Source organism: Setaria viridis, chromosome 9 (assembly GCF_005286985.2).
Source record: "Setaria viridis chromosome 9, Setaria_viridis_v4.0, whole genome shotgun sequence".
NCBI classification, from domain to species: Eukaryota; Viridiplantae; Streptophyta; class Magnoliopsida; order Poales; family Poaceae; genus Setaria; species Setaria viridis.
Genome location: NC_048271.2, coordinates 40,241,989 through 40,311,121, shown reverse-complemented (window position 1 = coordinate 40,311,121; position 69,133 = coordinate 40,241,989). Strand labels below are relative to the sequence as shown.

Here is a 69,133-nt window from a genome sequence, read left to right as displayed (position 1 = left end):
GTTGAACAGAGCAGTCTACGTGTAGGGCAGCACGTAATGAGACAGAGGGGCTGTGTCAGAAGAGTGGACTTGGTGTCTCCTCTTCACTGGCATTCCAAATGTAGTACTACCCCCACACTAACTCACCACCAGCTCTAATGTAATCCTAGATTGTAAAAAGTACCATCTGTCCAAATGAGCCGGCAGGAGATGCAATTTGCGCACACCCGTTGCCGTTCCCGGCAAACAAGCAAATCTTCAGTTCGCCGCTGCACGAGAATCTGCATGCCACTGCTGCTTCTCCTCTTCTGGAATGCAGATCGATGGTGGACATGGCTATACCTACGCCGGGACATCTCTGCTGGGCTGTACTCCACTCGCTGGCACTGCTCCTGAACGCTCGGTCACGTCCCATGTTATACGGCACGAGATAAACGCCGAGGAGCAGGGCACGCACCAGGGAAGGGGAGCCCCTGTTGGCCGCCACCGAGGAGGAGGAGATCGCGCGCGCTGCCGTGGCGAGGCGTGAAGCAGGCGCGCCGCATCGCCGGCCGCGGCCGGCCGGGGATGCGCGAGGGGAGGGGATGGCCGCGCCGTGACCTGTCCGGGTCCGACGTGGGCGGGCTTGCCGGGCCGCTGCCCACCTCCCGACGCGACACGGGTCCCCACCCTTGCCGCCCCCGGCCCCGACACCCCTCGCCGTCGCCCTCGTGCCCGCCCGATCCGCCCACCTATATAAGCCGCCTCCTCCGCTCCCACCTCCTCCACACCCATCAGCCGATCAGCCAATCTCACAGCACAGCTACTCACTCCCGGTCTTCCCTCCCCTAGTTAGTCGTGCCACTACTACTAAACAAACGAGCCATTTCTTTGTTCCATCGCGTCGCCACCCATTTCTTCCGGCGCCCAAACAACTCCCTCTCCCTCTGCTCCTGTTCCATCCATCGGCCTCTCGCCCCAGCGTCCCTGCTAGCCCTGCACCGTACCGGCCCTGCCCATTCCCGATGGCGGTGATGACGGACATGCCCGCGGCGACGGCGCTGCGCGCGCCGGCCCCGGCCGCCCCGGCCGCCGCGGCGGCGGCGGGCAGCGACAAGGACGCCGAGAAGCTGAGGTTCATCGAGGAGATGACCTCCAACGTGGACGCCGTGCAGGAGCGCGTCCTGGCCGAGATCCTCGCCAGGAACGCCGGGACCGAGTACCTGGCGCGCTGCGGCCTCGCCGGCGCCACCGACCGCGCCGCCTTCCGCGCCAGGGTGCCCGTCGTCACCTACGAGGACCTGCAGCCGGACATCCAGCGCATCGCCAACGGCGACCGCTCGCCCATCCTCTCCGCGCACCCCATCTCCGAGTTCCTCACCAGCTCTGGAACCTCGGCCGGCGAGCGCAAGCTCATGCCCACCATCAAGGAGGAGCTCGACCGCCGCCAGCTGCTCTACAGCCTCCTCATGCCGGTCATGAACCTGTAAGTCCATGCCCATCGCACTCGCTACTCTCACGCACTAGCTAGTAATTATTGGAGCGCTACTGATGATTAGACCAACAAAGACAAGTCATAGATAGCTACGGATCACGGAAAAGCATGGCACGATGAATTGGTGTCGAATGGAACAAGACACACAGTTTGTACTGATGCTCCGATTGCAACCTGATGCTGACAGGTACGTGCCGGGGCTGGACAAGGGCAAGGCCCTCTACTTCCTCTTCGTCAAGTCGGAGACGACGACCCCCGGCGGGCTGACGGCGCGGCCCGTGCTGACGAGCTACTACAAGAGCGAGCACTTCAAGAACCGGCCCTACGACCCGTACCACGACTATACCAGCCCGACGGCCGCCATCCTCTGCGCCGACGCGTTCCAGAGCATGTACGCGCAGATGGCCTGCGGGCTGTGCCAGCGCCACGACGTGCTCCGCGTGGGCGCCGTCTTCGCGTCGGGCCTCCTCCGCGCCATCCGCTTCCTGCAGCTCCACTGGGAGCAGCTCGCCGACGACATCGAGGCCGGGTCGCTGACCCCGCGCGTCACCGACCCGTCCGTCCGCGAGGCCGTGGCCGGCATCCTCCGACCGGACCCGGAGCTCGCCCGGTTCCTCCGCGCCGAGTGCTCCCGCGGCGACTGGGCGGGCATCGTCACCCGCGTGTGGCCCAACACCAAGTACCTGGACGTGATCGTCACCGGCGCGATGCAGCAGTACATCCCGACCCTGCAGTACTACAGCGGGGGCCTCCCCATGGCGTGTACCATGTACGCCTCCTCCGAGTGCTACTTCGGCCTGAACCTCCGCCCCATGTGCCGCCCGTCGGAGGTGTCCTACACCATCATGCCCAACATGGGCTACTTCGAGTTCCTCCCCGTGGACGAGGCGAGCGGCGTGGCGTCGGGCGACGCGGCGCAGCTGGTTGACCTCGCCCGCGTGGAGGCCGGGCGCGAGTACGAGCTGGTGATCACCACGTACGCGGGGCTCTACCGCTACCGCGTCGGCGACATCCTCCGCGTGACCGGGTTCCACAACGCGGCGCCGCAGTTCCGGTTCGTGCGCCGCAAGAACGTGCTGCTGTCCATCGAGTCCGACAAGACCGACGAGGCGGAGCTGCAGCGCGCCGTGGACCGCGCGTCGGCGCTGCTCCGGGAGCGGCGCGGCGCGGCGGTGGTGGAGTACACGAGCCACGCGTGCACCCGGAGCATCCCGGGCCACTACGTCGTGTACTGGGAGCTGCTGGCCACCGCGGCGGAGCAGGGGGAGGACGCGGTGGACGGGGAGACGCTGGAGCGGTGCTGCCTGGAGATGGAGGAGGCGCTCAACTCGGTGTACCGGCAGAGCCGGGTGGCGGACGGCTCCATCGGGCCGCTGGAGATCCGGGTGGTGCGGTCGGGCACGTTCGAGGAGCTCATGGACTACGCCATCTCACGCGGTGCCTCCATCAACCAGTACAAGGTGCCCCGCTGCGTGTCCTTCCCGCCCATCGTCGAGCTGCTCGACTCCCGCGTCGTGTCGCGCCACTTCAGCCCATCGCCGCCGCACTGGGCGCCGGCGGCGGCACCCCGGGCCGACTAGACCGCCCGCCCGCCCAGATGCAGCTAAGCTTAGACCGCGCGGTGCACGCAGCGCCACGTTCGCCGTAGTAGTACTAGTATTAGTTGGTTTGTTTTTGCAATTTTTTTTGGTCGTGTCAGGCCAAGTAGTAGAGATGCTACGCTCGTGTTGATTAGGCCAGTCGTGTTTCGGAGTTAGAGGAGCGTGTTAAGTAGTGTACGTGCTATGTAATGTGGGTGGGTGAAACGCTCTGCAGGGGCTAAGCTCTAGCTCGATTTAGCTGCCGCTGGGTGTTGTTAATTGCTAGTAGTTCTTAGCGAGTGATGCCGTTACTAGTACCAGTGCTAGAGTTCTATGCCAAGTAACGAAATGTGCCAAAAAATGATGTGTACCTACTCCAGTATCAGCTTTGTTCGCTCGACCGTTGGGTCTTTTAGATGTTGTGATGATGGGCTTTGGACAAGTTCGTGAACATTGGCAGCCTTGAAGTGTAAAAACTCTAGCACCCCCAGCCAGCATTTCCATATTTAGGCCGTGCTGTCGCGTCAAACTAAATCTGTAAATTGTCATGGCTTTGGACCAGTCATGATGCATCCGTTGCCATGATTAGCCGCTAATCAGGATTCAGGAGAGAAAAGCGGGGGGCAGCGTAGACCGGAAAGTACACGAGCCCTCTCGAGCGTCCATAGTCAAAAAGGCACCCTGCAACTCTGCAAGCTGCTGCAGCTTGTACCCTCCAGTGCTGCAGAAGTGCACAGAACAGCTCTGTCTGCAGCCTGCAAGTCTAAAAGCCTTTTGCCCTTTCTTTAGGGTGTTTGATACCGGGTTAAAGTTTAGTCCAAATTCTAATTAGGAGAACTAAATATAAATTAATTATAAAATTAATTGTAGGATCCCTAGACTAAGGGCCTGTTTGGATGACATGTCCTAAACTTCAGGACATATCACATCGGATGTTCGGACGCTAATTAGGAGGACTAAACATGAGCTAATTATAAAACTAATTGCACAGATGGAGTCTAATTCGCGAGACGAATCTATTAAGCCTAATTAGTCCATGATTTGATAATGTGGTGCTACAATAACCATTTGCTAATGATGAATTAATTAGGCTTAATATATTCGTTTCACGAATTAGTATAGAGGTTCTGCAGTTAGTTTTATAATTAGCTCATGTTTAGTCCTCCTAATTAGCGTCCGAACATCCAATGTGACATGTCATCCAAACAGGCCCTAATTCGCGGGACGAATCTATTAAGCCTAAGTAATCCATCATTAGCAAATGGTTAATGTAGCACCACAATGTCAAATCATGAACTAATTAGGCTTAATAGATTCGTCTCACGAATTAGACTCCATCTGTATAATTAATTTTGTAATTAGACTATGTTTAATACTCCTAATTAGTATATAAATATCCGATGTGACAAGACTAAATTTTAATCCACGGGAGCCAAACACCCCTTAGCACGGCGATTATTGGTGCAAAATCATTGGTATCACAGAGACAAAAGGACGGAGTAGCATTGATTGGTGCAGCCGCAGGACTAGGGGTCGCACCATCGCATCGGTTGAACTGTTGATGATGATTACGGGTACGGCAGGGATGGAAATCCAATCCGGAGGCGGACCAGATTCGTCCGATCCGCGGGGGTCGTGGTCAGGTCCGTGCTGTGGGAGTGTATGTACTCAGTCCAAGCCTCAGCAGGTCTCCTTCGGCCTTTTGCCTCTCCCCGGCTGTTTTGTTGCATTCCACCGAGCCCAAAGCCAAATCCCCTCGTCCCCAAAGCCGAAAAGCACGGTGGTTTTCTGAGTCGCAGGGGCATGCAACGCAGCCACGACGAGGACGATGAGGATAGATAGCAAGTCCGGCCATCCCCATCGTCTCCCGCAGGTGTGTAGCTTTGCCGCGGCGGACCCGCGGTGGAGGAAAGAGCTGATGGGATGGGGAATCGCGCGAGCGCGAGTGGCATAGGCACGTAGGTGGCGCCGCTCCGGACGGTGCCGATTTTGTTCTGGATTTCCGCGGGATTCTGCGGCACGGGCCGTCGCGTCGCGCGGGACGTGCGACTCGCACACGCGCGCGCGTCCGTGGCTCGGTTCCACGTATTCGTTGGAGGGAGGGGGGGGGGGGGGGGGGGGGGGGGGGGGGGGGGGGGGGGGCGAATGGAGGCGCGGTGAACCTTTCTTTCATTTCACCCCCGGATGCCTTGCCGGTCGAGGTGATGGGTTGATGGCCGCTAGAACTGAAATAATCAAATAATAGAGCTCACATTCCGCATCATCTTTCGATCGAAATAATGGAGGGGCCGCCCTATTCGCATCATCGGTTTAGTCAGACTTTTAGCAAAGGAAGATAGATATAGCGAAGTGTTGGAGAATAAATGTGCATTGCCATGTTAGGAAAATAAACGCAAAAGCTAAACCGAGAGACCTCTTGGTTTAAGCCCTATTGTTACCTTCATGCGCACACAGGAGGAAGTAACTCTTCTCCAAACGAATAATAGCAAAACGTAACTTCAAAGTTCAAACAGAACAACAAAATTCCATGGCGGCATACGGGCGGGAGGTGGACGGGGAGGCCGGCGACAGGTCACTGTTGGCCGCAGGTGGCGGTGGAGGCCAGCAGGGTTATGATTTCTGGGTTACCTGAGTTCGGGGTTGTGGGGGAGCTTCCATGGCCGGTGCCTTAGAGGGATAGCCGTGGGTGGCGGCCAGCCCGACGGAGGAGTCGGGGCGTGGGCGGCAAGGCTAGACGGTGGTGGACAACCAGTGGGTTGGATCGGCAACGGGGGCAGGCCACTGTAGTGGTTAGGAAGGGTGGGAAAGGGGGCCGCGGCAGAGGCGGGTGGACGGCACGGCGGCGAGGTCATCGGCCGTGGGCGGTGGTGGAGGCCGGCGGTGGTGGGGAGGAAGGGGCACCGAAGAGGAGGAAGATGACAGAGGAGACACTTACCGGAGAGGAGGAAGACGACGTCGTGGTCCGTCTACGCAGATCTTGATGGAGAATGGGGAGGGGAAGGAAGGGGAGCAGCGGAGGTTGGGCGGCCCTCGTAGGCGTCGGAGGTGACGCCGGTGAGGTGGAGGGTGGCGGCGGCGGGGAGGCTCGGGCGGAGCTGGGCGCGTTTTTTTCGTGTGGGAGGTGAGCGATATGGATAAGATAATAGCGGGGGCTCTCGATAGATGGCTATCCGGAGAGCCCCTCCGCATAGTTATAAAAAAAGAATAAACATGCAGTTTTACTGATGGGACAATGGAATCATGTTTCTATCCATCAAATGCTGCACTGTACCCGATCAATCAAAAAAGAAATCGCACCCACAATTTGAGAGCGGTCTAACATTCTAATTTGAACTGAACACGGTAACTTAGTTGTCCTGTGGTGTCAGTTTACTCGTGCGCGGTACGTGTTCCGAAGTTAATAGGCAAAACTTACAAATCAATGTATGTGCATTTAGCACTAGTTTAGGACACGTCGATCTCATCATTTTCTCAGTGGAATTGAACTGTTTCCTGCCGTGGCGACTCAGGGTCCGCTCGGGCTCCTCGTCAATTAAGTCCACTAGGTACATTTTTTGCTCAACACATTGCAAATTTTCTAGACTCCTAAAATTCGTTAATTGAGCAATGTATAAGGGTGGGTTTTTGCTACGCCTCTTGTCATCCCTAATTTGATATATCCACTACTTCAAAAGATTTCAACTAACAGAAGAATCGATAAATCTAGGAAAATACGGTAATGCTTCCGCAAGGACGTCCGATGCTGATTAAAAATATCGGACGCAGCAGTCCACACATCAATGCTCCCGCATCTTTATCCTCTGGCCGACTGCCCCTCTTCTTCTTCAACCACCCGTTCCTCTCCTTTCTCTCTCCCTCACACACATGAACTCTCTAGTTTGCGCGCAAGCTCATGCGTGAGCTCTGGTGGCGTGACCCTTCCGTCGCACACTACCCTCCTCCGAGCGAGTCGCTCAACATTCCTCGTGGCAAGTTTCGTCCACCCTGCACTACCACAAGCCACGCGCCCTGTGGTCTTCAACTCCCCGCCTCGCCTCCGTCGCTCAGGCCATTGGGATCGAAGGACCACATCGCAACGGCATCCCTAACTCCAACAACTGCAAGAGCTGCTCCCTCTTCTATACATTGCTGCCTCGTTGTCAAGGCCTCCCTGCACTCGACGCCAACTCCACCCTCCCCTTGCATCCTCGCACGCACTCGATTGTCATCTCCAACCTGGCCCCTCAAGTGCATCCGTGGTACCGAGAGCGTGGACGACCTGGTGATCAAGCTTAATTTTTGGATGCTGCAACAATTTATTTGAGATGTTTCGTGCATTTGTTTCAGCTGCCTTTTATCTCTCTAGGGAATTGTTCACGTTTTGGATGTTGCAGCAGCTTGATTTGAATGTTGTAAACATGGATTTAGTTTGTTTTGGATGAATAAACTGTACAAATTTGAGGATATGTCCATGTTGCAATAGGTAAACTAAATTATTTCAGTGATGCTATCCAAATGTTGCAGCAATAATTTTAGTATATTTCTAGTACTTCTCAATGTTGCAACAGTTAATTTCTCTTTTTGCAGCCATAGTTTACATTTGTTTCATATTTTCTATTTCAAATACCCATGTTGCAATGACTTGTGTTTCATTTGATTATGCTCTTAGTTTGATGATTTTTGGGGCAAATTTGAGGAGAAGACATAATTGATTTTAGTACTGGGCTCTCAATCTCTCAGACTTAGGCAACTTTTATGTGATTTTCTGCTGTTAGGGATTGACCTTATCACCAGTCTTCTCAATTTTTCTAGACGATCGCAACCCCTCACGATGTTGCGTGTGAGAACAAAAGGTGATTTTCCACTTCAATTAGCATCAGCCTCACATCGAACGGTGTGGATAGATGACTTATTTTATCAAACGGAGACTGAAGCGTCCGATGCTAGCCCCGGACGTCCGGGCAAGTCCAGGAAAATAATCAGAGGGTAAACGCTAGGTCAAGTGCGTTGCTGACATTAGGATCACTGACAGCGATTAACATACTAGTAATCACTTATTGTAGAAACTTCAAAAAAGGTCATTGGGTCACGCGATCCAACTACTGCATACTCGCACGTGATCAATTTCTCAACGCGAGGAGACACATGCCGTCGTTGATTATTCCAGTGATGCATGTAGGGACAATCTACCTAGCCACGGTGGATTGAAATCTTTCGATATGAAAGGCTCGAAATTATAGTGAATTGCACGGGAAAGGATCCGAAGAAAAATTGTGGTGGCCGTCGAAGCAGGCACGGAGCTTTAGGATTGGAGCTCGGACCACTCGAGCGAAGCAGCCAATGAGAGACTGTGTGCAGCTGTCGGTATCCGTACGTAGCACCGGAAGTCTGAAATCCTCGCATCAACGTCAATGGACAGCAGGGAATGGCCGAATCGGTACTTCTTAGTACTACCTACTGATAGAGTAGCTTAGGCCGTCAAATCGTCCGTCGCTATGCACGAAGATAGTCCAAAATTCCAAATCTTACCATAGGTTGCATCAGCGTATCTCTTGGCGTCAGGACCTTTGAACCGCATCGCTATGACGCTACACTTCTCTGTGTAGAACGGATGAAGAGCCATCAGGCTATGCAGCTAGCGTGCACGTAGGACGTGCTGGCAGGACTAGCTGCTATCGCAAACTCAGCGTCAGTTCATGTCCCACTTCGTACGAGACCACGCACTTCACAGATCCACACAAGCCAGCAAAGTCCCGATCCAACTTGCCATTGACGCGTACTAGTATTTGACATCTCAGTTCTGTCGTGGGCTGTGAGGTCCAAGCTAGCTTAGCTAGCCAGAGCACCCGCATGAGCGTGACATGGATCGGTACGGTGCTCGACCCGTCGACTCGCATGCTGCAGCTCATCTCCGGCTAACTAGGCTTGAGCGGCTTGAGCTGCTCGCTCCTACCGTAGCAAAAGATGCATGCTCGCAACCGGCTGTCGCGTGCCAAATGCCAACTACCACTACCAATCAACTGCTACCGTGCTGTGACTGGATGCTGTACAATCGATCCGGACTCTCGTGCCGAATTCGTCTCCTACACAACGCACATACGTATCACGTATTCACATGTGCCGTTTCAAGAAGAAGCATTCGCGTTGAAGCATTCTACAGCCCCGTTTGCTTACCAGGATTAAAGTTGAGTCCGAATGTTTAGATACTAATTAGGAGTATTAAATATAGGTTTTTTACAAAACTAATTGTATAAATGAAGGTTAATTCGCAAGATGAATCTATTAAACCTAATTAATCCATGATTTGACCATGTGATGCTACAGTAAATATGTGCTAATCATGGATTAATTAGGCTTAATAGATTCGTCTCGCGAATTAGCCACGACTTATGCGATTAGTTTTATAATTACTTCACGTTTAGTCCTTTTAATTGGTATCCAAACATCTGATGTGACCCGAACTAAAAATTAGTTCATTGATCCAAACATCCCCTGTATATCCGGCCAAGTCACAACACAAACTCCAGCCATACAATCTGAAGCAGAAGCAGTACAATACATGCCAGGCCCAGGTGCACTTGGCCTGGCACAAAGTCCACCCACTGTACAAATTCTTTAACAAAGCAGATATCCCTTGGGTTAAACTGGTTTGGGAAAAGCACTACTCAAATGACAAACTTCCTCAGTTAGTGAGAAAGGGTTCCTTTTGGTGGAGAGATATTCTAAAACTGTTGGATTCTTATTTTTTAAAGGCTTGGCATCTGTTTCAATACAGAATGGGCAATCATGTTTTTTATGGCATGATCTATGGGAGGGTCATGTTTCCAAACTTGCATATCCAGAGCTATTCTCTTTTACTAAGAGTGAAAATATATCGGTTTCTAAAGCACGGCAGGCCTCTCATTTTCATGTTCTGTTCCACTTGCCACTCTCTGAAGAAGCTTTTCTAGCAGTACCTGATGTTGCAGCAATCAGTGGCTTCGTTGCCACATAGTCCGGACCATGATGTCTGGATATATATTTGGAATTCCCCTCAGTGTGCATCTACCAAAGCTTACAAGAGACTCATGGTGCATGTGGAAATTCATCCTACTTTCAACTGGATGTGAAAGTCTTCGTGTTAGCTAAGCACAAGGTCTTCTTTTGATTATTTTTGCATGGTCGTCTTAGTACCAGGGATGTCTTAAGGAGAAAGAATATAGCGTTACCATCGTATAGTTGTGTACATAGCCCTGGTGCAAATGCTGAGACTCTGAAGCACCTGCTGTTTTGCTAGAGAGTGTTGGCAAATTCTACATTTGAACATCTTGAACACCAGACTTTGACGAGCTTTAAGCATCAGCTAGCAGTACCTTTTTACATGGAGGTCATTATGTTAATGTGCTGGACCATTTGGATGTCTAGGAATGACATGATCTTCAAAAACATTGCCCCAAGGTTGGATAGCAGTAAGGTGTTTTTCGAGAGAAATTTTGCTCTGATGTTACATCGGGCAAGAAAAGTGTACTTTCCTCAAATTGAACAATGGCTAGCTGATCTCTAGTAGTTGCTTTCCTCCCCCTTCTTGTACATAATTCTCTCATGTAAATTCTTTTTTCTTTTAGTATATATATATAGACCCCTCCTGTTTCATAAAAAAATCCACCCACCTGCCACCTAGCAGCACGCAGTAAGATTAGGCACGTTTCTCTTGTCCTTGCTGTCAACACCTGCCAGTACACACCTGGATCGGATCTCCCCAGAAGTGTCCGTACGCGCGCAAGTGTGCCCGGAACTCCGACTTGGCGCAACCGACAAATTCCGGAACCGGCCGGCCGGGCTGCCCGGGGCCCGGGCACATGCATCCGTGCGTGTTCGTACACACTAGCAACATCTGCGTTGTTCTCTTGTTTGGTGCGCGGCATCGCGGCCGAGAGCCCGAGACACAGATGCAGGTTTCCGGTTTCCGTGCACTGCTAAGCTATACTACCAATTTCTTTGATACTCGAATCATCAATCAATCCACAGGTTTAACAATTGTTTTGTAAAGGTCGTCGTCGTGCAAGCAACCCTTCTTTTTCGGGCCATGAGTCCATGACAACCATGCTTCCTGCCTCGCTCCATCCTTTGACTAATTGTCCGTGCTTGGCAAGAGCTGACCGGCGACGATTAAGTTAGTACCGCATGGTGTGCCTCGAGGAAACTAGGCTATGCAGAAACCTAGGTTAATTGCAAACTAGTATATAGAGAGAGATCTGGCTATAAACTATACTATTTAGTGTATGCTTGCATATGCTTTGCCTGGTGTCTGCAGCAGCAGCCGCCTGGAAAGCGGGGATGAACCTCCCAACTAATTAATTAAACTTTGTATTTTTAGTAAACAACTAATATAATTAAACCTTGTTGACTCCTCAGGTACGGGAGACAGGCGACACTTGGAGTCCCTCCAGGAAGCTGCTTCCTACAGTATCATGCATCCTTGCATGTGCGCGCTGACTATAATATGTGACGGGTCTAGTGTGCCCTATATAGTATATACTCCACTGATGATGAATGATGCAGCCGTGGTTCATGTGGATTCGTACACTATACTTATATTCTGGAAAATGGAAGGAGTATATTCGTAGCTTATATTAATCCATCAACCCGTGCTCCTCATAATGGATGTAGACCTTGAGTTAGTTTTTTTTACAATAACAATATCAAAAACTGGTAATTTTAGAAGCACATATAATATAGAGTACTTTGAGATAATTTTAATAATGACATGGAAGATAGATTTATGTAGTTATTTAAATAATAACATAGGTGGATAATTTAAATATATTTCTAGAGGGTTATTTTAAATTGTTCATAATGGCTAATATATGTAATTTTTAGAAACATCGTCGATCTAATGGCTATTTGTTGTCAGTGATGATTAGAGTATACCGAACATATGGCTACAGAAAGAGCATGTTTATGTCTTTAAGAATTTATATATTTATTTATTTATTAATGGGTCCAGTAAGAGTTAATATGGAGGCTTCAAAAAAGCATCTAATTAATAAATAGAGAAGATTGTATAAACAAAGCGTTAAGCGTGCACCATTTACCGTGGGAATCTAGATTCTATATTATGAAAAAGCTGAATTGAGTAGCTGAGGATTGTTTGACAACTTGGGTTTGCAGAAAACATCATCAGAACCTATATCAGAGCAAAAGTGTAGACTGGTGTTGTGCGCTGTAGCCGGCAATACCGCTGCCGCCCGCCCGCTGAGGAGATCATGGGCGGATCTTAAGAGGGGCTAGGGTCGCTCTAACCCCACTACCGCCCAAGAACTTCATTGGAAGTTGGGCCGGCTTTATAGTTTCAAGGATCCTTGAGCAAACCGGAAACTATGACCCTTTTTAACTTAAATATTTTTTCATTCATAACAAAAAGAAAAAGATAGCAGTACTGATGATATGTACTTAATTCTTGAAAATATTATCAATACTACAAATTAAAAGAGCAGCAAAATGAAACTAGTATGATTAATTTATTATCTCAAATAAGGATCAAACTCCGTGGCCCCATTGACAAATGATGCTTTAGTGTTTCAAAAAAAAACTCCTTCCATGCATTTCTTGATGCGAAATCGCAAGGACTTGTGTAAAACACCCTTTAGGATTCAATAAACTGGTCATCTTATTTTATTTTTTTTCTTTCTTGAGAACACAATAGATGCTTCTTAGGATTCTAACACCTAAATAGCGAAGGAAAAATAAACATCAGAATTAGAAGTTTAAAACCCTAGAAATCTTAGGCATAATAACCTGCGAAGCTAAAACTTCACTATCGAAGCATGAAAGATGAGGAGGACTCGATTGCCGAATTGATTTGTACATGAGGGGTGAGGGCAGGCGATTGTGGATTGATTTTCTAATCTCCTTTCGATTTCGCGGACAAGGGTCAATCGATCAGACAGCCGAATAAGACGGCAGGCGCGGGGCCGCATCACTTTAATTTTGCGATGCAGGGACAAAGATAGACGAGTGCACGCGGAACGCAGATTTGTTTTCTGCATCTGGCGGCTAGCACTAGCAGGCTTGCCGAGCCTCGTTACCTGAAGTGCAAGTATACCGTATAAATGCTTAGATGTATTATGGGATGTTTGGATACAGTGCTAAACTTTAGCAGTGTCATATCGGATGTTCGGATGCTAATTAAGAGGACTAAACATGAGCTAATTACAAAACTAATTGCACAGATGGAGTCTAATTCGCGAGACGAATCTATTAAGCCTAATTAATCCATCATTAGCAAATGGTTACTGTAGCACCACATTGTCAAATCATGGACTAATTAAGCTTAATAGATTCATCTCGCGAATTAGACTCCATCTGTGCAATTAATTTTGTAATTAGCATATGTTTAATACTCCTAATTAGTATCCAAACATTCGATGTGATAGGTGATAAATTTTAGTGGTTGGTATCCAAACACTCCCTATATATTGGATCTTAGCCCCCTTCCTGGCATGAGCTCTTGGCTGTCGCCTCTACTGCCCTAGGGTTAGAGCCAGCTCTGATTGGAACCAAAGGAAGAAGAGGAGAAGGAGGAAAATGAAGGAGAAAATGAGGAAGAAGGGATGGAAATGGAGGAGGAAGAAGAAGCAAAGCCCCTCGTTAAGCTTGGACTCGCCTCCGCCACTGGAGGAGACGGTGATGCGTGCGTACAGAGAGAATGGGTTTTGCCGTTGCCTCCTGCCTGTGTTTCGCTCCAGTGGGTCTGGAATGACACCTGATTCTGTGATTCATAGTACGAGCTTTCAGTCGGGAGCAGTTGTTTTCTTCCACTTACTAAACTTTAGCACCCGTCATATCGAATGTTTAGATACTAATTAGGAGTATTAAACGTAGACTATTTACAAAACCCATTACATAAGACGAATCTAAACGGCGAGATGAATCTATTAAGCCTAATTAGTCCATGATTTGACAATGTGTTGCTACAGTAAATATTTGCTAATGATGGATTAATTAGGCTTAATTAGGCTTAATAGATTCGTCTCGCCGTTTAGATTCCACTTATGTAATTAGTTTTGTAAATAGTCTACGTTTACTACTCCTAATTAGTATCTAAACATTTGATGTGACACGTGCTAAAAATAAGACACGGGAAGAAAACGCCCCCTAATATCGTCCAGTCCAAAAGCTACGAACAGTCGACACTCGACAGACAGTACGATACGATAGATTAACATCTATCACATCAGATGTTTAATACTAATTAGAAGTATTAAACATAGTCTAATTATAAAATTAATTGCATAAATGGAGTCTAATTCGCGAGACGAATCTACTAAGACTAATTAGTTCATGATTTGATAATATGGTGCTACAGTAATTAGACTTAATAGATTCGTCTCGCGAATTAGACTCCATCTCTGCAATTAATTTTGTAATTAGCTCATATTTAATCCTGCTAATTAAGGCCCTGTTTGGCATGGCTCCAACTCCAGGTGGAGCTGCTCCACTCCAGAACTCCACATGGAGCCAGCTCCGCTCCAAAACTCTAGAACAAAAATGAGGTGTTTGGCTAGATGGGTGCTCTCAGCTCCAAAAAAAAGATCGATTTCAGTATGGATTGCCATTGTTGCCCCCCAATTAAGGCCTCACTTGTCATCCTCTCTATCCCATCTTCTTCTTCCCCTTTTTCCACTGCACTGTGCCGCACACGGGAGACCCTCCACGGGCGGCGGGGTGGGTAGCGACGGGGCGGCGGGTGGCGACGGGCGACGACGGGCGGCGAGCGGCGACGGGCGACGACGGGCGGCGAGCGGCGACGGGCGACGACAGGCGGCTGGGTGGCGGGTGGCGACGAGCGACGACGGGCGGTGAGCGGCGACGGGGGCTGGGTGGGTGGCGACAGGCGATGACGGGCGGCGGGCGGCGACGGGCGACGGGCGCGGCGACGGGCGGCGGCGGGCGGCGGCGGGCGACGGGTGCGACGGCGGGCGGCAGCGGGCGGCGGCGGCGGGCGGCGACGGGCGACGGGCGGCGGGGCCGGCCGGCCACGGGGGCGGCGATGGGCAGGGCTCTGGCGGCGAGTGGGGCTCGGGAGAATAGAAGGGAGAATAGAATGAAACGTTTTTTTGTGTAACCAGTGGTATTGGTGGGTAATTACCCACCAACTCCACGAGAAGGTTCAAAAGAGAGGTTTCTGGAGCAGCAAAAGAGGTGCTCCAAAACTCCACCTCCATTTGCACTACAGCTCCATGGAGTTGGCAACTCCATGGAGTTTTGAAATTGGGGTGTTTGGCTGAATTTTTTAATGGAGTTGCTGGAGTTTAGGAGTGGAGCCGTGCCAAACAGGACCTAACATTCGACCATCCGATATGAGAGCACCTCGTATCAAAAACATACCTCCGAACCCGGAAATGCGTGGTACGTTTCGTCGTGTTGCACAGTCGGACCTTTTTTTTTCGCGTGGCAATGCGGGCTTCACGTGGATTGGGCTAGTGTTCGGCCCATGCGAATAGGCCCCAAGAGGTCCAAAAACAACTCCCCTAGGGGCCACTCTAGAGGTGTGACTAAATTTTTTGCGAACGTCTTTAAAGTCTGTCTAGCTGCAATTCACAACTGAAGCTAGGAAAAAAGTTTAGGTGAAGCTGCTGTGTTCAACTGGTACTGGTATAGCCGTACAGGCAAAGATTGCTTGTTGTGCCTGAGTGTTGCGCATATTCGTAGCTGGAGGTTTGCATAACCTGAATATAGATTTCTGAAAAATACTTACACGTCATGCTTTTTTTTCCTTGCGAACTTACACATGCTCCTACAAGGAATTGAGATATGATCATCCCTAGTATTATCCTTTATTTCCTGTCCTCATCTTCTAGAAAGCATTCTCCCCAACTTTGTTTTTGGCTTCCACTGAGTTGCTTCCCTCAGTTTTAGAATTTTGGCATCCACTGAGTTGCTTCCATCAGCTAGAAGGAACTTTCCTTTTCGGACATGGACACCACGTACTTAGTCCCTGGGGTGCCACTATCGCCGTCACTCTCGATCTCACAGTCGAGTACTTCATTCCCTCCCCCCTGCCCAGGGAGAAAATTCTCCACCATTACCTTCACTCCTAAGCAACATTGCCGATAATGTGAAACTCGAGGGGTTTTGCACCGTTGCTCGGTCCTCGGCACCGCAGGTGGTGGTGGTGACAGCGGGGGACAGGCCATTGTGGGCATCCCTGTTCGCTTCAGCTGGGGTGGCCGGGTACAAACGAGACATCCTGTCCGCGTCTTCGCCAGCCAGGTAAGAAACCGTCGTTGTTGTTTCGTGTGGTGGATGCGTGCAAGGAACTCATGTAGAAGTGGCGGACTAGTCAACCTAGTAGTAGTCGATCGGAGCCTAGTGTGCCAGTATGAGTGATGAGCCATGTGTCATATCTTCACTGTTGAAGCAGCAGAACACATGTCGAAGCTTTCCTGTTTCATAGCACTGCTAACGTTCGGACGTCCATTGCAACATCGAAATAAAATATCTGCAACATCGAAAACCTATAGTTGCAACATTGAAAAATATGTGAAAAAATGACTACGTCGTTCGACTCCAGGATAGAAAATTCCTGTCGTAACATTGCAACATCGAAATAAAATATCTGCAACATCGAAAATCTATAGTTGCAACATTGAAAAATATGCGAAAAAATGACTATGTCGTTCGACTCCAGGATAGAAAATTCCCACCGTAATATGAACACTATATTTCATGCAATATTCATTGTGAAACATGTGAAAATAATAGTTGCAATATTGATATTTAACTATTGAAGTATACGTCGAGGTGTCCGATTTTTGTAGGGTTTCCGAACGTCGGAGTCTTAGCATTACCGATTTACTACGTGTGCATCGATTGGGCCGAAGAAATCTTAGTTAGTTCAGGTAGCCCGTCTTGCCGTAGAATAAAAGGCATTCGACCAGGCCCTTGGTGAGCATTAGCCCAAATTTTAAGTGTAGTACCTAAGGAAACTTTCAGCCCAGAGACAAAGGCCTGAATCTGCAAGACTAATGGGCTGGCTGTTTGGCAGAGAGCTCCTCTCCTTCGAGGCTTCCAGCAGCAGCCAGGGGAGGACACCAACCATTTCAGAAGAAGCTTGAGAAGCTCGACTAGTCTACTGCTCTACGAAAAACCCAATCTGTTCAAATGTGTTACCCAATTAGAGATGTTGGAACTTATGCGATGTCATGTTGCCTAGCAACAAGCTGCATGTCGTGCATTTGGTTGCTCTACCCGATTGCATGCATTCGAAACAGTTTGCTCATGTCTTTTCAGTTGCTAACGTATAGTCTTTAAGAAACGCTGCGAAGACTTAAGCCCTTGAAAATATGAAGGAAAAACTCTTGTTTTTTGAGCGGAGGAAAAACTGTTGTTGGTCATGGGGAGAACATAAAAAATGGAACAGCAAATAAATAAAATAAACAAAAGGGGAAAACAAAGAAGAAATGGCCGTTAGGAGACCGACCTATTGGGCCGTCATGGGCTGGAATCTCCGGGCTCTTTCCCCGGTTCACGACGGCCCGTCATCCTAGTTCTTTCCCCAGTAGCAGTGTGGCCCCAAACCACCACCCCAAAGCATTTGCAGTCTGCTGCTGCCACAGATGGACGAGCAAAGTGGCAGCACCGGCTTCTACTGTAGCCGCCGGGATCAGGACGGCAAGGAGGATTCGCATGCAGGCCCATCATTCCAACAGAAGCAGCTGTCACGCCAGAAGCATGAACGCACGGCATCCTGATCTCAGAGTTTCAACCCCACAGGAAAAAGTGAAAAACCCATTGACGGCGCATCGAGCATCCGCCGACGATCCATCCCGCACTGCGGCCCGACCGAAATCGGATCAGATGGTCAGATGGGTGGTCTCACAACACATGCCAAAGGCTGGCTACTGGCCAGAGCTTCCATTCTTTTTGGGATCTCGGGCTCCTCCCTTTTACCACTTTTTGCCCGTTTGGCTTTGCCCCTCCTCCCTCTTTACCGCATTCCAAAGGGAATTTTGCGTCAAAGGGCAAAACGCTGCAGCCGTAGGGGCGGTAATCGAGGACAAATCTCTATACGCTACGCGTTGTCCTCTGCTTGCAATGAACCAGCAGCTACCCCAGGAACCTCATCATGCGTATCATGTAGATGTCCGTGTCCTCGTCGAATTCGTTGTCATCAGGTGGTGCGGGGAGCTTTCCGTTTTCATTTTCATGAAGCAGCCATGACCAATACTACCTACTAAGGAGTACAAACTAGCATAGAGATAATCTTCAGAACAATATGTGCTGCGCACCTCATTTTGTAGTTCCTAGTATCTCTGATCCACTCATCTTTTGGTTCTTGTTTCGCCGGTACAAGAGACTAAGAGACTGCATGCAGCAGGACAAGACAGATGCACCGTGTCGGAGGAGCTGGAGATCTAAAGCGCGCGCACGAGCTTGCAAGCGACGGCCACATCCGGCGCCACGTCCAGCGCAGGGAGCATGTGGTATTTACGCACGACAGGCACACGCGAACGCTAAGTGGGACTCCTCTTCCACTGGAGCACTACTAATCATGGCGCGCGTCACTATCCATCCATCCGCCGAACCGAACGACCCGTGCTGAAAGGGACTCGATCGGCTCATACGACACTGAAAGATCGCCATGCCTCACGGCCACGACCGACCAGCCCGATCCTTACCCATCGATCGATGGCTCTGCTGCGACATCGATCGGCCAATGTTCTCTTTCCGGACAGTCGTAGCAGGGTTATTACCGCCGCGCGTCCCAGGCGCTCACATGGCGCCCGTGGCGGCGGCGGCGGGGAGCAACGCGGGAAGGCGAACCGGGTCGGACGTACAGAGCCGCCACATGCATCGTCCCTGCGATGGGGGATGGCCCCGGGGACCCGGAGGAATCGTCTCACACGGGGGCCGGGCGCGGGCGGCGACGCCACTATTGCGATCCAGGGGATAAGAGCACGCGCGCACGTATTAATTGGAGGACGCGATGATCAGGCCTCCTGGCACGCAGCAGGAACAGTAGTAGTGCTCGAGATCGGTCCGCAGCAGCAGATGGCAGAGCATGTCCCGGTGGAGCATGTGCGCACGTACATGTCCGCTCCGCAGCGCATCATGCGTGCATCATCCAGACATCGATCCTCTATCGCCGCTGGTAAGCAGAGGCTGCAGAGCACAGCTGCAGGAAAACAAGCTACAGGACCGGGCGGCTGTCCTCTTCCGGAAATTAGGGTACGCGCTGCTCTGTAGGATTATAAGGTCCCGTTTGGATCCGATTATGGATTCTGAAAATCTAGATTTTGGATGGATTTTCAAAATCTGAATTCTAGATAAAATTTAGGTGAACTTATTTGGATTCTTAGATTTCAAAATCTGATTCCAAAATCAACCCTCGAGGATCTTTTGAAATTCACCGAATCCAAAATCTAGATTCTGAAATTTGAGCTAGAATCTAACCAATTCGGAGGAGCTCCGGATTATGGGTTTTGAATCATGAAAATCCAACCTGATCCAAACGGGTCCTAAGCGTGCACCCTGCCTGTACACGCTACTAGTTACTCCGGCCGGGGCAGCGACACTGACGCCCCACGTTGGCGAACACTAGCAGCCGTGGCTGCATTTCTGCACGCAGCGGAAATGGACGCCGTCGCCCGGGGCCGTCGCCACCAGATCTGCCGATGCATCTGCTGCTGGTCCAGGCAAGGTATTGGCTGCTTGGTAGCCACACGCACGGGACCATGCATGCATGCATCGCATGGCCATCCATGCAGACATGCAGCGGTCGATCGATCAGGATCGCTGTAGCGAATTGATCTCCGGGCGATTTGTTGGCTGGCTCCCCCTCCCATAATTATGGGCGGGTAAGTGTGTAACTGTAACTGCTCTATCTCCGGCCGTGATCCGATCCGCCACCCACCGGCCGGTGATGACGGCCAACCTAGCTAGCTTGCTTCAATTCACTTCACTTCACTGCAAGGCCCTGCCGATCCCTGCAGAGCTCCGGTCGGGCCATGAACATGCGTGTTCGCTCGCTGCACGGATGGAGAGGAGAGCCATCGCCTTTTCTGTGCTAGGGGTTAAAAAAGGAAAAAGGTGCCTGCACAGTGACACTGACACTCATGAGTTCATCCTTTACCGTATGCACAGCTGGTGTGTGTTTATCGCAACGTACACCTACCCTGATATACTTTACTTTCAGGTAAGTCGTAGTCCCAGCAGCTTGCATTCAACGACACCGTCGACCGAGCGAGTGCTGCACAGCGCATTCATCAAAAGCCAAGCCGCGCGGACAAAGGTCAACCGATCGATCGAGTCCGCCGATTACCGTACACCATCAGAGATCAGAGGCTTAAGCGCTTCGGGCGACCGACCCGCGCCCTCCAGGCTAATTTACAGCCGGGCGAGTTGGAGCTTGGAGGCAGCACACTACGCACGCAGATCACACGCGCGACGGCCGGGCTCCTCGCGCTCACGTGCCCCGGTCGCGCCCGGCGCCGTGTCGTCCAGCCCGGCGCCGAGGCCGCGGACCTCACGGCCGGGCCACGGGCCACGGGCCACGGCCAATGCAAATTGGCCGTGCCTTCTGCGATGATCAACCAGGGCCCCTACACGGAACAGAAGAGCGTGCATGTTTAGCTGTCCCGGCGTTTTCACTTCTTTCTTCCCTCGGCCGGCCGATCCGCGATCTGATCAAGTGCGTGCGCGTTAAAATTAAGCCAAGTGAGTGCCAAGTGCCGAGGGGGCGTGGCTCCGGCGGCCTAGTGCTTCGCCGCGGGAGGACGACGCGCGACAGGCTAATTAACCTGATCGAGCTAGCCGCGCGCCCTCAACCACCACCCACCAGCCGTGTCTCTGACGGGCTGACGGGGCTCCCATTACCGGAATGCGGGCTTTTCAGGCTTCAAGGCTTCAAAGCATGGCAACAAAGGGCAAAGCCTAATAATGAGATTCTAATACACCACTTTGTTTGTATACATTGGACCTAATATTAGCCTAGTTTTGGCACGAGGAGTCAAATGTTAGGTAGAAGCATATGAGGAGTGGCCGGCCTGGTTCGTGCGAAAACATGGCGTTATATGCAACAATTCAATCCAATGGTCGAGATGATTAGACGGTTCGGTTTCAAATGGGAACATGTATGAAATAGTTGCGGCTCACTCTATGGCATTACGCATTTTTAAGAACAACGTGGGTTGGTTTGCTGGAGGGACCGGTCTGCAAATATCCGATCCAAACACCGAGCTCGCAAGTCTAGCTATTGTGTCTCTCGCCGAGCCATAGGAGCCAACTTTCGTTGCTCGAAAAGTATTAGATCCACGACTCGATCCTCGTCTCTTGCTGAACAAAACCCATGCTAGACATGGTTAATCCTCAAATCAAACACTCCATCAGGTTATCACTCACCATAAGGTGTTAAAACTATCAATGTGCAGTACACTACATCCCATCACAACAATGAGGGTGAAGGCTGCTCGCATATTCCGTGGGAAAAATAAATTTTTCACCATCCTCTGGAAATTAGTATATCGTAAAACTAGTATATTTTCAATTTTGTTTAGCCGTGGACCCAAAAGTTATTCACAAACTTCTAACGCTGGTCTCAGTGCACAGTTTTATGGTACAGTTACCAATATTGATAAACTTGTAACTGTGCCGGTTGAGTGTCATGGGAATGAAACTTCTTCCTCTCCTAATTAAACTCCCCTTATAATAACCTTACCAAATCAGCAATTTTGCTTATGTGGCAACAAATTTATTGCTCATGAAACTTCTATGAAACTTCCATTAAGACTAGCCTAATACTTGTAACCTTCTTTGTAAGACAAATACTGAGGCTAAGACAACCATGCGAGAGGACCATTGTCCGTTCACGTACCAACGGATTACAGAGGGTTCTCTGGTCCCTCTGGGTAAAGGGAGAATGCTTTCCCTTTAGTTTTGATTTTTTGAAGTACTATTTGTTTTATTGCTAGCTCTATGGATAAGAATGTGCTGATGAACTACTCCTAGTTGTTTTGTTAACGTAAATAAATGTCTAATTGCATCTCCTCCTATTGCTACTCAGGTTTTCTCCCATAACATTGCAGAGAGTAATCCCTTCCAATCCATAAGTAAACACAAGCCGGGTCCCTCTCTGGTAAGGTAGATTTCCATCGAAATCCTATTGGAAGCAACCATTGCCTTGGCAGCTCGTCTCTTACCCCGGCATCCCGACATCCCACCTCGCCGCTTTCCCTTTCGCTTTCGGCCTGCGATCTCACTGCCCGCTCGCCCCAAAACGGCTTCCTCTGCGTCCCCACCCTCCTTTATCTTTTGTTCTCTTCTTCCACTCCCAGCTCCCAAGCTCCCAGTCACAAACCCCAAACCCCTCGCTTGTCATCGAGCTGCGCTTTGCTTCAGCTCCTTCCTCCCCCCGTTGCACTGCACGTCTGCACTCCACTCTCTTGATGCAAATCTTCCCTCACTGCTAACTAATCGCCATTTCTTTCGGGATCCGGGAGCAATGGAGAAGGAGAGGAGGCAGGGGTTCTTTTCGGCGCTCAAAGGGGAGGTGGTGCGGGGCCTCTCGCCGGCGAGGTCGCGGGGGAAGTCGCTGCTTCCGCGCACGCGCAAGACGGCTGCTGCTGCGGCGGAGGCCCCGACGCCCGAGGAGCTCGCCCAGTACGCGCCGGAGCAGTTTGTGGCCCACTCCGGCAGCCTCCGGCCGGGCGGCGAGGTCCTGGCGCCGCTCATGGAGGGCCCGGAGGTGTCCGAGGACGACGCGTTCGGTGAGGAGTCCGGACGGCGAGACGGGTTCGGGCAGTGGGTGCGCGGCCACCTGGCCCGTGCCCCGCTGATGGCCGGCGGCGGCGACGGGGGCAGCGGGTCGTTCCGCCGCTCCGACCTCCGCCTCCTCCTCGGCGTCATGGGCGCGCCGCTGGCGCCCGTCTCGGCCTCCGCCGCGGAGCCGCTGCCGCATCTCTCCGTCAAGGGCGCCCCCATTGTGCGTACACATCTCGGCTTCTTGGATTGGATCTCCTCTGTTCGCGAGCTTCGCCTCCGCAAATGCGGCAGCTTTTTGGATTCTGACGCTGCCGCCGGCGCTCGATCTGGTGTTCGTTGTTGCAGGAGTCCTCGTCGGCGCAGTACATCCTGCAGCAGTACCTGGCGGCGTCCGGCGGCGCGAAGGTGCTCCGGTCGGTGCGGAACGCGTACGCGATGGGGAAGGTGCGGATGGTGGCGTCGGAGTTCGAGACGGCCACCCGGGTGGTGAAGAACCGCGGCTCCGGCGGCGCCGCCTCCGCCGTGGAGCAGGGCGGGTTCGTGCTCTGGCAGATGTCCCCGGACATGTGGTACGTGGAGCTCGCCGTCGGCGGCAGCAAGGTCCGCGCCGGCTGCAACGGGCGCCTCGTCTGGCGCCACACGCCGTGGCTCGGCGCCCACGCCGCCAAGGGCCCCGTCCGCCCCCTCCGCCGTGCCCTCCAGGTCGGTCGCATTTCTGATCCGACGAGCCCTCTCGGCGCACATTGCCTCTGCGGTCGGTGCCAACTGAACAAATCGTGCGTATGTTGCAGGGCCTGGACCCGCTGTCGACGGCGAGGCTGTTCGCGGAGGCGCGGTGCGTGGGCGAGAGGAAGGTCGCCGGCGAGGACTGCTTCATCCTGAAGCTGTCGGCGGACGCGGAGACGCTGCGGCAGCGGAGCGAGGGCCCGGCGGAGATCATCCGGCACGTGCTCTTCGGCTACTTCAGCCAGCGCACGGGCCTGCTTGCGCAGTTGGAGGACTCGCACCTGACGCGCATCCAGCCGCACGCCGGCGGCGACGCCGTCTACTGGGAGACCACCATCAGCTCCTTCCTCGAGGACTACCGCGCCGTCGACGGCGTGGCGATCGCGCACGCGGGGCGCTCCGCCGTGACGCTGTTCCGGTTCGGCGAGACGGCCATGAGCCACACCAAGACGCGCATGGAGGAGGCCTGGACCATCCAGGAGGCTGCGTTCAACGTGCCGGGCCTCTCCACCGACTGCTTCATCCCGCCCGCTGACATCCGCCGCGGCTCCGCCGGCGAGCCCCACTGCGAGCTCCCGCCGCGCGGCGGCAAGGCCGGCGCCGTGCACCCCGCGCGCGTCGCCGCTGCGGAGCGCGCGCACCCGCGGCGCGACGCGGTCGCCGGGGACAGGATCCACTGGACGGTGGAAATGTGATGTGAGGAGCGGGAGATATCATCATTTTAGTCGATTGGATCCATGAAGAGTGAAGATTAGCTAAGCAGATAAGTAGCTAGGAAGATAAAAAAAATCCAGCAATCCAATTTGTTCATAGTACTAGAAACCGAATCTTTCTTCTCAAATACTAACTTCATCTCCTAGTGGCTTGTATTCTGTACAGATGAGCAGCAAAGAGTCTCCTCACTATGTCCCAAACTCCCAATGTTGAATTGTACTGTAACATTTTGCAAGAATTTAAGAATTGACACAAGCATAACATTATCAGATCTTTCTGCCTAATTTTGACACGTTGGAATGGGTGATTCTTGCTCTTCTACGCCACACAGTATGTGTAGGCGCCTAGGGGAGGTTTTCAAGCCGGTTGGTATGTTTTGCTTTCGATCTTTGCTTCCATGGCTTGGTGGCAGGGGAAGGAAACCAGTACACATGTACATCAACTGGTTGCCGAGGTTTTGCTTAGAAACTAACCAAGTATCTTTACCTTCCTTTTCCAGGTACTTGTGAGAGTTACTTGCCACATTCCTTGTAGTGGCTACAGAGAGAGGGAGAGAGCATTGCTTGCAAGTTAACCAACAAGGTTCTCGTGCCAGAACAAACTTTTTGGACCGTAGCCATGCCAGGGCAATGCCGCTACCAACCAAGCTATCACTCACCCCAGCTAGCACACACAGTAGGCTGTAGCTAGCATTGGATGCTGAGGTCACTAGACAGTGGTAGATCAGGTGACCTCTTATCTTTTCCTCTCTGGCAATGGCATGCCCGGCCACCTCCCAGTGTACCTTGTCCCTGCTTGGTGCTTGCTCATTTCATTGCCATGGATGCATCATGACAGTTGACAGACAGAGGCATGGCACATTGGCATGGCCGGCCGTAGGGATGTGTGGGCCCCACTTGCAGGCAAGGTCTGTGTGTGTGTAGTGGTGGCATATGCGGCTGTGCTGTCGAAGAGCATGACCTTTTACGTGTCTGCCTTTATTGACCAACGACCTCCAGAGAGCGGCCTTGCTAGGGGAGGGGCATGGCGGTCTTCTAGAAGATAAAAGTCTGTTGGGTCGTGCAGTGGCCGCTGATGTTCCCATTTCTGTTTGCAGTACATGTTTTTCATCCCAGGCTCAAGGTCAAGTCTCAAGTGCACAAGTGTATGTGAAATGTGATGGGTCATGGTTGTACGCGAGTGAATCGTGTAAAAGAGATCCTACCACAGTACCACTGTCGCAAGTCTCCGTAGGGCGAAATCAGAAGCCATTTCTGCAGAAAACACCAAGGTCCTTGTTTAGTTTTCAAATTGGGAGTGGTAAAGTTTGCATTTTGCTATAAATGTGCAACTGTAGCATTTCGTTTGTATTTGTGAATTATTGTCCAAACATTGACTAATTAGGCTCAAAAGATTCATCTCGCAAAGTACAACAAAACTGTGCAATTAGTTTTTGATTTCGTCTATATTTAGTACTCCATGCATGTACCGCAAATTTGATGTCATGGGAAAGTTTCTTTTTTACATAGTGCTAAAGTTGAGAAAAAGTGAAACTAAACAAGGCCCAACAGAAACGACACCGTTCCCTTCACATGGCTGATGCTAGTGTTGGACACACACGAAACACTGCCGTGACCTTGGAGCAGAGGGCAGCGAGCGGCGCAGACCCTGTCCGACTGGCATCTCTGCCGATGTTGCCTCGTCACGCAGACGTGGGCGGAACAGGGCAGCGTGGAGCCGTGCTCAGTTCCTCACAGTTCTGCCAGTGCCAGGGCCGTGCTAACCAGCATACGTGCAATAGAAAAAACAACATTTCTGCTAGATTCTTGCATTTATTTTTCCCATAAAACAGAACGCAGAAGCTATTACCACGGCACTAGTAGTATTTGGTAAACGCTAGCTATGCAGATCACTGAACTGAACCGATGCCAGACTGGTGCCAAACGGCCACTATTTTCTTGGTCGGGTGTACGGTGCCTATGATCATATCTTGTCGGCTGGATCATTCCGGATGCATGACTTCATAAGTGTACTAAAAATTTGATTTTGTTAAAAACTTAAAATCCTTAGCTTTCGGGGTCACTGTGTGGACTCGTACAGTGCTGTGCCTCAAAATCTTAGATGAACGATATGAAAAAAAAACTAGATGAACGATGCTGGAAGCCGGGTTTTAGGATAATATTGCTGAAAAGTTCATAGGAAACAATTTGATTCTCATACGAATCGAAAAAGGTTACCGTCTTAAAAATGGTGTCTATATAACCTTTGGTAGCACCAAAATAACCTTTACGTGGATTGTGCGTATCCTCCTCAGTAATCCGTATGGCATCTCGCTCATTTGACGATGGTCAGCTTCCTTTCTGGCTTTTCCCGCTCAAAATCATCATCACCTATCAGGGTCATCACCAATTCACCATGGCCTAGTAGCACTATTCTAGCCTCACCCTCCTCTTCTTCTTTATCCATCTCACGTTGGTGTTCTCCTTTTGATACCCTCGTGCATCGTTTCAAATCGCGCACTTTGCCCTTCTTTATCATCTTTTATACTTTTAATCGCTCCTCTCGAAAAAGGAAAAGGAGAACAAAATGTGCTCGATCCTATGCACATCATTGCATACAATGAGGAAAAACATACAGTGCAGTGCAGCGATTTGATTAGCTCACCTGTCAGGACACGAAAAATGTAAATACCCAACAAGCTCCAACATAGTATTGAGCAATACCCCAAAAATCAAGAAATTGGATGTGAGATGTCATTGTCATGTGACAGTTTGAACTCTGAACTCTGAACCATTCTGTTTAGCCAAAGAACCCGGTATCTGTATAGTACAATTTGGTCTGGAGAAAATATCATGTGAACTCTGAATGCATCAGAACGTATCAGCATCCCTAGATAGTTTTCCATGGGGCCGGCCGGGACAAAGCATTTGCTGACTTAAGTAACTCTTCCTGCTGAACCGGATCCAAATTTCATCATGGCAAGTGCCCAATTTTCCAATTGATTATCACGTTTGCGGCTTTCGAAGTGTCGGTACGAAGATCCGATCGATCCATTCCCTTTGATGCGTTTGCTCTTTTCATGCTCCTTTGTTTCTTATAACAAAGAAGAGAGGAGGTAGATCTTGATCTTCTTGGCTTTAGTTAACTATCCACCCTGTCGGATTGTAGAGTTCTTTTTGGCAGTCTTTGCTTTGGATTGGCATCTGGGGCATCGGCTCTCTCTAACGGATCACACTTGAGATTTGTTATAGTGTCTTGTATTCTACTGATGGTCTCATGAGAGAAACAAAATGGGTTGGTGAAAACAATGTGGCACTGGGAACAGATTGGCTCTGGCACTGCCAAGCTTGAGCTGGAGGTGTCTATTGTTTTATGCATTGGGGACCAGCTCCAATTTATGCAGTGTTACCACCATCAAATATGTTAAGCCTCTGGCTGGATTCCCTTATGGATTCGCAGCCAGTGTCAGGCCGTTTACTGATGGACCCTGCCTTCACCAAATACTTCTTGCACAGTGATGAGGCAGGGGGCCAAGCATTTAGGCAGCGTGCATGCTCTGTACCAGAGATACTCTATGTTTTCTCATGGATGTACAATTTAATATGCAAATCAGATCACTTTATGTTACAGTGTAATGCCAAAATCACCAGAATCAGTACATGCTCCATACTGTATGCTGTACTCTGTCTGTCCCAAAATAAGTGTTCTTTTAGACTTCAAATTTTGTCCCACAAAGAGTGTTATTTTAGCTGCAAAAGAAGGAACAGTTTATTATGGTGAGTTTGTTAATTCTGTGATAGCATGCATATGTTCAAATATATGTCACTATTTGTGAATATTTGTTTTTCTTGCTGCTCTATCTTGAATAGTTGAAAACCGAGACTTTTCCCTCCCAGATGAACATAATGAGTTATTTTTCATCGAAAAAAATTAGTCATCTGTGTACCGACGTCATCAAAGTATAAAAAAGTATATTTTTTGCTTAGGAAAAAAAATGTTGCAGTCAATTAGGCTGAGCTACCGAGCCCAAACCCAGCCTTGTTGGGCCGACTAGGTGAAACCATCTCTAAATCTCTCTAGCCCAACTGAGACTATATTCCCTTAAAAGAAGGGCTGAGATTATTTGCTCCAGCCTAAAGTTTACTAAGTCAAGGTTTGAGGGCCCACTAAGAAAAGTATGAGTCGGCTTCATTAGGCGAGGATTACAACAAAATTATCAAAGGTCATTTAATTTCCTTTCAGAAAATGGGTTTTTACAACTTTACATATAATTTAGAGATCTGCAAGCATTTTGCTTCTCGAGGTTCGCAGGTTTCTAGCTCATGTTCGATCAGAAGGAAGCAATCGAGGCTGCTCTTTGTTCATTTTTCCTGCTGCTTTGCCTTATTGCGTTTGATTGGAATATCTGAATCTGCTTTTCTCCCACCAAAAGGATATCTAAATCTGCTTTAGTAGTGTTTCGCACTTGCCTGTGGTCTTCCTGTCGAACTTTTCTTCAATTAAGCAAGCAGTCTGCCGGTGACATTGCGTCACGAAGAGTCAACAGCGCTACCACATTTTTCGTATGTCTTCTTGAAGATGTTCCAACATTCTTCCAGAACAAATTGGTTGGTATCCTTACTTACCTTCCAATCTTTAACGTTGAAGCTGACAATGGAAAGGCATCCTCTCTCCCTGCTTTCTGTCGTTTTGGCTTTAGAGTTTAGATTGAGACCCTGAAGATTTGAATGCACCAAACAGTCTCCTATCATTGCACATGCTTTCCCACTGACCCATTCAGAATTATAATAAGACAACCTTTTCGCGTGTTACACGGTTTTGGTTGTTATGTTGGCCATGGATATATGCCACTCATGGTTCCAGTTCTACTTTCTAATTTTAAACTCTTCAATTTTGTTGATGTGAGTAATTGTGAAGAATTTTTTTTGCACAAAGTGAATAGTGGTGCATGGGGATTGTACAACTTATCACAAGAAGAGAGTGCAGAGAAAAGAGAAAGAGAAGAATCTTACTATTACTAATTGGAGGCTTCTTTTGAAGTCTCCAGGTGAAGCCACCTAGGACCCTAGGAGGAGACTCTAGAAAAAGAGAGAAATTCAAGAAATTCTCATAAAAAAGCAAAACGTCTAGGCATCAATCGGTAAACTCAAATCATCATAACTATTGGATTTATTATGTTTTCTAAAAAAATTACTCACCTATGCCATTATGAAAATAGCCTAAAGTAATCCCCTAAACATATATCTAAATTGCCCACTTCTACCATTATATAAAATAAACTAAAGTAACCCTTAATCTTCATCAAAATTACCCACTTGTACCATTATCAAAATAATTTCAAATAACCCCCTAAATTTGCAACTAAATTTTCCACCACTAATACTCCAAAAATAATTTAAAGTAACCCCACCTATACCATTATGAAAATAGTCTAAAGTAACCCCTAAATCTATATTTAAATTACCCACTTCTGTCGTATATAAAATAAACTAAAGTAACCCCTAATCTTCATCAAAATTACCCCCTTATACTATTATAAAAAATAATTTAAAATAACCCTCTAAATTTCCAACTAAATTTTCCACCACTAATAAAAAAAATAACTTAAAATAACCCCTTAAACTTGCATCTACCCATATATACCATTATTAAAAATAACATAAGGTAACTCAAAATTTGAATCCAAATCACCTTAATTAAAAATATACACCAATATGTGAATTGCCCACCACTAATACTTAAAAAGTAACTTAAAATGATCCCTTAAATTTGCATCTATATTACCCATGTATACCATTATTAAAAATAACATAAGGTACCCTAAAATTTGAATCCAAATCACCATACTTAAAAATATACACCAATATGTGATTGCAAATCATATATTTCTTACACTATTGCTATATGATATAATAATCAAGGTATATACACATGATGTGTGTAACACCAATGGTGTTTACAATGAACTAAATCTTATTTAAGCACTAACGAGGATAAATAAAAAGGAAAAGAGAAAAATATGGAAAAGAAGACTTGGTCAAACAAGGTTGGATCAGAGGGTTGACTAAGTCAACCATGGTCAAATTGAGTCAAAAAGGTGATCAGATGTGACAAATGGAGTGGATTAAATTCAAATACAGTTTGAATTTTTAAATTTAAACTTGATTTGGGAAAGGAATCAAATGTGGTCAAGTACCCATGTTTGAGTGCTGTTTTAAAAGGATTCTATATAACAACTTTGGAAAATGTTCTCCTGAGATTTTAAGTAGAATGTCTATAGAACACTCTGAACTATATGTGGTTCGCAGAAAATGGAATTTGAGTATTTTATTTGAAGCTCAAAGTTTGAACTTTATGCTGTTTTGAGACAGGCAGAATTTCAGTTGGATGTCTGAAACTGAAACTCGGGGTGTTCAGTTCATGGGCGAAATTTCAGAGCTCTTGATCTCTCAAACCGTGGATCTTTTGAACAAAATCCCTATCTATCACTTATAGCCCTATGATTCGTCTACACTTTTGTTTGTTGGTTCTTGGAGAGATCGTGTTTTGTTTGGACGAAATTTTCTTGAGAAAGAATTCTGTGTACTGGAGCTCAAGCAACAGCAGTAAAACCGCAGCAGCACCGCCGTTCGCCGCTGGCCTCCGCGGTAAGTTCTGCACGCTGCCACGCGCCATCGAGCGACGAGGCTAGCAGCAAGTAAACAAGCAGGAGGTGGCCGGGCGGATAACGGTAAATGATTTCAAATCTTTACAGTGCCGTCGTCGTCATCCGCTCATTTGCTCTGCTTTCCGCCGAAGTGCAACCGCCAGAGCTCGCTACCGATTCCGCCGCCGTCAAGCCATCTCCACCCAATTCCTCTCACCCGCCGTGCCGTGACACCCTTCCGAGAACCCCCAGCCACTCCTCGCCCGACGCCAGCAACCACAGCGCCGCCGTGACCTCTTCCCTGTTCCGCCGCCCGCCCTCAACACCCCACGGTGAGGACCCCCTTTCCGACCTTCTCCGCTCCGGATAAGTACCAAAACGAGCTCACCGGATCTCTTAGATAGTGGTGCGCGCGCCCGTTGGAATAGCTACTGGATAGGGCGGCCGGAACGCCCAACCCTAGCCAAAGCGCACCGCCGCCATGGTCGCCAGTGGGGGCGGACATGCTAAAGCCTCGCGCGGGGGACTAGAGCAAGCGGGGGAAGTGCGCGAACTCGCGTAGGTGGGCTAGGTGTAGTCCTCGTCCAGGTTTTTGCCGCCGTGTCGCCGGAACTGCTGCGCCACCGCCGCTTTGCGCGTCGCTCCGCCGCCGCAGCCGCGAGCCGCCTATAGTCTCCGTCCCGCGCCAATAGCGCTACCAGAGGATGAGACATGCTGTGTTAGGTCGGGCCATGTGCTTCTTTCTGCGGGGGAAGCTCACCGCCGGCGAGTTCGCCGCCGGTCAACCCCGCCAAGCCACGGTCAAGGCCGGGCGCCCCTTTTTTTTGAAGCCCAGGGACCGTGGGTGGGAATTAGAAGAAGGCCAGGGGGTTTTGTGCAAAGTTTTGGCTGTTTTGTTTTGAAAATGCATTTCAGTAGGTTTGAACTTCCATAATTCATAACTATTTGTAGAAAACTCTAAATTTGATGAAATAAATTTTTTTGAGTTCATATTTTCATGTGTGATGCAATAAAAATGATAAATGTCATAGGAAAAATATTTATTTTTCCTTTATTCAAACCTCTTTTAAAATTAGGATGAATCCATTTAATTGATTTATATTTATTGCTTGATTATTTAAATAACCTTTGTTCTAGGAAAAAATATAAGGAGCTCTTATTTGAATAGGTTAGCCTTTACAAAATTAAGAGGATGATTATTTTATCTTGCCTATCATTCATTGCATCTTTCCGTATAGATTCAGAGCCGCTGGAAGTGAAGTACGTGGAGATTCCATCCGAGCCAACCCTAGAAGGCGAGGACGTGATCGTGGTGGAGCAAGTTCCCGAAGCTACCCCGGAACTCGTCGTTGAGACCGCAACCCTGAGGAGCAGCAAGGCAAGCCTCGGTGCATTAATTCTATTTAACCTTGCTAATTCGAGTCCAAATTGTTATATTTCATGATTGTGCATTAAGTCTAGGAGTTGAGTGGAGTCCTTTTAAGCATTCATAGCTTCCTTGTTTTAAGGATATCTTTGCCACCTGTTTAGAAAGAATAGAAGGTTAAGTCATAGAAGGTTAAGTCTAATCTGCTAGTGCCGTAGAAGTCAAGTAATTTCCTGTTACTTGCATAAGGACAACATCTAAAATTTGTTAGATTGCAAAACAAGTTGTTTAATGAAGGGCCGGGTAAGACATTGGCCTCATGATAAAAGGTGATGTTGGATGTTGACGAAGAAGTTGAAAGTTTGGTCCTACCTGGATAATGGATCTAAGGTCCGTTTGATTGGTGGCCTTTAGGTCAAGCTTTGAACGTACTAATCACATACCGGTATGTGGGACTCGGTAAGCTGACGTACTTCTAAGGTGCCGAAGTTTGAACTGTGACTCGCCATGCTTGACGTGGACTGGTAGGCGGGGTCATGGGCATTAACTCATGGGACATTTGATCAAACAATGATGTACATGAGGACATGACCTTGGTGTGACGACCGACTCCAAATCTTTCAAGTTAATCTTAATCCGAGTCCCTGATCTCCCTATCTCAGCTTTTCCCAAGTTTAAGTGCTCAACCTCCAGTCCGGTCCCAAGCCCTGAGGATCCGACCCCTCTCCGTCGTTTCCCCAGTTCCGACCCTGCCGACCCCAACTCACCCCGCCGGATCCTTCTAAGTCTTCCCACAGCAGTCTCCCTTCAATCTGAGCAGTGGACCAACCGAGACTGACCGGTGGACCCACAAAATCTTTCCCTCAGATCTCCCGAGACAGACGCACTCGAGTAGCATGTCCGCTTCAGAGCTTCTCCGCCGCGTGGATCAACTCTTCCGACCCCCGCCGCTCCGCCCCGTTGCCGGCCGCGACCGGATGGATTCCCGCGCCCCCTTCCCCAATCGTAGCGGAAGCCCTCTGCAACCCTTTCTGCAACACCTCGCAGCTCGCACCCATCATCATCTCGCCGGACCTCCAGCTGCAAGGCCTGATGCCTCCCGTCTTTTCCGCCACCCCTCCACAGTCGTGCCGCCCCGGACTGCGCTACGCGACAATTCCTCCTCCGTCAACCCCGACCCCGACCGCGACATCTCCTTTTCACGCCTTGCAAGATCTGCGCCCGACAGACTGTTGCTTCGCGCTCGCCCGCGCAGCCGCAGCCCGCCTGTCTTCTCACCTGTGCGCCCTCGCTTCTAGCGCCGTTCCCCCGGTCACATCCATCAGATCCGCCGCACGACGACGCCCGCCTTTGCCAAATCCCAACCACCGGCAAAACCGCGCCTACGCCGCCCTGTCTCTGGTGCCCAATGGCCGACGGTGTCGCCCCCGAAATCCTGCACCGCCGCCCCGCTGCTCAATCGCCGCCGTGGCAGCGCACTCCATCGCCTCTTCCTGGTCTTCGTGCTGCTCCAGCTCTCTCTCTTCCGCGCAGCTATAAAAGGGAATGCCAGAGCCCTGCCGGAGTCCCCTTCGCCATCGCTGCCCTCCCGCCTTCCTCCTCTATTCGTGCTCAAGCGCTACCACCTAAGTCCCTGAGGAGCTCTCCTCTCCGCTCCACGCCGGCCCTTCCAATCCACCCAACCGCTTGCTCCTCCGCGCTGTGCTGGAAGCTTGCTTGTTGTCCACAAGAAGCGCCGCCGCCGCCGGAGCACCGCCGGACCTCGCCGCTGTCCAAGTCTTAGTCTTTCCGCCCAAATCTGCTCCTTCCCGACCCCAAGCTTCACCAGTGAACCAAAGGTAAGCTGCCGACCCTTGTCCGCCTCGCCCGACCCTGTCAGTCCGTTCGACCCCTTTCCGTCTCGCCCGACCCTGTTTGTTAGTCCGACCCTTTTCCGCCTCATCCGACCCCTTCTGTTCGTCTGACCCTTTTTTTGCCTCGTCCGACCCTGTCTGTTTCGCCGACCCTTTCTCCGCCTCGCCCGAGGACTCGGCGGTATCCTTTTCCTTGACCCGAGGGTATGTGTGTAAAAATCGGGGACTTCTCTGCGTTAAGTCTAAGGACCCCCAACACAACTATCCCTCTAGTCTAAGGGTCAGATCATAAGTTTCTTCCCATCTGACCCTTTTACCTTGCTCTCCTCCAACTCAAGTGAACTTCCCCACCTTTTTCCGTAGCTTTGCTACAAGTTTCTGGGCTAAAACTTGCAAGTGTTGCTGTTGAAATAACCGTCTAAATGCTAACCCACTGCATTTTGCATTCGTGTAGAGTTGCATCTCGCCGACGGCGTCTACGAGTTGTACCCGGCGCCCGAAGACGGAGTTGTAGCCGAGCTCCCGCTTCCAGAAGCCGAAGCCGCCCCAGCAGAAGACCAGTTCCCTTCCTCCTCGCTTGAAGGCAAGCCCCGGAACATGAACCCAGTTTTCCTCAAACTTGCGCATGCCTTCTGCAGCTTGTTTGTGCATTTACGTATAGGAGTTGATTGCAACCGTAGATGCATGACTTAGTTCCTTGATCTGAGCACTAGTTTGTTGGGCCGAGTAGTTGCTATGCTTAAATAGGAAGCGGTAAAAGCCGAGTGATTTCCTGTCACTCGCGAGTTTACAGGAGTTGGTTGTTTCTCCTTCTGTTGCAACTATAAGGACGATGGACGGGGCAGGGTTTTGGTTAACTCTTTGGTGGTCGGCTGATCGCCCCGTCTATCTATGGAACTTGTTAAGGCTCGACAGTGGTGGTGTTCGTGATCAAGTGTTTGAAAGTACTAACCTCATACTCAGTATGGGATGAGGAAGCCGAGTACCAGATTGAACCTAGACGTGAGCGGTCACCCTATTGTCCTTGGAACGGAGTTCCCCTGCGGCCGCACGTGGTGGCAAGTGTGGTCACAGAACGGCAGAGGCCGGGTCTGTGGAACATTGCACCAAAGGAAATGGGCCCGACACGGGTTAGAGAATTGATGGGGAAGGTCGACATAGGAAGCGACCCTTGGTGGTGCGCGAATGTCGTGAGGTTAGGTTCACCATGCATGGTTAAAGAACTCGAATCGATTCATCTGCCTCTCACAGTTTGAGACTGCTTGATCGCTATGCTACACTGAGTAATAATGAAATCCGATGATGATATGGTCTTGATGATGTTATATACCCTCTGTTTGGTTCTATGTTTGCTTAGAGTAAGTTGCTAACTTAGACCGGTTAATGAACCTAGAATCTGAGCTAAAACTTTGAAAATAAGGATCTACTTAGTGCTTTTGGCAAACAAACCCCTCAGCCAAAGAGCCTTGCATGTCTAGAAGTGGTGGAGTAGTTTACTCCCGGTCGGTTAAGTCTTGTTGAGCTTAGTAGCTCAGCCTTGTTGTGGCTCTTATTTTTCAAGTGAAGTCGCTGCTCCCGAGTCTTCTTCTGTTGGCACTTGGCCGCCCCAACTCCCTCCGGGTTGGACGGTCGAGTAGGATCCCTCCTCGGACGGCGAGGAGAGGGATCACTGACGTCTTGGCTGGCCTCACCAAGGACGTCCGACCCCTACGAAGTAGCTTCCGCTTGTTTTTACCTTCTGTTGTTTTCCTTTGCACCTTGTAAAACTCTGATGTTTGCTTTGTTGTTAAACTAAATGGTCAAATTGTCAATTCAGTGGACTTGTTGTATTCTCTGGAACCGCTCACCTTCGTGTGAGTTTGCTAACTCGGTCCTGTCAAAGTGGTTAAATCGGATAAAATCCGACGGCATCTCGAGTTAGCACGATTAAGGCTGAGTGTCGCATGTTAGGCGACTTAACCGTGCCTTAATTAGGCTAATCCGAGGTAGATCCGCCACACTTGGGCTATGCGAGCTCAATTCAGGCGACGGAAGCCAAGGAGAGAAAGTTGCCACGTGCAATCTGACAGGTTGCACACGTGTCGTGTGATTAGCTCCATCTCCTGCAAGATGTAATCGGTTTAAATTGCCGCACTTCTCAGGTATGAATACCACTTGATCTCTGACCATCATCGTAAAGTTGCTCGCTAATGATGTTTATAAATGTTGTAGGATGTTAGCATGCTTATATTGGCTGGGAGTCCAAACTTTGAAATATAAGCCATTTAGTAACCAACATGTAATAAAAGATGTTCTAAGAATCTACTCTTAGTAAGCTTTGCTAGCTTATCTGGAGTTAGCAACAAACCCAAAGAAAGCCTTGCATATCTTGAGTCTTTTCTGTTGACGGGTTAGTCTTGCTAAGTACTTTAGTACTTAGGGTTTGTGTAATCTTGTTGCAGTTGAAGAAGGTCATTAGATGGCCTAAGCTTGAAGAAGGACTCCAGAAGACGAGAAATACGTTGTGGGCATGGCGTGTTTCTTTTTAGTCTCGTTCATTTGAATAAGCTTTATAATGTTACCGTCCCAGACTTTAAGCGAAGTGGTTTGTTTTTAAACACTCTTAGGTACTGGTATTCTATGTTAAGGCAACTCTCTTATGGTTTGTAATAATCCGCTGCTGTAAATTATTTATTTAAAGCTGTAATGTCTGTAACAAGCTCCTGCGTGTGAGATCTTGGATGTATGGATGAAACAGTAATGTGGAGTCTTCGAGTGAGTTGAGGACGCCCGATGGACTACTGGGTTTATACTGATTCAAGTACGCGGCGTGTTAGATGCCCAAGGTCTAACCGACGTACTTAAGTCATTTTAAACTGAACGGTTTTGCCACAATATGTGTCGCCATTTATAAAGATATAGAGGAAGTGATGAGAATATGTATTTCTATGTTAAAATTATAGCTCAAATTAGGGTTCATTAAACTAATTCAACCACATACTTGCGTTGCAAAGTGAAAAGTTGAAAATGTTATAAAGTACTTACTCACTAAAATCTATCACAATCGGATGAAGATAATAAATATATATCTATATAATTGTTGTGTCTGAATATTTAAAAAAGAGAGGTAGCTCAAGGTAGTAGTTTTGCAGCCATGTGATCTTTTTTTTTTCATTGGAGACTTCACATTTGTTCTCATGAGATATGATAAATCCTAGAAATTCTCACAAAATCACAAACATCAAACATCAATCTTGTAAACTCTAAAAAATCATAATCATTGATATATTATATTTTCTAAAAAATTACCCACCACTATCATTATGGAAATCTTCTAAAATAAATCCTAAGCCTATATCTAAATTACCCAGCTCTGCCACTAAAAAAATCTAAAGTAACCCCATAATCTTGATCCAATTTACTCATGTATATCATATTAAAGCATAACTTAAAATGTCATTCTAAATTTGTGTCTAAGTTACCCACGTACATCATTATTAAAAATAACCTAAAGTAAACACCTATTTTAATTTAATTATCTTCATGTGCATCATGCAGAAATGTCGAAAAGTAAACTAATATATGATTCTAAATTACCTATTTATGTCAGAAATACTAAGTTAAGGTATATACGCAGGATAAATGTCACTATATAGACCATTTATACATTGTTGGGGATAGATCCCCAGTACCCGCAAGGAAGGAAGAAGACGAACTCCTACTAGGATTCCCCTGTAATCCTACTAGGACTCATACCATGTAATCCTACTAGGATCTCTTCTTGTAACCGACTAGTAATCCCGCCCTCTGGATTATATAAAGGAGGGCAGGGGTTCCTAGATCGGTAGGCGAAGACCTCATAGAACCACAACAGAGGACCAAATCCTCAATACCAAACAATACCCAAATGCAGGGCGCAATATACAACATCCCAAATAGGATGTAAGGTATTATGCTACTGTGCGACCCGAACCTGTATAAATCTATATCTTGTGTCCTTACTTTTACCTTCGAGTTCCAAATCCGGCGATCCCCCACCAACCAATCTACTACCTCGGAATACCCTCGGTAGGTTGCCAGGTATCTGGTGCGCCAAGTAGGGGCACTCATCGAGAATCCACTGGCAAACTCGATGGCTCAAGTCATCATCAAGCCAATTGTCGCGTTCGAAGTAGGCGCGACGTTTGTCTTTAGCTCCTAGGTTGGCATCGCAGACAGTGCTGAAAATTCCCACCACCACATTGCGTCGACCTCGGTGAAGAAGTAGCAAACCATGAAGCTCCAGCGCCAAGCTCTGGAGGATCTCACAAGAATTTCAGCAAATTTTCAATTTTTGACCTAGTTAGAGGCTGGGGGGACGAGCCCGAGTTCAACTCGACTTCTCCTACCAGTCGGATTAACTTTCACGAGCCGGCACATAAACCATCATGCAAGTCGGACTACCACCCGAGTCAATTCCCGTTCGGATTCTGCAGCGCGGCCACTATTTATCAGGCTGCCCTGTCCAGATCACAATCTGATACTAATACGATCGAGGACCTCGACTACTAGTCGGATCCGGATGAGGAGACTTCTTTATCAGGTCCGCAGCAGGGCCTGATAATCACATCAATTCCCAAAGGCAGATTCATCTACTAGCCCAACATGAAGCCACCCTCTCCTGCCAAATATGACGATTCGCACCTCATCGCCTGCCTCGACACTTTCCTATATCAGGAGGGAGCTCCTCTGTCGCTCATCTACAAGGAAGGCAACAACAAGAAGGTCATCACTTCTATCTCGGGAAGCCACTCTCCAAAGCGAGAACTCTTTGCCGTCATTACTAGACAAGAGGACGGAGAAGAAGAGCAACGGGCCAAAAACCCGCGACATGAGCGTCACCCGGATGACGTCTCGCAGAATGAACTCACCGCCAACATTGTTGGATAAGAGACCGAAGCTCAAAGAACTCGACGATGAGCAAGAAACATCGCAGGAGCAGAGCGCCACCGCCGCCTTGCAGCGGACCTACCAATCCAGAAACTGAACAACGCCTTTGAAGAAGTTCAAACGCGTCACCATCGTACTCTCCTAGTTACCATCGTGTCTATTGATCTCATCACCTGCGCGATGCCTCAGAACAAGTACGTAAGATAGTTGGCTAAACTGGCGGAACTCACGTACAAACAACTCGATCAGTAGAAGCCGATATAGTCAGTCCAACGCTCCCCATCCTAGTGAAGTCAACATGATAGCAGCCATAGAGGCCCTCCGTCCAGACCAAGTCAACTTGGAGGCGCCAGACCAAGCCAAGCTGGAGCTGAAGGTAGTCAGACAGGACCCTTGGGAGGCTGTGGCCATTGTGGGGCTAACTCAGAGCTTGAATACCCAGTAGAAGACCTCCGCAACAAGATCAACGCCAGCCGTGACGCCTGTACCATCATCGACGGACGGCGCCGCGTGCGCGAGTAAGAAGTCGAACACCCAGGAGATGATACCGATGGGTTTCCCGCCTTCTCAAGACGTGTGAGGAGGACAACTCTACTCGAAAAGTTCAAACCCCTGGGTATCACCAAGTACGATGGTAACCAAGATCCAGTCCAATAGCTCCGGTGCTACTCGTTGTCAGTAGAAGTAGCTAGGGGAAACGACGACACCAAAGTAATCTATTTCCCTATCTGCATGGAGGTGGCGCCACTCACATGGCTCGAATCGTGTGCAAGTGATGAAAAATATTGATTTTTATACTAAACACAATGTATGGAGGTGCAATATAAAATGAAAAAAAGTGTGAATGTGGATGGAAAAGTGTATAGAGTAATTACTCATTAAAATCAGTCACAAAATGGACAAATATAAGTATACATCTATATGAGTATTATGTTGAAGTATTGAAAAATTGAGAGAGTAATAGGTAAACAATTTTGGTTATTAATTATGAGTCTAAGTTTTAAATAATCTTTAAATATAATAGATTTTTAAAAATATTAGTCCGTGTAGGAATACGAATTGATGGACTAAGTAATAACACAACGCAAAAGCAAAAAAGGAAAAGAAAAAAGGAAGCAAAACCATCCATCCTCTTCTTGTTTCTGAGACCATATCCTCCAAGTTGCAGCAGGCTATTTCTCAAGGAATTAACAATGCAAAACTGCCAATTTCTTCTCGTTTGCCTTTTTCAACCATTCCACCATCGAACACCGCAGCTTATCAGGTGCGCGCGCGACCCACAATTTCAGAAAGCTTGTGAGGTAATGCGTCCATCTCTCCAGCTTCGGATCCTGATGATGACGATGATACCGTTGCATCAGCGACCTCCTGCTGTTGTCTCTATCCACGTTTCCCCCCGGCATAGCCTTCTTCACCTGAAGGTACGCCGCGGCATGCTTGGATTTCCAGAGTATCTGGTACGCCGTTGCTTCTTCCTTCTGGTAGAGACACTCCAGCGCCTTTGGGAGCATGGTCTCGTCCAACTGTTGCAGGGTAAGGTTCGTGTGCATACCGTGCTGCTCCTCGCCGTCGATCACCTCCAGCGCGGCGGACTCGGCTTTCGGCATCACGCCTCCTAAAGATCCATGGGGTGTGAACAGGAGCCCAAGCTTCAGGTGTGGCGTGTCTTTGGAAGAAAACATTCTACCTTGAGGAATTGCCCTCCTCTGCATGTTGTACTCGGACAGTGGGATCTGGTACTGCCAGTAAACCTCGATGACTGATTCCAGAGACACTTCTGATAGCCCCATTGTGCCTGTGCTGCCTTCACAGTGCTTGCTGCAGGGCTCATGGTGATGGTTGCAGCAAAACGGGTCCGGGCGAAACCACTGGCTCGTGTCTCTGTGGATGCTGTTCCAATGCTCCTTGTGAGTGGAATCAGCGTAGGGAACCCAGGAGAAGTCCTGCGTCGGAAGGTTCGCGAGCTCCCTGGTCGCGGCCTCGGCCGTGGACCTGAAATGGGGCGTGACCAGCAGCTTCAGGCACCTGATGGTAATCCCGACGATGTCGGTGCTCTCCGAGAGCCGTAGCATGGAGCCGATGCACAGGTTCTTCTCCGGCGCGTCGTCGTCCTCGTAGATGAAGATGAGCTTCGCCTCTACCCTGCGACCTTCCAGGAATATGGGGCGGACGCAGAAGAGGTAGTACTGGCCGCCCCGGACAAGCCTGTACCGGAGCTCGTCGCCGGCGAGCAGGCGCGCGATGAGAGGGTCGAAGAACGTGTACCGTGGCCGCGGCGTGCCGCCGAGCTCCACGAACCTCAGGAACTCCGAGGCGCCGTCCGCGAGCCACTCGAACCTCCGGACGTCGGCGGGGCTGCTGCTCCAGCCGTACCCGTCGTCGTCGTCGTCGCTGAAGCTGCTGCTGCGGTCGCCGACGAGGAGTGACCTGGCGGCGTGGGCGAACCGTGCAGGGAAGGACGACGAGATCCGCATCGCCCGCCGCCGCCGCCTCTCCTCGTCCTCCACGGCGCGCTGCTTGCTCCGGCGCAGTGCGTCGTCGCACTCCCGGGCGGCGCGCTTGAGCTTCCCGCGCCACCGGAGCAGCGACGCGTCGCTGATTCGCCACCTGTCGGAGGTCTCGAGCGCCGCCTCCAGCTTGATGTGCGCCATCTCCAGCCGCTCCAGGCGCTCCTTCTCGCTCGGTTCCCGTCCCCGCTTCCGCTTGTCGAGGACGCTGGATACGATTTGGGTCACCATCTCCTCGGCAACCGCAGAACTCACAATCCTCCCCGCCATTAGTTTGGACTGAAGCTGAACTAGCGATGATCGTAAAGAATGCACGAGAGGGACTGATTTTATGGAAGATGCGAAGATCTTGTATATAGGGTGATTTCAGAGGGAACACCAAGGATCAAGGAAAGGAAATGAAGCGGGAATAACGTGCTCAAAAGAGATGGAATATATGCATTGACGTGCATAGACCAGAGTCCAGGACTACGAGACAAGTGACGGTGACTTGAATAACAATTGGTCTCCGTAAGTGTGTCAGCTATATTTGACAGAATAAGTGGACTTTGACGACGAACAACGAGTGAGAGCTGGCGGGGACGGACGTATCACATCTCTTTCTATTTTTGCCGAAGATGGAGCTCTCCTTTGTTATCTTCAATCCAAGAATATTGGCGAAAGACAAGAGACATTAGTGATTTAAGTTCGCTAGCTACTTCCTCCATCCCAAATTACTATTTATTTTAACCTTTCTATATACATAATTTTTGCTATATGTATCTAGACATAATGTATATTTAGGCGCAAATCAAAATCCATGTACATGACAAAATCAAATCAAATAGTAATGTGGTACGGAGGGAGTAGCATTCTATACATAATGGTTAGAGTTAGCCAAATCAAATACTTTTGTTGTGAAGGTTTAAGGTTGGTTGTGCAAGGAGTTAAGGTCCAACTATCCTGGAATCAGATAACAATACATGTATAAGAAGCTTGACGTCGGGTGAAAGGGATCGATCAAGTTCAGCTCCATGGATTACATATGCAAGGGAGTATATGTCAAGGATAGAATAAACTAAGTTCCAACATGTAAAGAGAAGCTAAAATTCAGCTGCGCATAATTCAACACGCTCGCCGAGTTAACTCAACAGCGGTGTGGTTAGGAGGTATTCCCGAGTGTATCGAGCAATTAGTGCTCAAGGGTTGTAACTCTTCCCTGACTTAAACAATGAAGGCTCTTTTTTCTTGAAAAAAAGAGTAAGCCCCACGTTGTTTGGATATTCATGTTTCCATGTATATATGCATTCATTTATGAAGGTGCACTACTAGAAAAATGACATTTCATCCCGAGGTTTAGTACTAGTCACTTTTGGACCCGGTACTAATGTTAGCATTAGTATCGGATTCAAGTTTGGGAGACCCCAGAGGCCCTCTAGTACCGGGTGGGGCCTCCACCCTGTACTTAAGGGGGGGCCTTTAGTACCGGGTGGGAACCCAACGTCCGCCACCGCCCCCCTACACCATGAGGACTTAGATTTTTTTCATTTGCACTGTGTCGTTAACTCCTCCTCTCTCTCACGTCTCCTCCTCCTCCTCCTCCTTCGAGCCTCTACTGCCTCCACTCCCCTCCCCCCTCTGCACGCCCCTCACCGGCTATGAGGAGCGGCGGCAGAGGCCATCAGGGTGGCGGGGAGCGGCCGGCGGAGCGGCGATGGGTGGGAGCGGCTTCGGGCGGGTGGGACGAGGCGGAGGAGGTGGAGGAGGGGCGGCGGCGGGGTGGAGACGGGGTGGATCCGGAGGAGGGCGGAAGTGGGGTGGATCCGGAGGAGGCGGAGGCGAGGTTGATATGGAGGAGGGCAGAGGCGGGATGGATCCGGCGGGGGCAGAGGGGCTGGAGGAGGAGGGGCGGCGGGGGTGGAGGCGGAGCGAGCGGGACGGCGGCGGCGGAGGGGGTCGGCGGCAGTGGAGGCGGAGGAAGGCCGAGGCCGGCGGGGAGGGGCGGTGGGGGTGGGGGTGGGGGTGGGGCCGGCAGGGTTGGCGGGTGATTTTTTTAAAATCTTTTTTAACACCCTCTAGTACTGGTTATCTCAACCCCTCTGGTACCGAATTGTTAGGACTGGTTGTGCAACTAGTACTAGAGGGGGTTTTGGTTTGTTGCTAGAGCCGCTTTTTCTAGTAGTGGTGACAACACGTGCTTAGAGCCAAACACCTCCAGCTTCCACCACTTACCTGTGACACAATTGGATTGTCATGCATTTTATTTGAGATATTTATTTTTTGTTAAAAAAATAGCTTAGTCATGTGGTCTAGATTCTAGAATATATGCATCCGAACAGGAAGAGGAGTAACAAGCCGATAGAGTTCATAGAATGGTAGAATCACATAGAGGAGCCCTAAACAATTTTTTAAGATTAATAAGAGCACTTCAAGAAATCCCAATAAATTGGCAATAGTTGTACATGCTGGTAGGAAAAAATGTCACCTAAAGTAGTTTTGGGATAGTTATGATCTTAATGAATGAGTGATTAGGCAATTAGTTGTTTTTCAAGTTGGTTTAGTAAGTTAAATCAAATATTAGCCATATGCAACGTGAGGGAGCTTGGAGATATTGTATTTGAAGGTATGCATATGTGACCTAATGAATTTGATGGAGATTTATTCAGTTTGAAGAATTAGAAGTAACATATACATATAGATATATCTGGATTCGTGCAACAGTGCAATATGCATCATGCACCCACGAGAGACACCATGCAAGGTAAAGTATGATTGAATATAAGCCATAATAACATTCGGTTGATTTAACATGTTGCTAGATACTTGGCCGAGAGGATTTTTCTATTTGCAGAGACTAGTATATTCAGAATTGGAAGCTTCGATCTCTTACATCAAAGACCATCCCAGTATATACAGTGGGTCATGGCCAATTAAAAAGCTCCCGCACAATCATTAGCTGTTCTTTGACGATTAGCCTGTACTTCGATCATCTGCTTCCACTTAAATGAAGCAATCTTGTTGTTTTGCTTGGAAACCATCCATCATTGCTTCACTGCAGTCGAAGCCCTATCGTCATCGCCGGTTCTCGTCCCCGTGGATCATCACGCCAGCTCGTATAGCCGGTGCATGCTGAATTACAAAGGTGTGAAATTCTTATCGACAGGGTTAATGTGCTCTTCATCTGCATCGGTTCCTGAACGTCGTCATCGACTACGATCATCTACCGTGAAGCACTAGAGTAAGGTGTTGATTCTCTTGTCAGGTGCACGGCAAGATCGACACTCCGTTGGTCGACCAAGTCCTGCCCCACCCTTTTTTTCCTCACCAAGACTCAGCTGGTCGCATCTTTATTCTCGTCTAAATTGTAAGCTTTGATGATTTTCATAGAAGTGGGACACTCGAGTGTGTGTGACGTGATGTATGTTGTTTTGTTTTGGCAACGTGTTCTTCACTACATGGTAAAGCCACACGGTGGCTTTGTGTTTTGGAGTTTCCAGGAAGTGAGTGATTTGGTTATTGGTCCTTTAGTGCAGTCTCGTCCACTCTACCACCGATCATTTATTTGATCCTAATTAAAGTTGAGATCGTTATTGTGTAGATTATCAAGGAGTCTATCTGTCGGATTTAGTAGCCTGACAGTCCACCAGGGGTTACCTAAGTGGTTGATTTGTAGGTAGAGATGATTGTGAAACCTAGAACTCGAAGATGATTGCGAGAACACAAGGGACGCGAGAGTTTTAGACAAGTTCGGACCTCCAGAGAGTAATACCCTACGTCTTGTATGCTCGGTGGTTTGTATTGCTTGAGAACTTCGATGCCCTCAGTAGGCTCCCTTGGCCGTTTGATGACCTAGGGTTACAAGTCGGTTTGAATCTAATCTACATGGTAGTTATATGGAAGTTAATCTAAGTCGGACTACATTACGCACATTACATGATATTCAGGCTGGATTTGAATCGTCCGGCCTCCTTGGCGTGTACTCCGAGTATCTTTATATCCTTGGCCCGCATGCCCTGGTCAGGCGGGCCCACTTATTAGGTCCGGCTAGTATCTCGGTCGATGGGGACCCATGGGATACCCATATTCCTCCAGCCCCGAGCGATGTGTAGGCGAACAAGAACTTGAGGTCATTACAGCGAAGCTTGGAATGTAGTCGGCTGAAGCTGCGATAGCGTCATGGTGACTAAGAGGCTGCACAGTGCTTAAAATAAATCCGAGCGAACGTGGAGCCAAATGCGCAAAGCGAAGTTGAGCGCCGAGTTGATGGATGGCGGGAATTTATCAGATCGAAACGAAGGATATGGAGGGCGTCGCAAGATGCACTCCATAGTAGTAGCCCCTGAGCATTAAAGCGATTAGTATAATCGGTTCGTTGGTCAAAAAAGAAAAAAATTGATCCTAATAATAGGTCCAAGTGCCAGAACACAAGGATAAGCGAAGCCACGGAGGCATGCGAACTAGAAGTAGGCACTTCACCCCCAAGTACGAGGACTGGCACAGCCACGGAGGCATGTTGACCTGAATTAGGCGTCCAGTCCCCGAGGACGAGGACTGGCAGAGCCGCAGAGGCACGCCGACCTGAAATAGGTGCCCAGGCCCCAAGACGAGGACTAGCAGAGCTGCGTAGGCACGCCGACCTGAAATAGACGCCTAGCCCCCGAGGACGAGGACTGGCGGAGCCATAGAGGCGCGCCAACCTAAAATAGGCGCCCAGCCCTCGAGCATGAGCGCGAGGACTGGTGGAGCCACAGAGGCATCTTGACCTGAAGTAGGCACCTAGCCCCTCAGCATGGGAGCCGGACGAATCGCGGAAGCACGTCGAGTCGCCTCCCGCCCCAAGACAGAGAGGTCGGCCGGGTGATGGTAGGCACACCGAGTCGTTTGTGGCGCCCAACCCTTGAGCCTGGGCGCCGGTCGAACCACAGAAACACACTGAGTAACCTCCCGGCCCGAGCTAGAGTGGTCGGTCGGGCGACTGCAGGCACGCCGAGTAGCTTGTGGCACCTAGCCCCCAAGCCTGGGAGCCGGCCGAGCCATAGAAGCACGCCGAGTCAGAAAACATTGTTAAGGAGCTGGACCTGTAAAATGAAATTTGTAGTATATCAAACTGTGTGATAAGACATGTGATGTAATTGACTTGATGTATGCGAGAAGAAAGGGGCTCCATACCTCCATTGGTGTATACGATAGGACAACATGTAGCTGAGGCCTGTAGCTGCTAAGCGTCTAGCCTTGCCTGACCAGCGTCCTACTGAGAGTGGATCTCGAGCTTGTAGGAGGGGTGAACGCAAGGTTGTCTAGGTTTTGCGAGCTAGAACGCCGACCACACGAGTTAGCCGTATTGCCTCGAGAGGGGGAGGAGAAGGATGTGAGACCCAGAGGTTAGAGCCTAGGGGAAGCCCCCGAGCTTGAAAGCGAGTGGCCTGTCGAACAGGTCAAACAGGCTCTGAGCATCAGGAATAGCTCAGGCAAAGTAACCGCAAGGCAATAGGTATGCAAAGAACCTCACAGGTTTTATTCATTCAGTAAAAGGAGAAAGATAGAACACATAGCTTTTAAGTTCTAAGGGTAGAAATGCCACAAGTGCTCGATGTTCCATGGATGAGGGACACCTGAGCGGGTCCGGTGGTCCCATAGATTAGATCTGAAGAGGCTGCGCGAGTTTCGCGAAAAACACGTCGAGTTCCTCAAACCAAAGGAGGTGAGGGAAAGACCATATTGTGGCGGAACACCTCAGATTAACTTAGCTAAAGCACGGTTAAGTCACCTAACACGCGAATCTCATGCTTTAATCAAGTTAACTCGACGATCCGTCGGATTTCATCCGATTAAACCACTTAAACAGGACCGAGTTAGCATAGCTCACACGAAGGTGAGTAGTTCCAGAGAACACAACAGATCAAATAATTAGTCCAACGATTCATTACACACTGGTTCGAAATCAAAGTTTTACAAGGTTCAAAAGCAACGGAAAGATGAAATAGCGGAAGCTAGTGCCGGGGTCGGATGTCCCTGATGAGGCCAATCAGGACATCAATGATCCTGCTCCTCGCCGTCCGAGGAGGGATCCCACTCGACCGTCCACCCAGGAGGAAGCTGAGGCGGTCAAGTGCTAACAACAGCAAACTCAGAAGCTTCAACCTCACCTGAAAAGAGATGCCACAAACAAGGCTGAGCTTCTAAGCTCAACAAGGCTTAACCGACCAGTGGAAAAACTACTCCACCACTTCTAGACGTGCAAGGCTCTTTGGCTGAGGGGTTTTGTTTGCCAAAAGCAACTATAGTAGATCCTTACTTTCAATGTTTTAGCTCCGATTCTAAGTTCATTAACCAGCCTATTTTGGCAACTCATGCTAAGCAAACATAGATCCAAACATAATGTGCATAAAGCTCAACATCAAGTTCATATCATCATCATATTCCATCTTTACTCAGTGTAGCATAGCGATCAAGCAGTCTCAAACTGTGAGAGGCAGATGAATCGATTCGAGTTCCTTAACCATCCATGGCGAACCTAACCTCACGACATCCGCGCACCACCGAGGGTCGCTTCCTGTGTCGGCCGTCCCCATCAATTCTCTGACCCGTGTCGGGCCCACCTCTCTTGGTGCAAGGTTCCACAGACCCTGCCTCTGTCGTTCCGTGACCACACTTGCCACCACATGCGGCCGCAAGGGAAACTCCGTTCCAGAGACAGTGGATCGAACCGCTCACGTCCAGGTTCAATCAGGTACTAGGCTTCCCCATCCCATAATGGGTATAAGATTAGTACTTTCAAACACTTGATCACGAACACCACCACTGTCGGGCCTTAAACAGATTTAAGTAAACAGACGGGGCGATCAGCCGACCACCAAAAGAGTTCACCAAGCCCTGCCCCGTCCATCGTCCTTATAGTTGTAACCAGAAGGAGAACAATCAACTCCTACAACTCGCGAGTGACAGGAAATCACTCGACTTCTGTCGAGCTCTATTAAGCATTGCAACTACTCGGACTCAACAGACTAGTGTTCAGATCAAGGGAACTAAGTCATGCATCTATGGTTTCAAACAATTCCTATAACGTAAATGCTCATACATATGAAGGAAGGCATGTGCAAGTTTAGAAAGTTGGATTCATGCTCCGGGGCTTGCCTTCGAGTGGGGTGGAGGCGAACTGGTCCTCGGCAGGTTCTGCTTCAGCTCCTACGGTCGGCGGCTCAGCTACTGCTCCGTCTTCTGGCACCGGATGCAGTTCGCATGTGCCGTTGGCGAGATTTAGCTCTACACGGAAGTGCAATGCAGGGTTAAACATTTAGATGGTTATTTCAACAACACTTGCACATTTTAGCTCAGACACTTGTAGCAAAGCTATAGGAAAGGTGGGGGAGTCCAACTTTAGTTGGTGGAGAACAGGATAAAAGGGTCGGATTGGGAGAAACTTATGATCTGACCCTTAGACTTAAGGAATAACTGTACCGGAGTCCTCAGACTTAACACAGAGAAGTCCCCGAAATTTTACACACATACCCTCGGGTCAAGGAAAAAGATACAGCCGAGCCCTCGGGCGAGGCGGATAAGGGTCGGCGAAACAGACAGGGTCGGACGAGATGGAAAAAGGGGTCGAGCGAACCGGGAAGGGGGTCAGCAGCTTACCTTCAGGTCTACTAGTGAAGCCTTGGAGTCGGGAAGGAACAGACTTAGGCGGAAGGACTAAGGCGCTAAGGCTTTGATGGCAGCGAGGTTCGACGGTGCTTCTTGTGGACAACAAGCAAGCTCTAGCACCGTGCGGAGGAACAGGCGGCTGGTGGGTTGGGGAGAAGCGGGTTTGAGCGGAGAGGGGAACTTCCTCAAGAGCTTAAGCGGCAGTGCTCAAGTGCGAGCAGAGTATGGCGCGGCGAAGCAGCGATGGCGAAGGAAACTCCGGTAGGGGCTCTGGTACTCCCTTTTATAGCCGCGCGGAAGAGAGAGAGAGTTTGAGCAGCGCGAAGATCGGGAAGAAAAGGATGGAGTGCTCTGCCTTGGTGGCGAGTGGGCGGCGATGGGCGGCGAAGCAGAGCTTCGGGGACAGGGTCTTTGGTCATTGGGCACTGGAGACAAGCCGGCGCAGGCGCGGTTTTGCCGGGATTAAGAGTTGGCGAAGGCGAGCAGGGCCTAGTCGCGTCAAGCGGCGGATTGTGGGCGGAGACTTGACTGGCATGTGACAGGAAGGGAGGCACTGCAAGCGAGGTTGCAACAGGCAAGGTGACAGGGAGAGCGACGGCACAAGCGAGCGCAGAACAGCGGCTTGCCGGGGCATATCACTGGCAAGGCGGAAAAAGGAGCTGTCTCTACCGGAGTCGTGGTTGGCGACGGTGGTATCATCGTGGATCGCGCGCGTGGGCGGCGCGACTGTGGAGGAGACGGAAAAGCTGGAAAGCATCAGGGCGCGCGGCCGGGGATCCGGGCGAGGTGATGGGTGCGGGATGCGAGGCGGTCTGGCGCGGCAGCGGCAAAACCTCTGCCATGGCGGTGACAGGGCGCCTTGGCACGACCGGCGAGGGTGCGAGTGAGACGAGGTGAGGCAGAAAGGGCTGCAGGGGCTTCCGCGCGCGATTGGGAGGGAGGCGCACTGATCTATCTTGTCGCGGTCGGCGACTGGGCGAGGCGGCGCGCGTGAGAGAGATTGAGCCACGCGGCGGGGAAGCTCTGAAGCGGGGCGCACGCTGCTCTAGCGCGTTTGACTCGAGAGATCCTTGGGATCTGATTTTGGGTCCACCATCCAGACTCTGGCTCTCCCACAGCTCTAAGATTTTGGAGGAACACTGTTTCGAGACTTAGAGAAGAGCTACCGTTTGCCGGGTTGATGCGATTTTGCTGGGTCTTTTAGGGGTCGGACCGATGGAAACTGCAGATTTGGGATTAGCTTTGAGATTAACTCAGCCGATTAACCAAGGTTGTTACACCTACGCTGACCTTGTTGGGCGTAGTGCCGCCTCTGAGAGATCGATGCACTCAGCAATAGTGTTGCTGATGCGATCTAGCCATACGATCAGGTCGGAGGGTATGGGTAGGCGGGTTTCCGCAAGGGTGTTGGGAATCCTCTCAGAGAGAGAGAGAGAGAGATCCCCGACCTGCTGAGCAAGCGGTGTGATGATCCTCGGGTGAAGACCTTGCTCCATCGAAGTAGATCTGACGGATGCTGAGCTGGCGACGGACGCCGGGTCGACGGAAGACGTGGTGGAGTCAGAGTCCACCGACATGCTCTCGAAGTGAAGATGGATTGGATTGGCGAGAAATTACTTCATGCTCTCAGGGAAGATGACGCTGGGGCGAGATGCCATCGAGCTCGCTAGGGAGGATCTTTTGGATAGGTTCGGACCTCCGAAGAGTAGTACCCTACATCATGTATGCTTGGTGGCTCGTATTGCTTGAGAACTTCAATGCCCTCTGGAGGCTCCCTTGGCCGCCTTATATAGGCCGACGCCCTAGGGTTACAAGTTGGTTTGAATCTAATCTACTTGGTAGTTACATGGAAGATAATCTGAGTCGGACTACAATACACATTTCATGACATCTGGGCTGATTTGAATTGCCCGGCCTCCTTGGCGTGTACTCCAAGTATCTTCATGTCCTCAGCCCGCACACTCTAATTGAGTGGGTCCACTTGTTAGGTCCGGCTAGTATCCTGGTCGGTGGGGACCCATGTACATTCCATACATTTGTATTGTCTATATTTAAACATTCTTAACACGTACAACATCCGTCGAAGCAGGAAAGGACTATAACATCCATGTACATTATTTATTTTTTAATATCCATGCTTTTTCTTCAAAGTTCATTCTATATATTGATACAGTAGTTAATAGAGGCATGTTATTGCCACTATAAATGCAAGACGGTGCTTCCAAGAGAAACATAAGCCATGGCCTCCCTTATTTTTTTTTGTATTTGGTGCTACACTTAAGAGCAGGCTCCGCATTGGCTGTACTTATAATTATTTAGCTTATGAATATAGGAACTATAAAGCCCTAATTATGTCTTAGGAGTTTTTTCTTTTGCATCAGTTCTACTCAACAAAAATCCCAACACCTCTGGCTTAAATATCTTTTTTTTTATGAAATAGGAGCGTTTTACCCCTGCTGGTTATATATATAAAATGAAAAGACAGATACAAGGCAGTTTGAAATTAATAAACAAAAAAGGTTAAAAAGAAAATTATGAAGATTACAACATCTGCTGCAGCCATTCAACCATTGGTTGTTTCCAAACTTCTTTAACTCTATGCAAAACTAAAGAATAAATTGTCTTGAAGCGAACGATAGCCCCTTGAGTTGTCGGAGATATGGCTCGAAAGATTGAATCATTTCGTGCCATCCAGATGCACCAGCTCATGATGATGATAATTTCCATGAAGAAGGGTACCTGAAGCTGAGTTTTGAAAGCACTCAAAATGGAAAAAAGGTTCCAGTTGCAAATCTGGAAAAAGGCCTAACTGGATCCAACATTCTTATGCAAATGGGCATTCCAATAGTAGATGAAAGAGTGACTCAATTTTGTTGTGTGGGCAAAGAACGCAGTTATATGAAGGCAGGTTCATATGCTTTCGACACATGATATCTCTTGTACTAAGTCTATCCTTCAAAACCAGCCAAAAGAATACTCTATGCTTATTTTGACACCTCGACTTCCATAGCCAATCATATACTGGATGAATATTCCTATGTCTAGTGAGGGACTTATATGCCTTCGATGAAGAGAAGTTTGCATTACCCCAAATATATACCCAATAGTATGGATCAGATGAGAATTCCAATCTTTCAAGTTCTTCAGCAAGATGGATCAATTGATTGTAAGCTTATGCAGGCAAAGGCAGATAAAACAGTTGCTGCAAATCTGTGATCAAATATGCCTTCTGTAAAGACAAATTCTTATCCCAAACAAAGGAAAACATGTGCGGGTATGCTTGCGCTGGCACCTGATTGTTCCATAGATCATGCCATAAGAAGCAAGTACTGCCATCTTTCACTGTTACTGAAGCTAACCCTTTGAACTTGTCTAGCAATTTGATGATGTCCTTCCACCAGAAGGATCCTTTATTCACTGTACCTGGTAGTTTACCATTGCCATAGTATTTTTCCCATATAAGATGAACCCATGAGATGTCTGCTCTATTGTAAAATTTATGTAAGAATTTAAGTAACAAAGCTTCATTTTGCGTCTACAAATTGAGAACATCTAGTCCACCTTCTTTCTTTGGTAGAATCACCATGTCCCATGCTGCTTTAGGTGGTTTTTTGTTGTTGATGTCTGATCCTCTCCAGAAGCAATATTTTCTATATTTGTCTACCTGTTTATATACTGATTTAGGTAGCAGGAAGGTACTCATATGAAACATTGGCAGAGCAGTAAATATAGAGTTTGTCAACTATAATCTCCCTGCTTCAGATAGGAGGTTTGAGGTGGACAGCAGTCTTTTTTCACACCTAGTCACCATTGGAAGAAATTCCTCAATTCTTGGCTTTGTCAATCCAAGGGGTAGTCCCAAATATGTGAAAGGTAGTTTTCCTACTGAACAACCAAAAGTCTGTGCTAGCTGTTGGATCCTTTCCTCTGAGATGTTAATGGGCACCATCATGGATTTGTTAAAATTTACTTTCAGCCCGGTTGAGTTGGCAAAAGACTGCAGAAGGTTTTTGAGGTAAAGCAGTTGTAGTGGGCATCCCTCCATAATAATAAGTGTATCATCAGCACATTGCACAATTGGAAAGTCCTGGTTGTAATTAATTTGAATTGGCAGTTGCAAATAACCCTGCTCCTTTGCATTGTTCAGTATTGATTGAAGTAGATCAGCCCCAAGGACAAAGAGAAGAGGGGAGAGGGGATCTCCCTGTCTAACTCCCCTTTTACAAATGAATCTTCTTCCTGGAACTCCATTCAGTAAGATAGAAGAAGTTCCTGAACTAAAAATTTGCTTCATCCATTTGATCCACCTTGGTCCAAAGCCCTTATGCTGCATAATGTATATCATGGCAGTGTGCTCAATTCTATCAAAAGCCTTTTCAAAGTCTAATTTGAGGATAACAATTTCTTTTCTTGACTTATGACATAAGTGTAAGTATTCAAAGGCACAAGCAAGGCAATCCTGAATGGTTCTTGTTTTAATAAAACCATATTGATTGGTATGCACTAGCCTTGTTATTGCTCCCTGGAGTCTATTAGCAAGAAGCTTAGTAAGCAGTTTGATTGAGGTATTCAACAGAGATATGGGCCTATAATCAGAAACAGTTGCAGCTCCATCAACTTTAGCAATTAGGGTAATGTAAGAGCCATTAATACTTTGTAAACATATATCTTCATCATGAAAGGCTTGACAGAGAGCATAGAAATCTTGCTTGATAACAGGCCATGTTTTTTTTGATAAAATCAGTATTGAACCCATCAGGCCCTGGGGATACGGCTTAAATATCTTCCCTCCAAAGAACATCATAGAAATTGACTTTAATCATTACTCACTCCGTCCGGCAAAGGGTGTCCCTTTAGTTCTATCCTAAGTCAAACCATCTTATGTTTGACTAAGTTTATATAAAAATATATTAATACTTTTGATGTCTAGCAAGTTTCATAAGATTTGTTATAAAATATATTTTCATAGCATACCTATTTAGTGTTATAAATATTGATACTCTTCATTGTAAATTTGGTCAAACTTAAAACAGTTTGACTTAGGACAAACCTAAAAGTGGAGGGAGTATTTTTTTTAATGTTGTAAGGTTGAGACAATTCAGAACAAAGTGTGTATAAGGTCTTGTTTAGTTGCCCAAAGTTTGGAGGTGCAAAATTACTGTTATAGCACTGTAGCACACTGTAGCGTTTCGTTTGTATTTGTGAATTATTATCCAAATATTGACTAATTAGGCTCAAAAGATTCGTCTCGCAAAGTACAACAAAATTGTGCAATTAGTTTTTGATTTCGTCTGCATTTAGTACTCCATACATGTACCGCAAGTTTGATGTGATGGAAAATCTTCTTTTTATAGTGTCAAAGTTGGAAGTTTTAAGGAACTAAACATGACCTCGTTCTCCTCTTTGGTGTGCGCGCGCGCACACACCCCCAACACATTGCCATAATGATGGCATACCTAGTGCTGCCCTACACTAAATAGTTTTTTTTTCCCTTTGTCCAAATGTGCTAAGAGCCTAAGTGTGAATACGAGCACATCTTTTGAATAACTAGAGAAGATATAAGTCATTGAAGGTGGGACACATGTATTAGCCAAGTGATTTATTCCAACAGTGAATATATGATATTATATTATAGATCTGAAGTGGTAGAAAAAACATAGTGGATGCGGCTCTATGAATCCTTTTGTTCGAATGACAATGGATGAGGATAAAGAAGTCCTCTTGCGTCCAATGCATCATCCAAAATTATTTGTATGGACACGGAACGGAATGACAAATGAAATGAGAAAACATAAGACCAAGTTGATTGTAGAAGTGTCATTTTAACATGGGGTTTCTTATGCAAATCACCTTTGGAAATGGTTCAATTTCCTTTCAAGATTTTGCCTTCCTTGTAACTTATTAATTAAGTTGAGTTTAGCAATGAAAATTCATGACGAGATACATGATGCCTGTCCCCGTCTCTAATAAATTTACAAATCCTTTTTCGGTATTCTGAAAATGGAACATACACTGCTGTGGCATCTTCTTCTCTTACACTTCACCAATAAAGATGTCTCAATGTATATATTCCTTTTTTTTTGAACGGAATAGGGAATTCCATTAAACCGAGGACACAGCGATGCCGCTGGCCACCAGAGTCACCGGTAGCTTACTTAACGACACACACCGTTGCAAAGAACAACAATTCCATCAGAGAGGCAGGATGAACATTATCGAGGACTTGGAATATGTGCATGTCATTCTCAAAATTCGTTTGAACTGCTTGAATTTGGCTACACCAAAAGGGAGAACAGCCGGACTTTTGACTTCCCTCCCTATCGAGAAGTCGTAGACAGCACGCCACACAACCCGACGAATTTGACCACAGACTCGCTCAACTATCCACTTTTGTTCTACAAGTTGGGCCCTAAAATTATCTCCTTTCGTGCACATCCGAGCGTCAAATGGAGTGACTGTGACCAGGGCTCCAGGCTGAACCTCTTCTGATCTGATTCTGATGACTTGACTGAATTTGGTGCTCCAATTTTCATACCAGCAGCAATTTTTTCCCGGACGCCCTGCGCTTGCCGTAAGCATGGCAAGGCTTGTTGCTTTCCATCCAGACCTCCGCCGGGCTCTCCGATCCAGCCCCCAGGAAGCATTGCCGAGCTCCCTGCAGCACGCCGTACTCGACGCCTTCGCCGAGCTTCCCGACGGCGGGGCCGAACAACCTCCGCTTCCGCGGCGCGCTGTTGAGCTCCACGTACCGGAGGAACTCGGCGGCGCCGTCGGCCAGCCTCTCGAACCTCTGCACGGTTGCGCGGGCGCGGGATGCCTCGCCGCCTCCGCCTCCGCCGCGGGCGAGCACGAGGAGCGCCGAGACGAAGCACAAGACGGCGTGCGCGACGCGGCTCGGGAGCGGCGCCCGCGCCAGCCGCTCCCGGGCCTCCTCCTCCTGGAGCTCCCGCAGCTTCCACCGGTGCAGCGCGGCGTCGCACTCGTCCGCGGCGCGCCGCAGCCGCCGGCGCCACCGGAGCAGGGGCGCGTCGGCGGCGTGCGGCCACCGGGCGGACACCTCCAGCGCGGCCTCCATCTTGATGTGCGCCATCTCCAGCCGCTCGACGCCCTCCCGCGTGCTCAGACGGTCCCGGTGCCGGCTGATGAGGTAGGAGGAGGCCCGGTTGACCACCTCGCCGACGACGATGGACCCGACCATCTCCGCCATTGCTGCAATGATGATTTCCCGTCGACTACCCCTCGCCGGCGACAGATGTAATCACATGAGTAATCGAGTATGATTGCACAGGAGAGGGTGATCGGAGTCGGAGGTGATGAGGACAGGAGCGTCAAGCTAAGAGGGGAGGTGATTATGGAAGGGAAAGGTTGGATGTGTTCTCCGGGTCAGAGTCTCAGAGCTCAGGCCATGGATGCAAAAATCACCCAGAACAAGTGGAGGAGTTCACAAGTAGTGTCTGACGGCGACTGGTCGGTCCATGTCCAAATGCGCACAGCAGCAGTTGGCTGACCAACTGGCAACTGACCAAGTCGATGCCGCGTTAATCTGACCACCCCTTTCCTGTTCCAAGGGGCCTCCTCTGCTGGCTGCTGCTTTATTTCTGGTCTTGGGTCCAAGTCCAGTGTCAATTCCAACCTCTAATTTCTGGTCTTGGCTGCTGCAAAAAAAAAAAATGTATGCCGGGATGGGCTCATGTCATTTGGGCACTACGAGCAATATGGCATGTCCACCAACCTGGCTGGAGATGGAAGTAAGCCCATTAGGCGCGCAGCCCATTCCGGATGGTGATGAAGGCAAAGCGCATAGGCCGTAGCCCTCACGCACGCATGATTCCTACTGCAATTGAGATTTCTTCTATATCTGAATCAGTTGCTGTCTAGAGCACAGAGTGCTTTTATCAAAAGAAGAAGCATTCAGGATAACTTCCTATTCACACAAAATCTAGTAAAGGCACTACACAGAGAGAAAAACCAACAATCTCATACAAAAAGCTTTTGTCAGGTGGGAGTTTTTGATGAAAGTGCTGCAGAAAATGGGTTTTGGCCCGAGGTGGAGAGGATGGGTGACAACATTGCTGTCTTCTGCCACCACCTCAGTGTTGCTAAATGGAGCAAGAGGTCCATAGTTCAGGCATAGGAAAGAGCTAAGACAAGGAGACCTACTGAGTCCAATGCTATTTATCCTTGCACTGGAGCCTCTAAAACAAAATGCTGGAAATTGAAGAGAGAGAAGGACTATTATCACCAATCCATAACAGACCAGTAAAGGTTAGATTGAGCATGTACACTGATGATGTGGCAATATTCCTAAAATCTAATAACGATGAGATGAAAGTTATTAGTGATATCCTTGATGAGTTTGGGCTGGCATCTGGTCTGATCACCAACAAACTGAAAAGTGTAGCATATCCAATTCAATGCAATGGAATTAATTTGGAAGAGATAATGCAAAACTTTCAGTGCCTAGTCAAAAACTTCCCGTGCACATATCTTGGATTGCCACTTCATCTAAGAGCACTAAGAAGAGTGGATGTCCGGCCACTTATTGACAAAGTAGCAGCCATGTTACCAGCATGGAAAGGGAGGTTGTTGAATAAGGTAGGACGGCTCACACTAGTAAACACAGTTCTATTTGCAATCTCAACTTATTTCCTTATTGTCTTTGCCCCAAAAAAGTGGATAGTCAAGAGGATTGACAAAATCAGGAGAGGTTTTCTCTAAAAGGGAACATATGAGACCAATGGGGGGCCACTGTTTTATTGAGATAGATCAAATTTATCAAACCAAAGAAACTAGGAGAGCTTGGTCCATTGGACCTAGAATTTTTTAGTAGAGTACTGAGACTGAGATGGCCATGGCTGCAATGGAAAGAACCAGACAGACCGTGGGTGGGAGGAGAAACAACTATCAATGAAGTTGATTTGCAACTTTTCAGAGCTAGTACAGTAGTTCACATTGGGAATGGCCTCATAGCTGAATTCTATAACTCATCTTGGCTGGAGGGTAAGGCTCCTAGGACATTGCTCCTAACCTGTATAAGCTAGCATAGAGAAAGCACAGGAAGGTGCAGGAGGAGATAAATGAACATAACTGGACAATGGGGCTATGGAGAATTAGTAGTATCACTAAAATGGAAGAATTTGTGACATTATGAGACTTGGTCCAGAACATCTCCTTCAGTGATGAGCCTGATGACATTGTCTAGCGTTGGATTATAGATGGGAACTATACTGCTAAATCTGCCTATGTGGTTCAATTCAAAGGGTCTTACCGCTCCTTTAGAGCAAACGACATCTTGAAGGCACAAATGGAAGGAAAACATTAATTCTTCGCCTAGCTGCTGCTACAAACCAAAATATTAACTACGGACAAGCTGCTGGTAGGAATTGGCCTTGCAACCCAATTTGCCCTTTGTGTGAAGGGGCACCTGAAACTGCCGTTCACCTATGTATTCAGTGTCCATTTGCTTTACAGGTTTGGCAATTGGTCAGTAACTAGGTTAGTGACATGGTTGCTCTACTGACGTCAAATGCTTCAGGAATGGTGGTCATCCTCCCTGACGGCGATTGCGAAGGAAAAGAGGAGAGAAGGAGTAGACATCCTAATTTACACAGCTTGAAACTTGTGGAAAGAGAGAAATAGAAGAGTGTTTGAAGGCAACATGTCCAATCCATGGCAGGTCTTCCACCTGATCAAGGAGGAAATTCGAATGCGGCACATGACCTGTGGGGCACCGAGTGCTCACTAGGATTTTCATAATGCACATGTCTGCACAATGTTCATCATGTAAACCATCTAATATAATCTCAACACATTCTCTTCTTCTTATATGATATGGTAGCACTCCTACCCTTTACATTTCAAAAAAAAGATTTCGTTTTTCTTCTATATAATTAGTTTTCCTTTTAAACATTTTCACAAACTTTTTATTGGATTCATTTACTGTGTGGTGCATGTTACGTTTAGAACCACATCAAGAATGGTTAGTAGGGGAGCACAATATAGAAGAGGTGGGATAATCTTGGGTATAGTAAGCCTGGATGGATGTAACTCTAGATGAGATTTTTTTTAGACGATGTGGATATTTCTTATAGATAGTGGAAGACGGGGACGGGATGATGAACCAATGTTCATCTTTAATTAGGTAAGGTCGTTGCATACGGGATGATGGGCGGCCATCCGGTTATCACAGACAGATCAAAAGCAAGAGTGGATTCAAAGATTTCAAGGAAGAGTGTTACGAGCAGAGATGCCAGTCCAGGTCCAAAAAGTATATCGCTAAAGAAACAGAACGACCAAGGTCTGGCTGATCCAACAGGAAGGTCTACAGCTCTGGTTGATCCAGTTGAAAAAAATGTCTGGCAATACGGATTTTTTGGCCATTTAAAGTGGATAGAAACTGTCAAATGTCCAGTATACCCTTATCTGATTATCTTTTATTTTTATTTTACCCTTTTTCCTCCTTTCTTCCTATTTATTTTCCTTCCTATTTTTCTTTCCTCTTCTTTTTCCTCCTGCACTCGCTCCCTCTACCTTATCCATCCATGGTCGCCGCCTCCTCGTGACCACCATCGGCCGCCTCCTCCCCACGACATGCGCCCATGCACCCGCCACCGGCCACCTCCTCTCCGTGGCCCACGCCCGTGTGCCCGCCGCTGACCTCCTCCCCATAGCCCGCTCCCCTATGCCCACCGTCGACCTCCTCCCCACGACCCGCGCCCACCATTGGAGCGCCCGTCGCCAGTCGCCTCCTCCCCACACCACTTCGCGGGCCCCACCTGAGGACAAGGGTGGCAAAGGTCGTGGAGGAGCCGTGGGGAACTAGTTTTGTCGGCTCCCGCTCCATCTCCTTGCTCCTCTCTATGGGAATTCTGGGGTTTCGGTAGAGAAGCTGTTTCGCTCGTTGCCCTTTGGGAGAGCTTCACCTGAAGCCGCTCAAGAAGCCGCCCCGGGAGCCCTCCCAAAGGGGGCCTAAGTAAGAAAAGACTAGCAAACTCACCATTGAATCCTTTTTTCGTTCCCCTGAATTCATCTACTTCGTATCCCAATTTCTTCCTTCTCCTACCTTAAATTTCTTATCCCCTAATAAGGTGGGATTTATTTTCCTCCCTCCTCCTTTTCTCTTCTTCATCCATGGGTGATTTTTTGGGGGGTTCTATGGGCTGCGTGGGGTAGTAGGGCTGGATTCACCCTAGTCAAAAGTAAGTTCCATTTGTCAGGACCTGTTGCGTGAACTTCAATAGTGCCACAGAGCTTGTAAAGGCACATGAAGATTCTGATTTTTTGTAGACATTGTAAATCTCAATATATACGTGTTTGAGCAATGATCAACAAACTGCCCATATTGTAACTTTGTATTCCGTATATTCTAAATTTCTTTTCGTGGAGAATGATTTTGAATATGGAGCCTAGCTGTATCATCTGATTTAATGACTTTGTATCCGTCATCTCTTTTCCATCAAAAGAAACTTGTGTGCCATCTCAGAAAGTTTGGTACTACCTCGTTTCAACAGATCAAACAAGACCGCTGACGTGCAGTAAAATTTACTTGTTTCCCAATGTGAAGTGATGCTTACGGTTGGAAGAAATAAATTGTCATGTTTTTTTTTCCAAGAAGAAGCAATGATTATATTGGAAGTTCTTCAGAGTAGCATTTGTTGTTGACACCATAACGCACGTTTTCTTTTATGGTATCAACAAAAAGAAATTTCGTAGTCGTTGAGATCTACATTAAGACTAGCAGCATGAAGTTTCCTACTTCCATAACAAAAATTAACTTGTGAAACAGGAACATAGCAGCTTGCCTGTTGCCATCAGACGATCCGATCGCCGTGTTCTCTTCTGCTCTGCTTCTCTACCTAACATACTACCCTATAGAATCCTAACTTTTCAGCGAGCCCTCTCAAAACATGTATCCAAATCAAACAAGCTGCTGTATGCAGATATACAAAAATAGAAAAGGATCACCAGCAGACTCGTCTGATTATACAAACGTCTATTGGTGGCCTAAATCCTAATACAGAACAGAGGTCTAAGCCTGGGTTAATTCCAACTTCAACAACCTCCAAGGCATCAATTTTAGAATGAATCATGAAACCGGACTTTAGTTGGAAGTGACCCCATCAGAAAAGAATGAAAAAGAAGGTGCTGTATCATTGCATCAACAATGACCGACTACGCATGTGTGGACAGAGCACAAGCGACGGATCATTCTTTCCTTGAGCGCCTAGCAACAGCCTTCCGTTACATATTCCTCCCTCTCTAGGTTGACAGTAACGGTTCAACCGCTGCCGATCATTCTAGCGAGCCTCCTAGCTTCTTTTTGGCCCTTACTTGTTTGTGTTTTTTTTTTCACTTTTGGTCCACATGGTAATGATGCATCGCATCCCATGCAGAGTAACGAATTTGGGTAGCTTATCATTAGCTTTCATACGGCCTAACTAACACACGGATTACTCCTAGAATTAGAGTTCTGTAGCTGAGTTTGTACAGTGACATCGTAGCAACCAGCAAGCATGCGGTCGATTACGGCCGCAACAAGAATGTGGCGCACATGCCGCCTAATCATCCCTTAAAATTTAGCATGAAGCATCGACTACAGTCGACAGAAAAGGCAGCGCCTGGTAAGGAAACAATTTTGCGACGCCTACTCGTGAAATTGCACTGAACAAAAGATGGGTTTGTAAAGGAAAGGTTAGCAACCAAACGTTTTCCAAAGGCGAGGACACAATGTAAGGATGCCGATGCTTTCAATCGAGAGCCATGTGTGCCGTCCAGCCCTTTTATGCGTGGACAATCTAGCTAGCAAGTCCTTGCGGCTGGGTTTGGGTTGTTGCATTGTTCGTGGATACGAGTATTAGTCGACGACCAGACAAGTTAAAAACTTAAGTGTGATGGATCTCTTGCACTAACCATACCGACAGGCGAGTAGGCGTATACACACTATACTCCTTGTACACCAGCCGCCAGGATGCGACGCCGTACCCGCCCCAGAAAACTCGGCGAACGCATCAGCACGGCGGCAAAACTAACCCACCGCCACCACCACCGGCTGCCATCATCCCTGGCAAGCGAACTGGCGATGTGATCCCGCGGCACGGTAACGCTAACGCCACGAGTTACTTGGCAAGTAACCAGCCACACGCGGCAACGGCTCCGCTCGTCCGGGCCCAAAGGCTGGCTGGCTGCCGTCTGACGGGTTCGGCGACGGGGACACAGCCCTGCTCGCGTCAAGGCAGGAGGGATCGATCGAGGGAGCCGTAATTATTCCGGCCCGGAAACCCCGCCGACACTCGCAGCCGCAACGGCTCCCGACACCCCCCCGGACCCCAGCGCGCGCGACCTCGCCTTCCTGGCTCCGTCCTCCTCCTCCGTCCGGCCGCACCTACCGCTCCAACGGCACGCTACAGCGCCCGCTCGCCGGGCGCCACAGGCCTACGCGCGACGAGACGTGACACACCCTCACCATGTGACCGCGTAGCCCAAAGCCGGTCGGGCCCGTGCGCCGCGCTCCTTCGAGTCTCCGCCTATTTATCCCGCGCGCCACCACCCTCCCTGCCACCCGTCACTCCCAGCCCAGTCATCTCCCCGTTGCCACTCCACTCGCAGCCAGCCTCCCGCAGCGTCGGCAATGGCGCGGGCCACCAGCGCCGTCGTTCTCTGCCTCCTCGTCCTGGCCACGGGCGCCCTCGCGCAGTCCCCCGCGGCCGCTCCCGCCAAGTCCCCACCCAAGTCCTCCAAGGCCACGCCGGCGCCGGCCGCCACGCCCACCGCCACCCCCGCCACCCCCACCCCCGCCGCAGCGCCGTCCACCACCACCCCATCCGCGCCGGCGCCCAAGTCCGCCTCCAACGCCAGCCCGGCACCAGCCGCCGCACCGACCACCACCACCCCGGCCCCCGCCGCGGCGCCGACCACCACCAAGCCCAAGTCCAAGGCCCCGGCGCCCGCGCCCCCCGCCAAGGCCGCAGCCCCGGCCCCGGCGACCCCCGCACCCGTCGCCACTCCCCCCGCGGCAACGCCACCCGCGGCCGCACCCCCCGCGCCCTTGCCCGAGGTGCCGGCCGCCGCGCCGGCGCCGGAGACCAAGCCCACCGAGGCGCCCGCCCCCGCGCCCGCCAAGAAGAAGAAGCCGTCGTCGCCGTCCAAGAGCAAGAAGAAGAAGAAGAGCGCGTCCGCCCCGGCCCCGGCCGCCGAGGCGCCCCTCGCCAAGAAGCCCAAGACCGCCGACGCGCCCACGTCCGAGGCCGAGGCACCCGGGCCCAGCGGCGACGCCGCCGCCGCCGACACCGCGGTACGCTTGCTTGCATGCTTCCCATTGCCCCGTTTATACCATTCCTCGTGCTGCTCAAATACATCATTTTCACACTGCAACGCACCAAATTAACAATTAGATGAGCACTACTGAGGCGCACTGTTAGTGCAAGTGTGCCGAACCCAAGAACGCGTCGTGCTTCTTTTCACCGTCGGTGGCAGAATGTAGCCGTTGGTGCGTCTCTGTTGGGACTAGAGCAGTTGACATATGGACAGCGCAGGGCGACTGCTTTTCTGCTTCTGCCGCTGCCATTTTACAGCTTGGGAATAAACTTTTCACCGAACTGGAGTTAAAAACAAAAGCTAGAGGGCCAAAGTGTAGCTATTTCAGATCTAACCAAGACAGTACCTTGTCCAACACCACCACTCCAGTTTTATGATCAGTACCGAACCAGCCTGTGTGTAACTGCGCCACAATGTTTGGTCAGCCTGACACGCACGAGCTCCTCGCCGTAATACGCCATTAATACTAGCACATTACTTCGTTTATCAGCAGAAGTTTGTCACCGATGTACTAACGCTGTCAATCTTTTGCAGAGCGCCGCGGGGAGGACGACGGGAGCGATCGCGTCGGCCGTGGCGGTGGCGCTGGGCGCGGCGGCTCTGCTCGCCTAGATCCCGGATGCCGGATGCTCTGTCCCTGACCACAGGGATTGCTGCTGCTGTTGCTGCTATTCATTCCGTTCCGCCCCACTGGCCGTGCCACCCTTTTTCCCGCTTTTCCTTTTTGTGTATTTTGTGAAAGGGGGTGCTGGGCCGCTGGGTGGCTGTGCCTTTCTTGTGTGTAGTAGCCTAGTAGGGCCTCAGATCGCATTGATTCACTTGTGCGGATGCATTCTTTTGTGCTTTAGGTCAGAGAAGATGATGGTAGAGGGGACACTGCCTGTGTAATGTTCAGATTTATTTATATCTACATATCATTGCTATTGCTTCATTACCCTCCACTCTCCACCCGTGGGCAACAAATTTGATGATTAAACCATACATTACATAGCAACAAATCTGAGCTATTTCAAGGAAACAAAACTACTACTACCTCCGTTACAAAATGTAGGTTATTTTGATTTTTCTAGATAAATATTTTTTGCTATATATCTAGACATAATCCTATATTTAGGTGCATAACAACATTTATGTACAAGAACAGATAAAACGACCTACATTTTGGAACGGATGACATATATGGTATGTTTGGTTGGGCTGTGGTTTTTGGAAAAGTTGCTGTGAACTGTGGGCTGTAGAAAAACAGCTGTGAGAAAGTAGCTGTGGGAAAAGCAGAAGGCCATTTGGTTAGAGAAACTGTGAAACTGTAGGCTATGTAAAAAATACTTGTAATACCCCTAAAGACATGAGGATCTGTTTATATGCAAATTGCTCGTAATAAAATAATGTGTTCACTAATTCGCATGTAAATGACTATTATAGAAAGAAAAAAAATAAATTTTCAAGTTCTACCCATCCACTTCCTAGAAGCATCGCTGACAAAATGGACCCAAGGTCCACTTGACCCTGGCCGGGTCAAACCGAGCGCCCCGCCGGCGGTGAGGTCTCTGGCGAGGGGGCCTATGTCTACGCGACCAATACGGTGAGGCGCATCCACATGCCTAGTCGTTGGGCCGGACGACGACCATAGCACGGCCGGCGATGGGCGGCGGCGGCATTTGGCTGGATTTCCGACGACTACGCCGGCGGGGAAACGAGCGCGGGAGCATCAGGGCATCACCTTGAGTCGGTTTGTGTCGTCCCTTGGAGAAGAGGTGGCCGGGATGGTAGAGCTCCACGACGAGGTCGAGCTCGGGGCGGCGTGAAACTGGTGGGCGGGAAACTTCGATTTCTTGATGGTTCGGTCGTCGGGGAGCTGGGGTAGGCGGCCGGGGGCGGCAGTCGGACGAGTACACCTAGCACGGGAGTTGGATGGAAATAGAAGGGCAAAACGAACCGGTACGTTTCATAATCAGTAGCAGTGGCAGGTGGGTAATTGTTTGTTCCAAAAGCAGTTGAAAGCTAAGGAAAGGTGCTTTTAGGCCTGATTTGGTTTCTTTGACTTATTTTTAGCACCCGTCACATCGAATGTTTAGATACTAATTAGGAGTATTAAACGTAGACTATTTACGAAACCCATTACATAAGTGGAGGCTAAACGGCGAGACGAATCTATTAAGCCTAATTAGTCCACAATTTGACAATGTGTTGCTACAGTAAACATTTGCTAATGATGGATTAATTAGGCTTAATAGATTCGTCTCGCCGTTTAGCCTCCACTTATGTAATGTGTTTTGTAAATAATCTACATTTAATACTCCTAATTAGTATCTAAACATTCGATGTGACACGTACTTAAAAATAAGCAAAGGAAACCAAACACTCCTTAATTTTGTATTAGAACATAAGCAGCTTTTGGCCTAAAGCATCAGTGGCTTTTAGAACTTTTGGTTGGATTTGGCTTTTGAAAAAAAAAAGTAGGTAGGTTGGAAACCCAAGCGAACGCACCCATAGTAACAATATATAGCAGCTATTTCAAGGAAAGGAACAAAGTTCTCTAACCTTCGGCCTGTTCGCTTCAGCTTATAAGCCGGCTGAAAAGCTGAAACGGCTGATTTGTTGTGAGAGGAAAACACTGTTTGGTGGCTGATAAGCCAGCTGAATAAGCTGAAGCGAACAGGCCGCTTGTCTCTGAGCTTTTCTCGCACCTGACTGATGGACCACGCCCGGAAACGCCACTGCCAGCAGCTGGGCGCACGAACGCTGGATCTGCACCAAACCTCCGACCTCGTGATACCTATGCACGCAGGATTTAAGATCTGTTGCGTTCTGAATGTTTGGTTGGTTGGCCATGGCTGCAGGTTTGTACCCGGCCCGTGACAGGGGACCCCTGCTGGCTGCTGGCTGCTGACCTGCTGCTGCCTAGTGCGTTGATTTGCTAGTACTACGTACCTAGCTGTGGCATCTCTGCTCGACGTCAATACTCTTCAATAATTATCGTTTTCCACCCTACCGGTACCAGGACAATGCCGACAGGATCAGGCCTAGAGATTGAGGGGGTGTTTGTATCGTGGAGCTAAAGTTTAGTCCGTGTCACATCGAACATTTAAATGTTAATTAGGAGGATTAAATATGAGCTAATTACAAAACTAATTGCAGAACCCCTGAGCTAAATCGCGAGACGAATCTATTAAGTCTAATTATGGACTGTAGCATCATAGTGTCAAATTGGTTTTATAATTAACCTATGTTTAATACTCCTAATTAGTGTCAAACATTCGATGTGACAGGGGCTAAAATTTAGCTCGGGATCCAAACAACCCTGACTTACTTACTGTTACTAAGGTTGTTAAACTCGAGGGTCCGTGACAGTCGTCGGTTAGTGGTGTGATTGCGCCGAGAAGCTGGACTGCGGGTGTCCATCTGATCAGATGTGCGGACCTACTCACTCACGTTACGAGTCGCAAGCCATTCTAATTTTTGAGAGTTAAACATTTTAAGTTTGACTAAATTTATATAATAAAGTACTAACAGTTATGATACCAAATAAGTACTATCAGATTCTTCATTAAATATATTTTCATAGTATATCGATGTCATAATTTATAATTTTCTCTATAATTTAATAAAAATAAAAATAATTTGACTCTTGTGACCTATAATTGGAACAGAGCAGTAAACAAATGCATAGACGCACACGGCACAAGTGTGTGTCCCCGGCTTGGTGGGCTATTGGCTGTTCGGGTCGGCCTGCTGGGCCTTCTGTGCGTTCTATATATAATAGGCCTAGATCGTTGATTAGCTTTCTTGCTGGGCCTCACCTTGGATGGAATTGGGATGGCGAATGAACTTTCTTGCGAGTAGCCCACCAAGCCGTGAGACCACACACACACGGAATTGAAAACATGACTTGCAAATGTAAAGCCGTGAGAGCCACACACAGTTGACAGTTCCACGGTGGTATGCTCCACCCTTCGAAGAACTCGAACTAGCCATAGGCTACTCCAACGATTCAGCAACGGTCACGGACTGTGACTTGTGAGAAAAAGATGGCGTTGAGGTTGAGTGGACCATGATGTGGGTGGCACGATCGATTCCACGGAGCTGGTTTAAAACGGGACACGAACTTCTCATGGTACAACGGAAGGCCACATATATAAATCGACCTCAAACCAGTGGACCGGGGAAATCGACGAACACCTACCTCAGATTATACTAGTATACTATAGCAAACAACGAAAGTGCCGAACAATTCAGGACGAACTCCTGGTTGCTAAGGTAATTCACGACATGCCGCTGCAGCTTCAGAAACTACAGCACTGTGATAATAAACAGACAGATCAAGGCGTCAGGGAACAATCTTGTGAGCCTTCAACTTGTCGATCCATGTGTTGAAGGACTTGACTGTGTTCCGGAAGCCGAGGAACCCGTGCTCCTTGCTCTTGTTCATGCTGTCCAGGATCTCCCGATCGAGGCCGTACTGATCGGCCACGGCGTCGATGAGCCACCAACTGGCGACCTCGTCGAGCTTCGTCTCCGCAAGGTCGTTCTCCGCTACGATCGCCGCCCAGACAGCCTCCTTCCCGGTCATGGCCTCGGCGACCTTGAATCGGTTCTCCTCCCCCTCGTACCCCGCCCACTCCAGCCCGAAACGTCCGGCGAGTACCGGCCACAGCTTCTTCCACTTGTAGATATCCCCGTTGCTGCAGTTGAACGCCTCGTTCCTGGCCATCGGGTCCACGGCCGCCCAGATATGTTGCTCGGCGATGAGGTCGGCGTCGGAGCATGTGTTGAACCCCTCCCACGCGCTGCGGGTCCCCGGCCAGCGCAGCTTGATGTCCTCCTTGAGGCAAATGGCGGCGTACACGCAGAGGCTGCAGATGATGTTTGTTGCACTTCGTGGGAAGAACCCGAAGATGAGGTTCGGCCGGTGCACGGACCAGCTGACGGCGCTAGCGGCGCCCCGGGCGACGGCGTCGAGGAGAACGTCCTCTTGGTCGTAGTAGAAGACGGGGATGTCGAGCCTCGGCATGTCCTCGCCTCCTCGGTGTACGGCGGCTCGTGGACGCGGGTCTTGGAGTCGAGGCGGCCGAAGTAGTGCCTGGTCCCTGTCTGGAGGGTGACGTGGACGAGCGCCGGGCAGTTGGGACGACGACGGAGAGGACGTTGCGGAGCATGGCGGAGTTGGTCTCCCTGCTCTGGGCCTCCGTGGGGCGTGGGGACAAGGCGACGTAGAAGACGTGCACGTGGGTGACGTCGGTGAGCGGCGTGAGGGCCTCGGCGACGGCGGCGGAGTCGGTGAGATCTACTTTAATGTGAGTCACGGAGGAGGACGACGGCGGGGACCAAGGCGGGAGCGAGCGGCGAGAGAGCGCGTATACCTTCCATGATCCGCCGGGGGTGTCCGGCAGCGGGAGGATGTCGACGAGGGAGGCGCCCACGATGCCGGTGGAGCCGACGACGAGCGCCACGCTCTGGAAGGCCTGCTGGGACTGGGACGACACGGCGGCGCGGTCGTCCTGCCGCTTCCAGGCCGCGCCGATCGCTCCTGCCCACCCCAGCTCATGCTCATCGCTGTGCCTGTTCGGAACAATGAACGTGATGCTTGAGTCGATGAGGAGCTGGAGTTATGAACGCTTATGCTGTTATCCACAGAGATAGGATAGTACATCGTACAGCATCAGCACCGACAGCAAGAGGGAATAAAGACAAAAAAAACGGGCTTGTTAGCGCCCGGACGGCGGGAGCAACTCCTGTCAGACGT

At 49.2% G+C, this 69,133-nt stretch overlaps 5 protein-coding genes, 1 long non-coding RNA gene and 1 pseudogene across 6 annotated transcripts; 4 read left to right on the top strand and 3 right to left on the bottom strand.

The window, feature by feature from the left end:
• The first annotated feature begins 735 nt into the window (after window positions 1-735).
• On the top strand, window positions 736-3,415 carry LOC117835940 (indole-3-acetic acid-amido synthetase GH3.8). Its single transcript, XM_034715272.2, has 2 exons — window positions 736-1,444; window positions 1,641-3,415. The coding sequence occupies exons 1-2, from the start codon at window positions 984-986 to the stop codon at window positions 3,031-3,033; spliced, it is 1,854 nt and encodes a 617-aa protein (XP_034571163.1). The 5' UTR covers window positions 736-983; the 3' UTR covers window positions 3,034-3,415.
• An 18,712-nt stretch (window positions 3,416-22,127) lies between these two features.
• Window positions 22,128-24,466, top strand: LOC117836140 (uncharacterized). The gene is made up of 3 exons (XM_034715515.2): window positions 22,128-22,975; window positions 23,101-23,457; window positions 23,547-24,466. Exons 1-3 carry the CDS (start codon window positions 22,496-22,498, stop codon window positions 24,174-24,176), a joined length of 1,467 nt encoding a protein of 488 aa, XP_034571406.1. The 5' UTR covers window positions 22,128-22,495; the 3' UTR covers window positions 24,177-24,466.
• Window positions 24,467-30,789: 6,323 nt separating this feature from the next.
• Window positions 30,790-36,809, top strand: LOC117837176 (uncharacterized). The gene is made up of 3 exons (XR_011897297.1): window positions 30,790-31,152; window positions 32,059-36,180; window positions 36,481-36,809. It is a non-coding gene; the product is annotated as an uncharacterized lncRNA (long non-coding RNA).
• A 3,001-nt stretch (window positions 36,810-39,810) lies between these two features.
• On the bottom strand, window positions 39,811-42,089 carry LOC140221340 (uncharacterized). Its single transcript, XM_072290850.1, has one exon. It carries the CDS (start codon window positions 41,722-41,724, stop codon window positions 40,135-40,137), a length of 1,590 nt encoding a protein of 529 aa, XP_072146951.1. The 5' UTR covers window positions 41,725-42,089; the 3' UTR covers window positions 39,811-40,134.
• Window positions 42,090-55,297: 13,208 nt separating this feature from the next.
• Window positions 55,298-56,636, bottom strand: LOC117836658 (uncharacterized). Its single transcript, XM_034716127.2, has one exon. The coding sequence runs from the start codon at window positions 56,282-56,284 to the stop codon at window positions 55,607-55,609; it is 678 nt and encodes a 225-aa protein (XP_034572018.1). The 5' UTR covers window positions 56,285-56,636; the 3' UTR covers window positions 55,298-55,606.
• Window positions 56,637-62,453: 5,817 nt separating this feature from the next.
• Window positions 62,454-64,321, top strand: LOC117836279 (uncharacterized). The gene is made up of 2 exons (XM_034715671.2): window positions 62,454-63,367; window positions 63,925-64,321. Exons 1-2 carry the CDS (start codon window positions 62,705-62,707, stop codon window positions 64,000-64,002), a joined length of 741 nt encoding a protein of 246 aa, XP_034571562.1. The 5' UTR covers window positions 62,454-62,704; the 3' UTR covers window positions 64,003-64,321.
• A 3,300-nt stretch (window positions 64,322-67,621) lies between these two features.
• Window positions 67,622-68,941, bottom strand: LOC117838594 (3-oxo-Delta(4,5)-steroid 5-beta-reductase-like; annotated as a pseudogene).
• Window positions 68,942-69,133: the final 192 nt, after the last annotated feature.

Excerpts from the sequence above, each read along its gene's own strand:
- LOC117835940 (XM_034715272.2), top strand. The coding sequence starts at position 984 with ATGGCGGTGATGACGGACATGCCCGCGGCGACGGCGCTGCGCGCGCCG. Across the intron at positions 1,445-1,640 it reads CTCATGCCGGTCATGAACCT|GTACGTGCCGGGGCTGGACA; the intron begins GTAAGTCCATGC and ends TGATGCTGACAG.
- LOC117836140 (XM_034715515.2), top strand. The coding sequence starts at position 22,496 with ATGGAGAAGGAGAGGAGGCAGGGGTTCTTTTCGGCGCTCAAAGGGGAG. Across the intron at positions 22,976-23,100 it reads CCGTCAAGGGCGCCCCCATT|GAGTCCTCGTCGGCGCAGTA; the intron begins GTGCGTACACAT and ends TCGTTGTTGCAG. Across the intron at positions 23,458-23,546 it reads CCCTCCGCCGTGCCCTCCAG|GGCCTGGACCCGCTGTCGAC; the intron begins GTCGGTCGCATT and ends CGTATGTTGCAG.
- LOC140221340 (XM_072290850.1), bottom strand. The coding sequence starts at position 41,724 with ATGGCGGGGAGGATTGTGAGTTCTGCGGTTGCCGAGGAGATGGTGACC.
- LOC117836658 (XM_034716127.2), bottom strand. The coding sequence starts at position 56,284 with ATGGCGGAGATGGTCGGGTCCATCGTCGTCGGCGAGGTGGTCAACCGG.
- LOC117836279 (XM_034715671.2), top strand. The coding sequence starts at position 62,705 with ATGGCGCGGGCCACCAGCGCCGTCGTTCTCTGCCTCCTCGTCCTGGCC. Across the intron at positions 63,368-63,924 it reads CCGCCGCCGCCGACACCGCG|AGCGCCGCGGGGAGGACGAC; the intron begins GTACGCTTGCTT and ends AATCTTTTGCAG.